This window comes from Gossypium hirsutum, chromosome A10, assembly GCF_007990345.1.
Source record: "Gossypium hirsutum isolate 1008001.06 chromosome A10, Gossypium_hirsutum_v2.1, whole genome shotgun sequence".
Taxonomy (NCBI): domain Eukaryota; kingdom Viridiplantae; phylum Streptophyta; class Magnoliopsida; order Malvales; family Malvaceae; genus Gossypium; species Gossypium hirsutum.
The window spans coordinates 17,273,949-17,346,037 of NC_053433.1; the positions used below are offsets into that span (position 1 = coordinate 17,273,949).

General features: G+C 32.0%; 2 protein-coding genes, 1 non-coding gene and 1 pseudogene across 9 annotated transcripts; 1 reads left to right on the forward strand and 3 right to left on the reverse strand.

Annotated features, from left to right (window-relative positions):
- Positions 1 to 296: 296 nt before the first annotated feature.
- On the forward strand, positions 297 to 3,692 carry LOC121208259 (auxin-responsive protein IAA9). Of its 6 annotated transcripts, none has more exons than XM_041078804.1 (7): positions 297 to 555; positions 1,088 to 1,123; positions 1,461 to 2,075; positions 2,180 to 2,406; positions 2,542 to 2,683; positions 3,012 to 3,073; positions 3,276 to 3,692. In XM_041078804.1, exons 3-7 carry the CDS (start codon positions 1,489 to 1,491, stop codon positions 3,311 to 3,313), a joined length of 1,056 nt encoding a protein of 351 aa, XP_040934738.1. In that variant the 5' UTR covers positions 297 to 555; positions 1,088 to 1,123; positions 1,461 to 1,488; the 3' UTR covers positions 3,314 to 3,692. The 6 variants fall into 6 exon arrangements, with proteins under 6 accessions (XP_040934738.1, XP_040934735.1, XP_040934734.1 ...); XM_041078800.1 differs by having other exon boundaries at positions 306 to 555; positions 2,177 to 2,406; XM_041078803.1 differs by having other exon boundaries at positions 308 to 555; positions 1,088 to 1,269.
- A 12,488-nt stretch (positions 3,693 to 16,180) lies between these two features.
- LOC121208262 (protein RMD5 homolog) lies at positions 16,181 to 19,684 on the reverse strand. 2 transcript variants are annotated; one of them, XM_041078805.1, is made up of 3 exons: positions 19,560 to 19,684; positions 19,078 to 19,122; positions 16,181 to 17,720 (listed from the first exon to the last, which is right to left on the reverse strand). In XM_041078805.1, exon 3 carries the CDS (start codon positions 17,663 to 17,665, stop codon positions 16,520 to 16,522), a length of 1,146 nt encoding a protein of 381 aa, XP_040934739.1. In that variant the 5' UTR covers positions 17,666 to 17,720; positions 19,078 to 19,122; positions 19,560 to 19,684; the 3' UTR covers positions 16,181 to 16,519. The 2 variants fall into 2 exon arrangements, with proteins under 2 accessions (XP_040934739.1, XP_040934740.1); XM_041078806.1 differs by lacking the exon at positions 19,560 to 19,684 and having other exon boundaries at positions 19,078 to 19,525.
- A 3,995-nt stretch (positions 19,685 to 23,679) lies between these two features.
- Positions 23,680 to 25,705, reverse strand: LOC121208263 (equilibrative nucleotide transporter 1-like; annotated as a pseudogene).
- Positions 25,706 to 54,964: 29,259 nt separating this feature from the next.
- LOC121208912 (small nucleolar RNA R71) lies at positions 54,965 to 55,071 on the reverse strand. Its single transcript, XR_005904034.1, has one exon. It is a non-coding gene; the product is annotated as a small nucleolar RNA R71 (small nucleolar RNA).
- Between the last annotated feature and the right edge of the window lie 17,018 nt (positions 55,072 to 72,089).

A 72,089-nucleotide genomic window follows, 5' to 3' on the forward strand; every position in this document is an offset into this window, starting at 1 on the left:
ATCCATAAATCCAAAACGATACAAAAAACATTATATATGAATAGTAAGGGAAAAAGGGTATGCCTATTGCCTAGCTTGAGCTAAAGAAAAAAGTACAAGTACCGGGAACCAATCAAAACTAACTTTACTCAAATATGCCACCAGCAATAATGACACGTGTTTAATTATAAGTTCTTTTGGGAAATCGAACGGTCTAGATCCCTTCATTGCCACACCAATCTCAACCGTCAGATCAGATTCCCTTCAACCCCATAGACCGGCGCAGTATAACTATAAAACCCGACATGGTCCCATTCGTTCACAATGAGTACAAAGTTTACACAACTTTTTGTGTTTATTTTCGCTTTTGCCCCTGCTTTTTTGTTTTTTACTTCTCGAGTTTCTCTAATGGCTTTTATGGCTTTCTGCTTATAATGGAAGGGTCTTAAGCTTATTCTCTTTCTCTCTCTGCTTTTATTTTCTCTGCAGTTCGTGCATTTTAGCCTGCAATATTTGAAAGCAGTAATCGATCTTCTTTTCTTTGTCTACTCTGCAACTCTACCAAGTTTTACTCCTGTAAGCTCTTTTCTTTTCTTTTTATTTTATTTTTTAAATTTCAGTTTTTCTGTTCGATTTTTGTTTTGCAGTTTTGCTTGAGATCAAAGGTAAGATCTCAAGTTTTTCTCCCCGTCTGATTGGTTGCCGTAAAAGCAAAAGAAAATGGAGGAAAAAGATTGCTATTTTTTTTCTGCTTTGTCTTTCTTTGTTTCCCTTTCTCTCTTTTTACTGCTTTTATTCAGGGAAAATGGGCTGTTGCAGAAAGAGTTAATGCATAAGAGAGTTGACTTTTTTTTCTCTTTAATATTCTCCCTACCTTTTTATGAGCTAAATAAAATTTGTTCTTCACGGTCAATTTTTTTTTCTATTTTAAGCTCTGTTCTTTCTCGTAAGATTTTGCTAGAATTTCCGTAAGACTCTTTGTAAAATTGGAGTCCTTTTTTGCTGCACTGTTTTTCTTGTAAAATTATAGTAGTAATTATTCTCGACTTGTTAAGAGATATTTCCGTTTATGTAATTTAGTTTTATGAGTTAGATTGCTCTAATGCAGGTTTTCTGGCTTACACCATTATTTGAGCTTTAGAAGGTGAGAACCTTCATTAATTGTTACCCTTATAAGCAATAAAAATTGACGCATAACAACCAATTATTGTAGCTGAAGTTGTTTGAAAAAATGAGTTGAGGTGGGTTTCATTGGTATTGTTAGTGCATTCAGAAACAGCTAATGCATGGGTGGGTTTTCACCTGGAACTAATAGTAATTGTTAATGAGTCTACTTGAAGGTTTAATTTAGATATCTTTGTAAAATAAATTGTGATCTGCTGTAATTTGTAGTGGTTTTCAAATAACTTGGCTTAAACGGTTTTATTCTTGAAGTTTGCGGAAATTTTGATTTGTCTTTTGTTTTTCTATGTGGCTTACAGAGGCTATCTTGAGAAGCTTTGAGTTCTGATGTCTCCGCCGTTGCTTGGTGTGGAGGAGGAAGGGCAGAGTAGGGTTTCTTCTCCATCTGTTGAATGTATCTCCCACAATGGCTTGGGGATAAGGGAGAGGAATTATCTTGGATTATCAGATTTTTGTTCAGTTGACAGCTCCGGTGTCCCGGATGATAATGGGAATAACCTGAATTTGAAAGCCACAGAGCTGAGGCTTGGTCTTCCTGGATCCCAGTCCCCTGAGAGAGAAACTGAGCATTGCTTTCTAAACTCGGGAAAACTTGATGAGAAGACACTGTTTCCTCTACTTCCTTCTAAAGATGGAATCTGCTCATCATCCCAGAGAAGTGTTGTTACTGGAAACAAAAGGGGATTCTCTGAGGTGAAAGGCACCATATACACTGAAAAAAAATGGATGGGTCATGGAGCTGTTCCGGATTCTCAATCTCTGCAACCTGTGTCACATGGAAAATACTCTGTAGCTCAAGCATCTGTAAAGAAAGACGGGCCTGCAAATGTGGTACAAGAACAGCCTTGCACCAGTAATGGAACCAAAGTCAACCGAACTGACATTTCTAACAACAGCAGTGCACCTACTGCCAAGTAAGTATAATTAGCTTGAGAAATGACTCTTAAGATTTGATGGTATAAAGGGCATTATTTCTTATCCTTTTTGATTGTTGTTATGAAATCCCTTTTCTTAGCAGGGCTCAGGTTGTTGGTTGGCCTCCAATAAGATCATTTAGGACTAAAACACTGACCACTTCTTCAAAGAACAATGATGAAGTTGATGGAAAACCGGGACCTGGTACTCTTTTTGTCAAGGTCAGTATGGATGGAGCTCCTTATCTGAGGAAGGTAGATTTGAGAATGTATTCAACTTACCAGGAACTGTCTTCTGCTCTTGAGAAGATGTTCAGCTGTTTCACCCTTGGTAAGCTATTGTTGCATTCTTTGCCTTGTTGCAATATCGAGCTGAATCCTTCTTGATACAAGAAATGCACATAATAAAGGAAAACTTCCGTTATTTGGCATGGATCTCGTTACCACATTTTCATTATCATTTCAGGTCAATGTGGGGCTCATGGTACTCCTGGGAAGGAAATCTTGAGTGAGAGCAAGTTGAAGGATCTTTTGCATGGATCGGAATATGTGCTTACATATGAAGATAAAGATGGTGACTGGATGCTGGTTGGGGATGTTCCATGGGAGTAAGCTTCATTCACTCAACATCAGTATTTGCCTTGACATTTTATTGTCCCCAAATTCTTCCCCTCCCCCCTTAAATCTTAGATTACATAGGCAGAATGTATCTTTGAAGACTGAATTTCTTTTGTCAGTAAGCACTTTGGCTCTCCTATTTGTTGTCAACAGGAGACATACAAATAAATAGATTTAGTATTTGTGTTCGTTCTTTTCTGTGCCTATTCTACATTTTTGTTAATACTGAAATTAAATTGGCATGCAAGTGCTGCATATTTAAACTTGTAGATTGATTTCCTCAGTCAAGTTACCTAACTGTGATTTGATTTGTTGCAGGATGTTTATTGAAACATGCAGGAGGTTGAAAATAATGAAGAGTGCTGATGCAATCGGATTAGGTAAGTAATTTATGTTTAGCAAGCTCTGCAGTATGGATCTAATTCATTAAATTATCTGTTTGTGATCTGGGTGTATGCATATGTTTTGCACTCCTACCATGTAATATCTGAGTTATGTCCAGTGGTTTCACTTTGCCTATTGAACCGTAACTGGACAAAATCTAAGGTTTTAATATTAGCTGGCATTTTCTGTGTCATACAGCTCCTAAAGCAATGGACAAGTCCAAGAAAGACTGTTAGATAAATTCCTATGGCGAAAATTGAAGCTGAAAATTCCTTATTGTGTAGGAAACTAAGATAATTGAGACGCAGAAACTTTCAGGGTACCTGGTGCAGAAAGAAAAGTTCGTTTCATATTCCAATCTCATCTATGTTTTGATTGCACTTTATGTTTGTCACAAGTTTATGATAATTGTTTTATAAAAAAAAAACAAAAAGAATAGTGATAATAGGATCTTTAATGTTTAGATGTACCGAATTTCGTTGAATGTGTGTTTAATCGTAAAAGTATGTCTTGTTGATGAGGTATTTTGTAATGTTATTCTCATTCCAAAGATACTGGTTTTATCAAAAGCCTGGCTTGGTTGGTATTGAAAGAATTTCGAGCTAATTCCAGATTGATCGAGTTGCTTATTTATTTTGTAAAAGATAGTTCAAATTTAAAATTAATTATTATATTTTTTTTTGGGGGGGGGGGGGTAAATGATTGGAGTTATTTGAGTATTAGTACATCTGCATTTGGTTTATTAAGCTTTGATTTCATCAATGATCAAGTAATTTAGAAGCACCTTTGTGAAATCCTTTCTCAAGAACTGCCATGGTAAATTAATTTGATCTCTTCCCCTCTCTCTAATCTCTTCTCTTCTTTTTATTTCCTTTTAAATGGTTTTTTATTCATTTATGATAATCTTTTCCTTTTTCAAAAGTGCACAAAATATGTCTGAGCTCGAGCCTCTAGCAGTTTTGAAATCGAGAAAATGAGTCCGACAGAACCCGAGCCCAAGAAAGCTAGAATTTATAAGAATTTGATTTTGAGATTGATATGGCTCGAACCCAACATAATTTTAACCTAAAGTTCAAACAAACTTCAATTTAAAACTGAAGAATCATATTAAACATTAACAAACTTCAATTTAAAACTGAAGAATCATATTAAACATTAAACATTAATATAATTATGTGATATTACTTAAAATAAAAATAAATAAATGAAAAATATTTATTTTATGAAAAAATATTCATCAACATTACATGTTTAAATTAAAATTTTATAACAAGAGTATTTAATAATAAAATTTTACCTTTTAAGTTGAACAAAATTTGTTTTTTTGTAAAGAAACTTAGGTATCAATTATAAATATTAAGCAGTTTCACTACAAACTGATTGCCCATCAATCCGAAATTGTTCAATAATTTCTATCGGGATTTTCTTGAACTTGATAGAGCCATATGGGAACTTTTGCATAAGCCTAGCCGAAGTATGAATTGTAGTATTAGCTTCTCTTGGAGTATTCTGAAAAATCACCTGCTAGTTTCTTCTATAAAGATCCTGTATTCTTATCACTAAATCCTTGTTCGATTTGCCACGAGACTTATTAGAGATTGTCGTAAGAGCTTGAGCATAATCTGTTTTAACAATGATATTAACCCATTTCGCATCCCAAGCCAGCAAAAAGGCATAATAAATTGCCCAAAGTTCTGCTTGCTCAACACTGCACCTTCCTATGTTCCTTCCCACACCACCAAGCCAACTACCTTCAACATCTCTCGCCACTACTATAGCTGAAGCAAATCCCAAGCTCGGGGATCTCGCCCTATCCGTGTTTGATTTAATGTACCCCAATGGAGGAGGTTTCCATTGACTACAATGTCTGAGACCCTTAGAAATCCCATCAGAGGAAACATGGCTATGCTTGATAAAGGTCACCTAACATCACCAAGAATGAAGAATATGCCTTAAATCAACATCCTCACCTTGGAAAATTCACAAATTCCTCTGTTTCAACAGATTCCAATAAGTTATCCCAAAGAAAGATTACCATTCCACCTCTATATGGGCCAAATCAAACTCATTCCTTAAATTCAACAAGATCCAATCTAAAAGCATGACTGAAAAAAATTGCATTGAAATCCTTTCAGGGATAATTTGCTTCCATAAGCCACGACCTTGCTACAGTCTCTTAATACATGGATGATTGATTATACAGAATTACCTCAAAGTAAATAATAAGGATTACCAACCATACCTCTTCTAAATCGTTCGACATTCGTTAGTAAACGTTCCTTGAAAACCAGCCAAAGAAATTGTCTAACGTGTTGAAGGCCAACAAAAGACCAAGCCAGTCTCCATTTACTGTCTACAGGGTTCAAACGGTTCTACATCAAATAATTATACACAGATTTAACAGTAAAATCCTCATTAGTCGACCATTTGGAGATCAATTCAACTTGCCCAATAGAAAGATTTGGAGGCAGATTACCTACAATATATGGAATAACATCCCTATTCACCATACAATGCCAAAAATTCCAATCCCAACTACCATCCGCTAACATTACCTCTGAAAGAGTAGTTTCCATATTAATGAGGTCTATATTTCGGCAAAAGGTAACTAGAAGACCAGTTTTCGAAATCCAATTATTCGTCCAAACCTTAGTTAGTCTACCATCACCAACAGGCCAAACAATGCTTTGTCGCAAGAGAGGCCAAGCTTTCGAAAGGGACCTCCAAAGAAAGGAACACGATCCCCTCGAAATGTCCATAGGTTAGTCATCTTTGACTTTATATTTAGCACAAAGAAGCTGAATCCACAACGCTTGCTTATTTGTGAGAAGATTGAACCCCATTTTTATAAGGAAAGAGTCGTTTTGCTCTTTAAGACATCGAATACCAAGTCCACCATTAGTGAATGGTTGACAACAATTTGACCAATTACTAAAGATGGTTTATGTCTTCTTGCTTCCTTACCCCAAATAAAACCCCATGTAATCTTTTTAATTTTTGTACAAATACTAAAGGGAATTTTGATTGTTTGCATAAAGTAATTGGGGATTGAAGGGAGTACTGACCACGCAAGCGTCACCTTTCCTGCCATAGAGAGCATTTTAGCATCCTAATTATCAAGCTTTCGCCGAATTTTATCCACCATAATGTTGAATGTACTCAATGTCACTCTCCGATGAAACAGTGGCATCCTCAAGTAAGTACCCAAGTCATTCGTTCTAGCAAACCCAAGAATACTACAAATATCAACTGCATCAGCAGGGTTTGTGTTTTTGGAAAAGAACACCTCTGTCTTGCTGGAATTGACTTTGTGACTTGACACACTTCCAAATACATCCATGACCTCCTTAATCATATAAGTTTGTGACACATTTGCTTCTACGAAAAGGAACAAATCATCAGAAAAAAAAAGGTGAGAAATAGCCAGCCCATTTTTGACAAAAGAAATTGGCTTCCAAATATTTTCCTAAACCTTTCTATGAATCAGCTGACCCAGTCTCTTTATACAAGGAACAAACAAATAAGAGGAAAGAGGACAACCTTGCTGTATACCTCTCATCGGGACAAACTCCTTAGAAAGGCTACCATTCCAAACTATTTGCATTTGTGCAGAAGAAACACAATCCATAATAATCTGATTCAACAAAGAAGGAATTCCTGTATCAAGTAAAGTATTTTCGATGAAATCCCACCTGAGTCTTGTTGGAAAAAAATGTAATTTTTGAAAACTTTGAGGCTAGATTGGTAAAAGTGAAGAGTTGAATCATAAAATTATAGTTTTATATTCTACTACATGAAACCTTTACAAGAGTATACCATATGCTTAAAATGAATGAGTGATGAATGAGAAATTTATGCTCAAAGTAAGCCACATGTGAATATTTGTTGAGGAAAAGAAAAGCTTAGATCCTACATTGGTTAAATACCAAGTGTGATATATATATATATATGAGAATCCACTTGAGGGTTATTGAGTGACTAAACTAATGCTCTCCCTCGTATGTAGGGGGTGCGGACCCAAATCCACCAGGGTTGGTGGTGCACCCAAACGACAAAAAACCATAGACTATGTCCCCTAAAAATTCCCCAACCTTCAATGACCTTATACTGGACAAAGCACTTCAAGTTTCATCCCCGAATACATCCCTACCCAGATAATCTGTGTTAATCGAATCAATTACAAGAAAAACCATGTAAAGGAAATATAGCATGCTTATCGTCATTAAAATAATAAAGGGAACCGAAAAATGAAACAACTTCCCTTTGAAGAATATTATCAACAAAACACCAATCCCCAGTAACTTTTAAACCTGAGATTCTATTAGAATTTCTCCTCCTTAGTGTTTTATTGTGAAAGAATTTTGTGTTACGATCACCTTGTTGAAACCATTCCACTCTTGATTTTTGCCTCCATAGTAATTCCTTTTCATCAAGGGTCTTTTCATACTCAATCCTCAAATCCAACTCCATATACAAGAGGAATTTCGAGCACCTCTTATCCAACGCCGTTTGGATACTCCCAATACGACGAGCAAGATCTCGTTTCCTTTTCCCAATATGACCATAAACCTCTTTGTTCCATTTTCTGTAATACCCCGAAAATTTTTACAGTAAAATATTATCCGTGATATAATAAAATAAGGAAATAAAGTGACATAAAGGGAATTTTTGAGTGATGTCAATATTGAGAAGTATATTATGATATATTAATTCAAGAAAGGACTAAATTGCAAAGATGAGAAAAGTCTTGTTGCTCAAGAGTAAATACTCAAAATTTAAGGGGTTGAAAGTGTAAATATAAAAAAGTTGAAGGACTAATGGTGCAAATATTTTAAGGGTGGAATGATCTAGAAACCAAGAAAAATTGATGAATTAGGATCAAATTGAATATGTAAAAAAATTATGAGGGACTAAATCGGAATTTTACCAAATTAAGTGATGACTCAAAGATAGAATTCTAAAAGATCATGAAAGGAAAAATGGTCAATTAGTAAGAGAGAGAATTCTAGAATGTAATGATTATGTTGATGATATTTTAAATTAATTAATTAGATAAATATTATTTTAATATTTTATGAGATGTTTATTATTATATTATTATTTATTTAGTATAAAAGGAAGGAAAGATGAAGAATTATCAACACATTTCCTTTCCCATGCAAACTAATGTAAGATAAGAAGAAGAAAAGAAGTTTGCTTTCTTTACAATTTAGTCCTTCCACAAAAAATTCATTATTTTCACCTAAAAATTGAAAGAATTTCCATAGCCATCAAGAGAGAAAGATAGCAAGGAGATGATGAGGAGCAATAATATCAAGTTGGATTCAAGAAATCGAAGCTGGAGGAGAGAGAAAAATCAAGTTAAAGATTGAAGTCAATAAGAAAAGGTAAGTACATCAAGATTTCAATATGTTTTTAAGTTTGTTATTATTGATAAAGCATGGAAATAATGTTATAGTAGAGTTTTCTTACATAAGGTCCTATGTTCTTGATATGTTAGTGAAGAAAAAATAAGAGAAAGTGATGAGAAATGGTGTAGAAAAAGAAAATAAGGATGTTATAACATGGTAATTAATATCTTGTACTAAAACAGTTTTGGACAGTAGCAGTAGTCTAACTTTGAAAAATCATCAAAAATTGTAGAAATCTAATTATAGGATGAATAAGATATGAAATTAAAGCTTATTAAGTATAGTTTCTTATAGAAGAAATTATGTAAGAAATGGAATTCTAAATCATGAGATATGATGGATTTTGTGAGACAAGGTCAGAATGATTTCGGGTTCCCCTGTTCTGAATTTGTAAAATCATAAAAAAATTGGATAAAAATAATTAGGGGCTTAAATTTATATTTTTATAATCCTGAATGAGTCTATTTTCAATAGAAATAAATATGAACATCATTCGAATTCTGTAAAAGGAGATAATTAATTTTTAGTGAAAAAGGGTCACAACTGTCAAACAGCAGAATAGAGGTAACTTTAAAGAATAAACTGTACTTATTGACTAAACTAAAAATTCTAAAAATTTTATGGTAAGAAGATATATGATTCTAGTTTCAGGGAAAATTATCGGATCTTAATTTGGAGTCCTATAGCTCCAGATATAAATAATTTAGTGACTATGACACAGATGGATAGCTTGAATATTCATAAAAGTAAATAATAAAGATTATATATAATGTTACTTACAAGTGTGCTACATACATCAAAGATGTGGAATGGCGAGGAGGAGGAGGAAAACATATATGAATATTCATTAAGCATGGCTAATTTGCATATTTTAGGCTTAGGGACTAAATTAAATAAAAGTAAAAATTTATGGGTAATTTTGTAAAAATGTCAAAAATGACCAAATTGCATGAAATGGATTATTTTATTATTTAAATTACAAAATTGAATGAAATTATTAATTTAGTTCAAGATCGGGGGAAAATATGTTTTAGGGATTAAATTGAAAAGTGTTAAAATTATGGAAAATTCTGATATTTTATAGAATTCATGGACTTTTATCAATATATATGAGAATAATAGCTGGAAATAAGGATTAAATTGCAAGAATTTTATTTTCCTGACCCTAAGGACGAAATCGTCATTAATTAAAAGTTTAGGGGCAAAATGGTAATTTTGCCTAGAGCATTAATTAAATGCATTAGAAGATGAAATGAATGAAAATGATGATCAAATTTATTTATAAAGATCCGGACGACTCAAATATGAGACTTGATCGTGGAAAAGAAAATATATCGGATTAATGAAATTATAAACACAAACAAGCAATGAGGTAAGTTCGTGTAACTTGAATTATATTCTTAAATGCTTGAGATTGTATGTTATTTATGTGAATATGATTTGAATGTTCATTGTATGAAAATTTATGAAACATTGATATATCTGATAAAATGGGAAGAAATCCCGGTTGAATGAAAGGAAAATTCGATGGATCTCTGAAAAGGAAATGACGGTAAAAAGGATCTAGCCTGGACGGGTGATCCTATTCTGATATAGCCCTCCCGAAGAATACGTGTAAAATGGATTTAGCCCGGACGGGTAATCCAAATTAGGGTCTGAATTTAGCCTGGACTGGTAATTCAGATCCAAGCTCAATAGAGTAATTGTCGTTGCAGGGGATTTAGCCTGGACTGGTAGTCCCGACAATAATCTATGAGTTTATATTACAGGGGATTTAGCCTGGACTGGTAATCCCACTGTAAGGATGGGGTTCGCAGGAGTGTGCTCTTTGATATGAAATGTGTAAGACCATGGTTGAAAGATACCATGGCAGCCTGATATGAAATGTGTAAGACCATGGTTGAAAGATACCATGGCAACCTGATATGAAATGTGTAAGACCATGGTTGAAAGATACCATGGCAACGTGATATGAAATGAACAAGACCATGGTTGAAAGATGCCATGGCAACATGACAGAAAATGAGTAAGACCATAGTTGAAAAAAACTATGGCATCATGTCAAAGATAAATAAGACCGTGGATGGGAGACACTCTAACATATGTTGAACAATTGATATTCAGGTAATATGTATCAGATGACGAATGATTATATGAAATAATTATGAAGATAGATAAACGAAATAAGTATAAGTACATGGAATATAATTTATGTTAAGTTTGATATAAGCTATTACCGGAATAAATATACATAAAATATATGGAAATGATGGAGCATGAAATATTGATATAATGAAATGAATGATATATGCTTATGAAGAAACGGTAAGAGCATGATATGTTTCATGACATGTACATATATGATTGTCTTTGATATGTTGATACAAGGAAATTATGTAAGTTGAGACTATTATTAAACTCAAGTGCGATATGTCGAGAAAATAGATATATCAATGTTGAATTTATATGAGATATGTGCAAGTATACTAACAATGTTGCTGTTTGATGCTTATACAAGTGTCAAACTGTTGATTGAATGGTAATATATTTATTTATATGATGAATTGAATCGGTAAGTATTTAATTTTTTTTTTGTGATCTGTAAATGGTAGTAATGCTTCGAAACCTTGTTCTGGCAGCGATACGGGTTAGGGGTGTTACATTTCCAAAGACCTGAACTACAAAAACATAAGGAAGCTAATACATCTGTTCCATGTTTCCAACTCTCTCGGGTAAGCTAACTAAAGAAAGGATGGGATGCTCATGAAGCCAAGAACTTAAAGAGCCTAATCGATCTAGACATCATGGAAGGCTTCTTAGATATCAAAATTGGCTTATGATCCGACTTCAAATGAGATAGATGGTACACCACAGTAGATGAAAATAGCCAGAACCATTCAAGATTTCTGATGGCCCTATCAAGTCTTTCAAAGACCCTTTTCGCTATGTGAATTGTGGACCATTGAAACCAAGATCCCTTAAAGTATTCAACTGAATAAATTCCTGAAATAATTTGCAACCAAAAATAACTGGACGACCACCTCTCTTTTCATCCGGTGACAAAATCGCATTAAAATCTCCCGCCAACATCCAAGGGCCATTGACAGACTGACCTATACTGTTTAAACGATTCTGCAAGGCCAAACACTTCTATTTATCTGGGCTTCCATAAACAAAGGTTACTAGCAAAGCCTGATCCCCCACCTTCTTCCTAACTCGACAATGGATAAATTGAGAATCGTTTTGAAGTATTTGGACCTCAATACAACTTTTCCAAGAATCCAAATCCCACCAAAGTAACCTCGGGATTCAACTTTATAGGAGTAGTCAAAATCAAGATTAGAAATAATCCTATTTGCCTTAACACCACTCACCCTTGTCTTAAGAAAAGAAGCTATGTCGACTTCATGTTCATTAAAATAGTCTTTGATAACCCTTGTGAATTTAGGGCTTGCACACCTTGATAATTCCAAATAAATAAATTCGGTAACATCATAAAAATGAAAAGATTATAAGCAAAACCAAATTGACCTCAAACAGAGGTTGTGTCCGCTCATATAGTAACTGACGAAACATCTTCCACCATATCAGACGCAGAAAGTGACTCATCTGCCCCAAGCCTTTCAGTTATTTTATTCATTGATTCTAATAAATGAACACAGGCTAGCCCTCAGACTTTGAACTTACCACCTTTACCCTTGAGAATATTTGATGGTTTTTTAACACGTTTGAAACTTCCCTCCGATTGACTACTGTGAACTAAAGCGCGACCATTAGCTGCCATCATCAAACTAGAAAATATTGCTACATCTAGGGGGAAGTTCGGGATCTTATTCTAAAAAAAAACCACCACTAAATGGTTTGACCCGTTAAGAGCGGTTTTCATTTTTTTCGGTCAATAAAATGGAACCTTTAGCCTTCTTTTCCATCAATCGAGAAGGATTAATAGCTGTCGAAAGATCTTGCACCACAGTTTGGGGGAAAGAGTCCTTGTCAGATGATATAAACGGGGCTTGAATATTTTAACCCAGATCCTTAACTTGACCAGGACTAATCATAGGCCCACTAACAATTTTGGACAAACTGCCACAATGTTGGGTTTTCTTACTAGGTTCATTAGTTTGACCCAACCAATCCAACCCATCAACATGCAACAGTTCACACTCCATATTAGAATCCTTTCCACCTTTCCACCTAATGGATTGCCATAAATTGCCAGCCCCTCCCTTTAAACTGGCTGAATTAACAAGTTTCAACACATGAATTTCAGTCGAATCATTGTCTCTCAAATTTGTCAATACATTAAAACGTGATCTCTTAAAACTAGTTGTTTCCTTACCTCCAATCCCGGTTTTTTGATCAGATTTCCTTGGGCATTGATTAACTAGCATCCATGGACCATACTTCTCCACAACATCATGGTTCTCTCCTTGCACTTGTGGTTGCATATTTGATGTAGACGCACTTATATCTTCACCAGAATGACCTCGTTCGGACGGGTTATAATAGGACTCCTTCATATGACCATAATGACCATATGTAAAGTACACATTAGGAAGGGATTTGTATTCCATCTTCTGAATTCAACCGTCGACTTTAATTCTAGAGATTAATGGCTTGTTAAGATCTAGAACCACCGCCAACCGAGCAAAGCGTCCCCTTTGCGCACTTTCTATATTATCATCCAATTTGATAACTCGATCAATCATCTCCCTAATAGACTTGAGCACATTTTTCCGATACATAAACCCAGGAATACCCAAAAAGCGGATTCAAACTATGATACTAGAAGGGAAATGTTGCTCCGTAGAGAAATTCCGACCATGGTTGAACTATAAGGTATTGTCCATATACTAACCACGGACCTTCAGGAAGGGCCCTAACATAATCCTCTTCCGATTGCAACTTTATCAAGAAATAATCATTCTCCAAATCCATAATCCTAATAAGACTCGAAGGTTTTTATAAGCTATAGATTCTATTTGACAATGCTTGATATCCGATCATTCTACCCCAAAATTTTCACAACAATCGATCTAGACATTCTTTTGTAAAGAAGTTGGTGGATTCGGTCAGAGAACCTAATTGACGACAATCCGTCCTCTGTTCCAATCGTAAAATCCTCTTCAAGCAACTGAACATCATCTTCATCATTCTCTTGAATGTCCAACACTCCATTTTTCATTGATCACACCATCTCCTTGAACAAAGTACGCAAGGCCGGATGACTCACCATCCCAGGATGATGATCACGAACCTCTACCCCTATCAATTGATCCTCACCAATTGGAGACTGTAATTATTTATATATTATAAATATATAAAAATAATATTTATTAAAATCTATAAAATCTAAATTTAATGATAATATAAAATATATAATTATAGAATATATTAATTTAATCAAACGATAATTAGTGTTATACTTATCTTAAATGATTAAACAATATTTATTTTAAACCATATTTCTTTTAATAAAATGATCTATAACAATAAAAATTAGAAGATTTAAAAATTATTTTTCAATTAAACATGTCCAAATAGAATATATTAATAAAAAATGATATTCTGAAATTCATAAAGTTATACAAATAAATAAATCTAATTCTTAATACAATTAAAAAACAAAAAACAAAAAACAAAAAAACCTAAGCTATCCTAGACCAACTCCCAAGTGCGAGCAACATTCAAATTTCAACCTACATTATTATCTCTATATTAAGTTTTAATTTCAACCTATATTATTATCTCTATATTAAGTTTTAATTTAGTCGAGTTTATTTTTATTTAAGTTAGGTTTTGAATAAAGTTTATCCAAATATTATTATAATATTTTTTTTACAATTATAATTTTTTCATAAAATTATTTATAAAAGAAAGAGGACAAAAAAAATATTTTCCATCTTAAAATTTATTTTGTTTTAGTTTAAATATGCCAAAAATTCTTATACTTTTTCAAAATTTAAACTTTAATTTTGAGACATTGAGTTCCTATATGTTTTTATTTAAAATATTAGTCCCTTCATTTAATTTTTTGTCGTTAAAGTTAACAAAATCAATAGCAAAATAACTTTTTAACCCTCAACATTTATAGTTTTTTGTCAATTTAGTCCTTACTATTTAAAAGTACATAAAAATAATTTTTTTTCATATTTTAAATAAAAAATAAAAACTAAAAAATTATAAATTTTTCAAAAAATAAAAAAATTATGAAAAATAAAAACATTTTAAATTTCAAAAACTATAAAAAGATTTAAAAAATATAGCAAAATATTCCAAAATTTAATGTTATCTAACTCAGACTAAACCAGCTAATCGGAATGGAAAGTGATTGGGATATTGGTCCAATGAGAGATAAAAAAATTAGTTGACTCGAGAATCGATACGAAACCAAACTAAAAAATTAGTTGAACAAACATTTGAACTGATTTCGATCTGGTCTAACCAATTGGCTCCCAAAACGATCGGTCCAACTAGTTTAAAGCAAATAAATTATTAAAAATATAAAAATTATAAAAAATCAGTTTAATTTCCAATTCAACTAATTTTTTAGTCCGGATCAACCACTCCTTATTGGTTCGTGGGTAAATCGATTTTTAAAAAATTTTAAATTTTTTTAGCCTTCAACATTTACAGGTTTTTGTCAATTTGGTCCATATGCTTCAAAAATACGTATTCTTTTTAAATTAAAATTTATTTATTCTTATTTTAAACAAAAAACAAAAAAAAAGTTAAAATTTAAAAAAAAAAACTCTTTAAAATTCAAAATTCAAAAATATAATTATTTTAAAATATAATTTTTTTTTAAAATTCAATGTTATCTAAACCGGACCGGACCGATTAGATTAAGAACCAACTGGGGTATCGATCCAGTGAGAAGTAAAAAAATAGTTGACTAATGAATTAGTCTGAGCTGGTTGAACTGAGCTAAAAAACCAGTTGAATTGGCAATTGAAATGATTTTTATAATTTTTAATAATTTATTTACTTTTAATCGGTTGGACTAGTCGCTTTGGGACCAATTGGTCAAACTAGTTCGAAACCAATTCAACTACTAGTTCAATCGATTTTTTTAACTCGGTTCAACCAGTCTGTACCAATTTATGGGTCAACCTACTTTTTTATCTCTCATCGAACTGATACCCTAGTGGTTCCCAATTCAACTGGCTATTCCGGTCCGATTTAGATAACATTGAATTTTAGAATTTTTAAAAATTATTTTTATTTTTGACTTTTAAAGAATTTTTATTTTCTTCATATTTTTTTATTTTTTAATTTTATGATTTTTGTTTAAAATATGAAAAAAATATTGTAATGATTAAATTAACAAAATACTGTAAATGTGCTAAAAAGGTTTTAAACTTCGACACCATTAATTTTAATGGCAAAATTAGATGGAGAAACTAAAATTTTTAAATAAAAAATATAAGAACTTAATGCCTTTAATAAAGGGAAATTAAATTTTAAATTTAAAAAGAATACAGATACGTTTGGCATATTTAAATCTTTTGTTTCTTTTCCTTAGCTTTCCCGGAATTGAGAGTAAATCTCAAAAGTTGGAAAATAAAAAATTAAACTTTCAAGGGAAAACTAAACAGAAAAAGATGGAAGTCTAAAGACGAACACAGAAGAAAAAGAGAGCAAAAGCAACACACAACATAGAAGTACTATGAAGAGAACAAGGAAAACAGAGATGCTAATATCTTTTATATATATACATTATGTACGTGTGTATACACACTACTAATGATTTAGGTATCATTTTGATATGACCTAATCATTATCTTCCATTTCTTTTGGAGAAATTTATAAAGCAACTTGGTTTTCCTATTACCAGCATGAATGTGGGAAAGAACGTCTATTTACAACAAGTTCATCAACAAACACTAACACCATCACTGACCAGTGACCTGCATTGCCATCATTTCACATCCGCCACATCGCACCAATTACTAGTTCTCCAGACTATCAATTCAGTAAAGGAAACTTTTTTTTTTTAATATAACCTCATGACTATAGTTGGGTTTTACATCAGAAAATCAGCTGCCTGCATTGCGTCGAATCAATATCAGTTGGACAGTATGGGCACTTGAAAGTTTTCGAGCCATTCTTTGACATCTTGTTGATAGACTGTTTGCACAGCACATGACCACACGACATAAGCATTGGTGGGTTATCGTCAGTTGATTGCTCCTTGGTTACAGGGCAGACAAATACTGAATGAAATTGGAACTCCTTGTCTAACTCTACCGGCACGGGTAACTGATTCATAGATTGCCATTCGTGCTTCTTCCCTACCATAACAGTCATAAACTTGAGAAGAGGAGGCAAGCCTTGAATTCCTGCCGCTATTGTGGCACTCAATGGGCTCTCGTATGATTGCCCCAGAAGATTGCAGAACTGCCTGGTTAGTTCATTGGTTACTGTATCCCAATTGGTTGGCGATAATAAATGAGCATATGGGGACTCATGAAGTCTATCAGAATACAAGAGGCACCCCATGAGTTTCTGGATTTCAGCCATATGGTTTCCGGCAAAAGAAGCAAAGTTGGTTCTTGCGTACTTGAGTGCTTCATCTCTGCTTCCCTTTTGTAATATTTTCACAAACTGCAAATGATGGATTCTCAGCTGAAGGTCCGAACCATTTTCCTTCAGTTTATTAGAGTTCGCAGCTGCCCATTTCAGGGCTGGCTCCAGGTTCCGACTCTTCATGGCTTCGAGCATTTGATAAAGTTCCTGGAAAAGTGATCTCATAGCAACAGCAGCTTCTGCATCCTGAGCCTCAGTTATGAAACAATTACCAACCTCAAACAGCCCTTGCCTGTAGAAATGGCTGGCAATTATTTGGTTAACTATAGGGGAATCAAATTCAATATTTCGATAAGCCTTGGATATATCAGGATTAAAGACTTTCTCAAGAGCTTTCGGATACTTTATCAGTGCTATATTCAGTTCCTTTTGGGCACCTTCTAGCTGATTGAGTGGAGAAACTTCCTGTAACTTTTTCTTCAATTCAGCTAGTTCTGATTGATATTCAAGGGTGCTTGACTGCATCACCTTGATTACCTTACTGATTTCCTGAACAATCAGGTCTGTAACTTCATGTGTTTTAGAATAGGACACCTTTCGCTTCTTTGCAACACGATCAGATGAATCTTTCAGGCTATGCAATTCCATTTTTACTTCTATCCACTGTATAAATTGTTATATTAGAATCTTGCTACAAGAGTACCTGCAAAAAAGCAATTAAGAATTTGTATCAGTGAAAAATTCTAATTTCAAAGAACTTAATATATGTGGCAGCAAAAAAAGAATTATTAAGACCTAAAAAATGCAGCTAACATATTCACAAATGCAACTCATGCCGGCACAGCAAAGGCATGAACAGCATGAAAGGTAAAGTACATGTTCAAATAAACTAGGGAAGAGGAGGAAAGTGCAGAATATATGGGAGGAAAGATAACTCCACAGTTGCATGGTTTTTCATTTGGTACAATCTCAAATGCATTAGAAAAGATAGGTTTGCATAAAATGGTACTAATTCTAGAAAATGCATATCACAATGAATTGGCTTCAAGACCAACATAGAGCATATGCTCATTCACTATTATAGTTAAATAGGAGAGCAAAACTGAAAGCTTAATAAGAATAGGACTAGTCTAAATACATTTGGAAGAGTTTTTAGTCTATTAACTTAAAATCCATAAAACTAGACATATAGCTTTGGCACAAGGAAAGATCACATGCTAAAAAGTGTTTAAATCAATTCCGCAACTGCAGAAGCATTGAGTACAAATGAGGAAAAAACAGATTTAAGGTAGTTTAGATCTGTAAATACTTCAATATACCCAAATGGAAAGATATGATTTTAACAACAGAAACCAATTTCAAGACAGGGGAATGAGGCCAAGAAGGATGCAGTAGAAATCACAAAAGATAAACAAATGAATAAAAGGAAGAAGAAGAACTTCAATTTCAATAAGCTTACTGAGACCACAGTCTTGAATAAGTATAGCGGTGAAATATATATCGTATAGCCAACCCCACATACATGTTGGGAAAAAGCCTAGTTTGTTGATTTACATATTCCAGATTATTTTAGACTTTTATACTTCATTTGGTAGGAAGGGTGGACAAAGGAAGAAGTTCTAATCTCAGCCATTGGATTAAAATATTTTCCATCCTTCCCCATCTCCATCCGTCCTAGTCCTACCAAACATAAACAGAAACAAAGTCGAGAAGACAAATCTGAGTCTCAGCGCAAACAAATTAGTATCAACATTGAAGATGAGAATGGTCTACAGGTTTGCATGGTATATATCAAATAAGTTAATTTCCAACGAGGTTAAAGTACTTGTCCGTGTATTGAACTTCTTATGAACCAAAGCTTATGATAATCAAAATTACAACTTAATATCAACAATCTATTTCAAAGTGGCATTTCATATAATTCATGTGATAGAACGAAAAAACTCTTCTAAGAAGAAGCTAACCAAAAATAGCTACAAAACTGCGCAAAAAACCAAATCAGAATTAACAAATGTAAAAAGAAAGGCAATCGAAACAGAAACAGATAAATCTCAAATTACCGATATTAAACTTCGGCGAGAACGGTAAGACTGGAAATATGATTCCTGCAACAAAATTAATAATCAAAATTCAATGTTCAAATCAATCAGAAAATTACAAAACGAATTACATTCAATGCATGACTCAAAGCTATAAATTTAAGTTCAGAATGTAGGCCAAAACGGTTTCAATCATATTAATATCACCAATGTAACTAAAAAATTTCACCTGAGCCATATCAACAATTTAACCAGACGAAGAAACAATTAAAACAAAATTTAAATGAAATCGAGTGACAAATCAATCGGGAAAACTAAAGCGTCAAAGTTCAAAAAAAAAACACATCGATAAATTCATGATTATTTCATCTAGGCACACAAGAATGAAGAAAAAATTAAGGTAAATGAGAGGAAATTAAAAAGTAAATAAAAAAATTAATTTAAGAAAAAAATGAAATTAGAATGATAGTTTCTTTTTAAAAGAAAGAAATGGAAGACCGTACGAATTTGCGGAGGATCGAATCAGTGAAGGGAAAGCCTTGGTGGGGAAGTAGACGCCCTGTGAGGGAGGAGTAAAGGGGAGGAAATGGCTGAAAAGGGCTTAGCCGTTTTACGTTATTCTTTACTTGTTATCCCGTTAAAGAATTGAGGGTATTTATGGAATTTTGACATTTGTGGACTGGATCATGTATCCTGGCCCTTGGGCTATACATTGGGAGATTCAAGATTCTCTTTAGCAGCGAGTCGGTGCTAAACAGGGGAGATCAGGAAGTGGGTTAAATCAAATAACAAGCTTAAAAAGTAAACTTTCAAAAAGAGATTATAAAGATAATAAATATAAAATAATTCAAGTCAATTAAATTATCTAATTAATTACCGACGAGTGGTTGGATGTAATGATAAAATATATTAAACTCTAAAGGAAATGATCTAAGTTTAAATCTTAAACATAACATTATTAAGAGGAATAACCACTAACTCTAAATATAAAAAAAATATATATAAAATACATTTAAATATTAAATTAAATTACCCAATCAATTAATAAAATATAAAATAACTCAATCCAATTAATTAATTAAATCTAAATATAAAATAACAAACCTAACCTAATTAATTGGTTGTAAATGGGAGGGTTGGTAACACGCTTTTTTTTTATTCAAATTTTCTTTGACTTTCATAATTTAAAGCTCAATTTTTTTTACTGAAAATTATTTTTAGAAAATAATTTACTTTTTTTAAAAATTTAATATTTTCTAATGTTTAGAGGAATCTGTATAAAATATTTTCTGTTATTTGGTTAATTTCTTAAAATTATTTCATAAAAGTTGTTTTCAATTAAACAAACATACATTTGAGATTTTCTTATTTTTTTCATTGTTTAATTAAATTTATTTTTATCTATGATTTTATATTTTACATTGTTTTTGCATATATTAAAAATATTATGTTAAATTCAGATTCATTACAAGGTTATTTTTTAATTACATGACTACTAAGTGAGTATTTCTTATTTAAAAATGTGACATCAACAAAATTGACCAAAAAAATTAATGATGTCAACAATTAGACTTAATTTTTAAATTTGAAAAGTAAAGTGACTAAATTCTTGAAAATAAAAGTACAGAGACTAAATTACAAATCTGTGAAGTGTACATAGACTTATGATGTATTTTAACTTTTATACTACAAAACATTTATTATTAATATATTTATAATTGTAATAAATATTTATTATAAAATATTAATATTAATTATTTTTAATAATATGTGAATAATATTATTTAAAATTATTATTTTTAAAATTTATTATTAAAATAAAATTGAATATTAAATAATTTATTAAAATAATAAATTGTATTTTTTATATTAATAATTTATTATATGATTAAATATAAATAATTAAATATGTATGTTTAATAATATTGAAAAATATAATATTTTAAATATTTTTTTAAAAAATAAAATTTATTATCAATATAATAATATTAAGCTTAATTTAAGTTAATTTTTATAAAAAATAAAATTGTCTATAGATGAGCTCTTTTCGAAAAATGAATTACGCTTTTCAAAATGGTAAGTCATTTTACAGGAAAAAAGAGTTTATTTTACCTTGATTTGTAAGTCATTTTCCGTTGACCAAACTATTTTCTGTGAAACAAACACAGGAAAATACAGAAAATATTTTCCGTAAAACTTTTTACATGTAAACAAATGGACCCAAATTAGTTTGAATTTCGAATTTTGTCGGATTTTGATAATTTCAATTAGTCAATTATAACACAAAAGAAATTCATCTTTAGATGATTATTTATTTCAAAATCTAAATGTTTTTTTATGAAGCGTGCATTTTTATTTGAGTCACTAAGTCATTAATTACTATTAACGGTATAACGTTAAGCTGACGTGACATGTTAAATCATCATTTCAAACAAACATTTAGGTTAAATTTTACAATTAGTCCTTGTATTTTTTCATTTTGAGCAATTTAATTTTTTTCTTGTTTGTTCTTTTAAATTTATTTTTTCTTTATTTTCCATTCTCTTCTGCTTCTCCCCTATTTTCCTTTCTTCTACATTTCTTTTAACGTAATTTTTCTATATTTTTCACTTGTTAAAATTAGTTCACAAGCTTGCCTCACTTGAAAAGATTAAATTGTTCAAAAAAAAAAGAATAGGTACTAGTTTTAACAAATGAAAAACATAGAATAACTACGTTAAAAGAAATGGAGAAGGGAGGAAAACAAAGGGAGAAGCAGAAGAGAATGAAAAATAAAGAAAAAAATAAAGTTAAAAGAACATAAAAGAAAAAATTAAATTGCTCAAAAAAAAATACAGGGACTAGTTGTATAAATTAACCTAAAATTTTTGTTTGAAATGATTATCTAACGTGCTATGTCATCTTATCTTACACCGCTAATGTCAGTTAACGGCTCAATGACTAAAATATTACAACACGATAACATAAGTGACTAAAACGTAACATTTCAAACATAAGTGACCAAAATGTAACCTGAGGTAAACAAAAATGACTATTTTAGTAGTTTAGTCTTATTAATTTTAAGTGTTTGTCATTGCTATAAAAAATTGCTGCTAAAGGTTAAAATATCATTTTCAAACATAATAGTGAAAAGTTAATAAAAGAAAAAGAAAAAAAAGTTATATGATATTTAAATAATTTAACATAATCATACATGAATTATAAATTTTAAATACCTTTTAAATAATTAATATAAATTATCTGTAAAATTAATGACATATAAAATATTTTTAAAATTTAAATATAATAATTGATATTTAAATAATTTAATATAATGATACATAAACTATAATTTAATTTAATTTTTATTTACCTTTTAAATAGTTAATATAAATAATGGTATTTTGATATATAAATTAAGTTGTAGGCATAAGAAAGAAAATTAATATAAATAATGGTTTGATCCCAAGCAACCCCATTCTCCTTTTCCAATTATAAAAAAGAAAATTAATATAAATAAAGAGTATTTTAATAATTTCATTTTTAAACGTAAAAACTAAAAGCATCTACATTTCAATTTTTAACTATGCACTTTTAAGTCTAAAAGTCAAGTGTTATCCATTGCTTTTGCAGTGGAAAAGCATTTTTGGCTTTTCCACCACAAAGGAGAACGCTCCCTTGATATTATTAACTCAATTATGTGACTCCTGTGCTAAGAAATACGACTCTAAAGGAGGCTACTTGAACTATTAACCCAAAAAATATGAGCAAATTGTGATAATTTTTTATGTATTGACTTTTGATACTTAGAGCACGGTTTGGTTCGCTGTATTGGATTAGAGGTGTAATGGATTAGAGGTGTAATGGAATAGAGGTGTAATAGCAAATCAACTGTTTGGTTGAATGTAATGGAATAGAGGCGTAATAGTAATCTTGTGTTTGGTTGAATGGAATAGAGGTGTAATAGCATAATGAAAAAAACTAAAATGACTAGAATACCCTTAGCATAAATTTGTTTTGGTAAATGATTATTGTTATTGTTATTTAAATTTTAATAAGATTATTATTATCAATAATAAATAATTTAATCATATTTAAACATAATTATTATTAAATATATTTTAATTAAAATATATAATTTAATAAAATTCTTAATAATTAGCAGAAATTTGTTTTGGTAAATTATTATTGTTATTATTATTTAAATTTTAATAAGATTATTAATATCAATAATAAATAATTTAATCATATTTAAACATAATTATTATTAAATATATTTTAATTAAAATATATAATTTAATAAAATTCTTAATAATTAATATTCTTATATGAATTTACTCAAATCATAATATATGATACTGTAAAATATAAATTAACATAATAATTATTAAATATATTATAACTATATTTGCTGCAACATCATAGAAATTCAATACCGTAGCTCACTCCAATTTTCCTATTTAAACTCTATAACTATATTTGCTGCAACATCCAATGGAAGCAAACTAGACTAAAAGCAGATAATAGCCAAATGTTTCCATTTTTTCTTTTTCATGTTTTTAAGATACAGGCATAGCAAACTAGACTAAAAGCAGATAATAGCCAAATGTTTCCATTTTTTTCTTTTTCATGTTTTTAAGATACAGGCATACATTGAAAGCAGATATGCACACTTCAGGCACAGTATTCATCATACAATTTGAAGAAAAACACTGCTACAAACAACGACTTTTAGATAAACTTTACAAAGGTAAAAACATCATTAGCACAAATTCATAGCGGCCACCTGTTGGAGAGATCTTGGCTGATGATCAGATGACCCAGAACCAAGCTATGACTGATCCTGTTGCCAGACCAACTACTAGAAACAACACCATAACGATGCCAGAAGTCTCTGCGTGTTGTATCTGGACAGATTTGGGAGCCATGATCATTAACACACTTGTCAAGTAGCCATTAGTTAGACCTAGAAGGCAAGTCAGTAACGAGACTGGAAACTCTGTTCGGAAGAGCTGAGGGCCGTGGAAGCAACCTATGAAGAGAGGAAAGAACAGTAACCTCACAACACAAGCGGAAATAGCAACCTTTGCATTTTCAAGGAGATAGACTGCAGTCAATGATTTGCCAACCAGGTCAAACACATTGTAGCCTGTTATAAGGAGGACCAGATACCAGTCCTTGAGAACCAATGAGTGCACATCCTCTGTGATGTATCCTGGAAATATTGATAAAGTCACAACATATATGAGGACGATCCCAAATCCATACCACTTGACTGTTCCTACTATATTCTACAAGGTTGCTCTCCAAACAGGCCCGGTCATGGGACCTTTCTTTGCTTTTTCCTCCTTAACAGCCTCAGCCTTTAACTCCTCATAGTACTGCATAATCGGAAGTTTGTGTGCCACATTGTACAAGACTATGCATATGACCATAAACACAATGCTAGTAAAAAAGTAAAGGTAGGCACTCTTTCTCAGGCCATCAGCATCTTGTGGAAATACAGCTTTGGTTAGGATCCTTGGCATTGAAACAAGGACCCCTGCGCCCAACAATTTGACAAATTAAAATTTCATTAGACGAGGAAGCAGCACAGTTCTTCATATAATATGATTCAATACAAAAGATAAAAAATGAAAGAAATGAATTTTGTATCCAGGAATATTCAAGTGAAACTACTGACCACATGGGTACTAATAGTAACTATGGTTTAATTTCTATTACACCATATAAAAAGTATAGCCATAGACCATGTGTGGTAGAGGGAAAATGTTACAAGTGGTTCAAGATTCAGAGTTCATAGTGTCATCAAGAGCTTTATTACATACTTGGCGAATCAAGGCAACTTTCAAGTTGTTAAAGCAAAACATACCTTGAAAACAACTAACATATAATTAAGCTATCCTTGAGTCAAACCACTGGTTGGGCTACTTCAGCTATAATAATTAGTAATTACTGAACAGCTCGATGCCCTTAAGCAAAGTACTAATGACTCCTTTAAGTACCAATCTAATAAACTTCACCAACTTTCAAGAATTCATGGATCAACAAAATTAAATTAACATCCATATCTACAGTTAGTCAAAAAGTTGTTCGTTAAATTACCAGAACCGCCAGATCCCGCAACGATAGCTTGCATGTAGCGTTCAGGCAATTCCCCAGCCGCTCCAATGAGCCCACCTTGAACAAGCGCATCGCCTATACCCGCCAGAGCGAGAAGACCGACCGTGACGTAGAATCCGTCATACAATCTGACCCGACCCTTAATATAAACCGCATCCATAACAGGCACAACGAGCAGGGAAACCACGAAAATGCCCAAACCAACATTGATCCGCATGTAAGCTTCACTTTTGTGAGCATAAAATACAATGACCAAGAGGCAAGCGAGGCCGACGACCATGTAAACGACGGCGAAAACACGGTGGACGGAAGCTTCCGGGTAGAGGTAGGAAAAGTAATCGACGGCAGTGATGAAGCTATTCCATGGGAGGAGAAAGCCAACGCCCAAAGTGAAGTAGATGATGTAGCCCAAATTGAATTTGTCTTCTGGTTTTAGGAATGTGCGGAGGAGGAGGGTGGATTCAGAGTCGGGTTCCGGGCCTCCGCCGATTGCGGATGCATCGGGGAAACCCATTTCTGTTTTTGTTTGGTATTGTTTTGTTTTTTTCCACCAAAATGCAACTGGGAGGAGAAATTATGAGGACAGAAAAGGAGAGGGTCGGGTAGGGAGGAAGGGTAAAATAGAGAGTTGGGGAGGGAAGCCAGACGTAATACCTATTACTCGATTTGGGAAGGGATTAGAAAAGCAGGGAATTTGGGGATTAGGTCGGGATTGTATTATGCGCGTAATACCTATTACAGCGAACCAAACGCCGGATTAGGGGCGTAATGTAATAGGCGCGTAATCGGTCAGTAATGGATTACCTAATACATTGAACCAAATGCAGTTAGGTTTTTGGTCACCAATTTTGAAGATTTGAAAATTTTAAGTTTTAATATCACATTTAATCTTAAATTTATTTTTTTACATTTTCGAAATATCAAATAAATTGTAAGTCTAAACAACTTCAAATAAACCAAATAATGACGAAGTTTATAGTTTAGAATTTTAAAATTTAGATTTTAATTGTTTTAAAAATATTTTCGATCCAAATATATATTGTTTAGGTGAAAACCATATATTGTTTAGGTGAAAACCATACTAAGTTTAGTTTTATTAATTTATTAAATTTTATTATATATTATGTATATTATTAATTTTTTTACTTACTTTTAAGGTAAAAAAGAGTAAGAATTTTATTTAAAATTGTAATTTTGTTAATTAAGAATTATCCTTGATTCTAACTTTATATTTTCCGTATGTAATTTATTATTATATTGTATCTTAATGTGTTTGGAGAATCGTCAAAAACCAAAATGTATTAGGATTGCAACAAAAATTCCTAACTTTTAAACTTCTAATTTATTGATTCAATTCTTATTTTCAAGTTTCACTCTTAAATTTTATTGTAATATCCCCACTTAAAAAAAAGAATATTTATAGTAGAAGTCCTTGAATAAGTGATCTATAAATATATAGTAGTATAAGAAATTGTGATCGTTTTTAAAGAAAATCGTTAGACATGAAAACATAAAAGATTATTAGTAGGATTATAAGGTTAAGTTAAAAATTCAGTATCGAGTTTAGAGATTAAATTGAATAAGTTAGAAAAGTATAAAGACTAAAGTGCAATTATCCTATTTTTATTTTGATGGAAAGGACTTAATGACAATTTTTTCATTACTTAAAAAAAATCAATAATTTACTGATGACTTTTAATAAAAAGTAAAAGAGAGAAAGGTGTTTTCTCATATTTCTTTCTTTTTCACGTCAAATAAGGGGGAAAGAAAGAAAGAAAATTTCTTGCAATCATTTTCTTTCAAATTCAAGTGTAAGATATGATTTTTCTTCAATTTTTTTTAAAGATTTTAAATCTTTGAAGCTTGCTTTATATATATACCAATAGTTTTTAGTTTTATCAAGTACTTTGGAAGTTGCCATTAAAAGACATTGATGGAAGCTTAGAAAACTTAAGTGAAATAGATATATTTTTAGGTAGAAAATTATTAGAAGATGAGTTCTAGCTTGTTAGAAGTGTGAAAAAGAAACAAAAATGGATGAAAAGTTTATTTAATATATTTGGCCATGTTAAAGGGGAAATAGAGAACATTGGCCACCTTGTGTAATATTGGTGCTAAATGATAGCTTGTGAAGCAGTGAGTACTCTGGTGAAGACGGAATTGAAAACGGATAATCGAGTCGAAAGATATGCGAATTTCGGACTAGAAAACTTAAGTTGTCAATATGAATAATCATGCATATTTAAGTTTATTTTTATTAGTTTTAATTTTAGAATGGATAAATGATATTGTTTTGTATTGAATTGCTCGTATTGTAGCTAATAACAAAGCAAACATCTTGAAGGAGAAAGGCGAAGAAAATGAGTAAAGCGATTAAAACTTCGGTTTGTGCTAATATCTTATTTTCATTACATAAAGCTTTAGAATATCTAACTAAATATGACTAGTTATATTTATTTTATTTTATTTTTATGAGTTTTGGATAAGCTTGAATAATTTAGTTAATATTTATAAAATTATGTTTCGAGATGATTACTATATTTTTCATAAGACTAAATTAGCGAATTCATGGTTATGATTTGGATTTGAGTATTATGATTTTAGATGATTGAGAAAGAAAATATTTAATATGTTTCAAATTGGAAGCCTATTTTATAATTAGGCGATATGTGATTTGAATATGAAACAGAATTGAAATGAGAATTATATGAAAATAGAATTGAAATGAATTATGAAATTTGGTTTTTACCCCGTTTCACTAAGTTAGACTAAATCTGATATAGTTGGCATGCCATAGAGTCTTTATGCCAAAAAATTTAGATCTCCCCAATTCCCAAAGGGTCGAGGGAGAAAATGCCAAGTCAGTCAGTTGTTATTATTGTTAGCCTCAATTCCCAGAGGGTCATGGGCAGTCCTAATTCTCAAAGGGTCGTGGACTACTTTGATAGCCATCGTTCCAGAACAACTCGGGGTGGCAGATTCGTATATCTAGTTATGAGTCTAAACTTTAGTACGTGGTCTAAGTTGAAAAAAAAGCAAAAACAAAACTTGAATTTATTTGAATTTCCATATTGTGCAAATTAAATTAATAACGCGATTTTGACTTTAATTAAAAAACTTATTTTCTTTATTCAATTTGTCAATATCAAAATATTAAAATTTATTAATATTAAAATTTTCTTTTATTGTGATGTTATTAATGATATTTATAATCATGTTTTAGTTTATTTCTATCAATTAATTTGTGTCCAAAACTTATGTAATGATTTATATGATATTAGCACCACTGAGCAAAAAAATTGCTCAGAGTACGTTTTGTTTATGTTTCCGTGCTTAGGTAGTTAGATTCGTTAGATTGTTCCAGCAGCATCCGAAGAACCGAAGTTTAGCTCAAACAATGTTGGTGAAGAGTACTTTATAGTTGATGTAAATGGCATGTACCTAGGCTTATAAATATATAATATTATATCATAAATTGAATTTAAATATTTTCATTATGTTTTCTTAGCTAGTATTTTATAACTAATGTTTTGATAAAATAGTAAAGCATAGAAATCTAGTTTATTGGTATATTTTGAGAAATTGTAGTGCTGGGAATTGATTTGGGAGATAATTTGAATGTGAATATTTTGTGAAAATCTAAATTTTGAAAGGGGTTTTATGTAAAATAGGCAGAAATGCTGCCGAAATTTTTATAAAATAATTTTACGATTATGTTTCCTTTTCAAAAAAAATGGAAAAGTAAGTTGCTTCGGAAATGAAATGTGACATTTTATATTCGGATCCAACAACTAAGTCGGGTATAAGCTGTCACATTTATATCACAAGGTGATTTGTGAAAGTCGTTACTCAAGTATCGATTCAATAGACTAAGTAAAGGACTCAACGTTCCTTTAGTGCTTAATTTTCAAAGAAAAAAAATCTTAAATGTTCTTTTTTATTTATTGGATAGAAGATATTTTTCATCATATTTTATCAAAAATGGGTTAAGCATGGTAGTATTATTTTAAATTTATAATGCATAATTTTGAATTATCCAAGTGCCATATTTTTCTATACTTAAATAAAATTATGTGATTACTTTGAGAAATATATTATTAAATTTTGCTTTTGGTATATAGAATATGTTTTGAAAAATTATGTCATCAATTTAATTTTTTAAAAGGAATAAATTTGTACAGAGTTACGATGTAAGACCCTTTATCCGTGCTCGTATCTAGATTCAAGCAAGGAATGCTACATTTTAGGTCAAGCACTCTACTTTGAATCCAAATTCTTAGTTCAAGTTCTTTTAATCTTTTTAGCCCTTTTAAGATCATTTAAGGCATTTTAAATATTTTAGGGCCTCCTCTAAAGTTTAGTTGCTATAGGGGCTCGTTCGGGACCTTTTCGGAGCAAAATTGCCCAAACAGGGCATTTGGGATAGAGGGGTGTGGTACCTAGACCTTAGGTATCAGGACCTCTGGGTTTTACTGTACATTCTTTACTATTGACTTCTAGGTACCGATACCTATAGACTAGGGTGCGATACTTAGATGCATGGGAGCCTAAAACAAGCATAAAACACTTCTAAAACATGTCAAAATATTCTTGATTTATTTCCATTCATTCATGAACATTTTCCAACCTTAAAATACTTTAATTTTTCAACCAAAACATCATATGTTCACCCTATAACAATTATCCACTCAATGCTCAAACAAATTCCATTTGAATTTCACTTTCATGATAACATTTATATCACTTAAAATACTAACTATACACCTATATACATGCCACTATAATTCTATAATTTAACTTCATAATCCATACCTTATTGAAGATGAGATGTGATCCGCCTAGCTTATTCGAGCTCTTTTTCTCTTGAGTACTATCTACACACCAAGCGTTAAAAACAACACGTTTAAGCTTAGTAAGTACTCGTATGAATCATAATTTTAATCAAGCATTATAAATTGAATTAATATCACTAGCTCTTTATCTAAGATGGCTTAAGTTTATTAATGCACTATAATATGTCAATTTATTTTTGGTATAATGTGTTTAGATATGATAGTGCTCTCACTACTTATTCCACTTATAACTTATCTTTTTTTAACACTTATTTGATTAATCACATATCTCTCTTTCTCAAGATTCTTTAATCACTTACCAACTATCTTTTTTTTGAGTCAGGAGCCCACAATAGACTCAACTAAAAAAAGTATAATATGAGGAAATAACAATGAAATGCATTGAAGGGAAAAATCATCGAAATGTTCCAATGAGCCACTATCTGTCACATCCCAAAAATCGGGTTAGAAGAAATTGAGTTAGTGGACAAAGAGTTGTCACATTTTGACTTTAATTATAAGCTCGTAAATATTTTAAGAATGAGTTATTGGCTTAATAGTTATGAGAAAATAAGGAGACAGTGAAATTGACTTAAAGACTCGAGTTCGAATTTCTTCCCTCGCATGTTGTTGTGATTTTGCTATTTTTGCTCATTGTTCCTTAATTATTGTCGTCCCACCTAGTAAACCTAGGGTTAAAAGTCATTTTTATTATTATTTTGATCAAACTTTATTCATTCTTTTCTATTTCCGCCATCCAATACTTCTCCCTCTCCCAAAACTTTATTTTTTTTCTCTCTTCTCCTTCATTGTGCCATCCCCATCAACCCCCTATTTGCCATCCGCTTCTCTTCCCTTGGAGGTGGTTTGTTGATCGTTTTCTTCATCTTTTTGCTGCTGTTTTTTCATTTATTTTCCAGCCTCTAATCCGTTGTTTTTATCACTTAAATATAACCATATTGCTACCATTAAAATCACCATTTGCCACCCTTTCCTTCTCATTGTGTAAGTGTCGTTTTCTCTTCTTTTTTACTGCCATTTTATTACTGATTTAATTATGAAATTTTGGTGTTGTTTTTCTGTTAAAAAATAGCCTCCCTTCAGCCCTTACACGTTCCCTAAAGACTACACATGGCAGCCCCTTAAGCTGCCGCCATTGGGGGTGTTTGTCGCCCTTTAAAACTCCTTTTGTGGTTGTCGTTTTATGTCCATAAAGTACTGATTTAACCTACTATTCATAGCCTTCTTTTCCCTATTTTCAAGTCTTATACAATTTCTAATCATCCCCTTAATCCCTTCTTTGTGCTACCCTAAAGTATCCCCTTATGTGCCATCCATGGTGGTGTGCCACCCTTTTAAATAACTTTTTGGGGCTGTTATTTTATATTTTGCCGCCTCTTTCCAGTAAATAAATTTTTTATTCCACTCCTCTAATAAGCATTTAATTATGTCATTTTTGGATGTATTCGATCCCCTTCATTTGACAATTTGGAAGTAGTTAACAGGTAGTGTAAGCGCAGAAACTAGTGAGATTTAGTGTCATATTAATTTCATTTAAAGGTGCGGATTTGGCCGATTATTCTAATGATTTATTAATTATTTTAGCTACTTATTTTTTTATATAAAATTACTCGTAGGTTCTGGTCGTAACATCCCGGATCAGCAGTAAAGCCGAAACCTATTCACAATCTCGCTTGGCGTTGTTTTAGTGTAAGTTTGCCCGTTATAGTGAATCCAAGGATTCACTATTATAGCATTGTTTTGGATGAACCCTTAAGGGTGTTTCAAGGCTGGTTTCAACCTTATTTTAACATGTTTAGTGATGTAAATTGGATTTAGACACATTTAAGGCATTAGTGTGAAAGCGCGGATTTTTTACGGCTTAGTGTTGCGAATTGTGTAATAAGATGTGGGTCCTAACGTTACATAATTGGTTGCAAATTAATAATTTAAAATATAATTTGATAAAAAAATGATTTTTTGGTTGGGCATAGTCGAATGGCCTAATAAGAGAAATAAAAGGTGCGGAGCAAGGTACGTATCCTAAAATATTGACCTAGTGTTTAGGCCCCTTATCGGGATTATTTGTATGCGAAATTGCTATTTATGATTGCCTGTTTGGATGCCATGGTTATGGATTGTTGAATGCTGGTTGTGACATTTTGAAATGATAATATATAGTGAATATTGGTTAATAGATGCATACGTAATGTTCGACATGCTGCGACACTGGTTAACTGTATACTCGTATGACTTGATTGTATTATATGTCACATACCAGTGAGATTGTTAAATGGGTTGATTGACTATATGAAAATTTGAAATTGAATATGTTACTGAAAGCATGTATGAATGCCAATGCTATTGTTAAATGAAAGTGTGCAAAGCATACACTAACATTGAATATTAATATGCATGTTAAGCATGCCATTGTACCAGTATTGATATTAATAGCATGAGCTGCTCTCTGATTATATGCCATTTTGTATCTGCATGGGGTGGGTATTTATGGTTAACAGAGGAGTTCCATGGAGATCTGACAACATTTAAAGTTCTCAATACTGTTGTTAGTGCGATGCTTCGGAAATTTAAGGAGATTGGGCGATTTATCACATTTTTTTGGCAGCTTGTCTACATATATTGGCAGTTTATTTGCATTACATTTACTGGTAGCTTGTCTACATAGATTTTGGTAGATTATCTGCATTGCTGTACTGGAGTTTGGTATACGGGTTCTAGGGAACTCTTGGTGTGTAGCGGATGGTTAGGTAGGAACTTTTGCATTGCATCATTTGTATCACCCTATGCGTATACACCGTTTGACATCAATTTGATAATGACTATGTAATGATATGAAATTCCAATGATGGATTTGTGTTATTTTGTTAATGCTATTATGCTTAACATAATCTTACATAGTTAAGCTTAGAATTGAGCTACCCATTAACATAATCTTAAATAGTTTAAGCTTAATTATATAATTTAATTTGTAAATCTAAGCTCATTTCACTACCCATTAACATAATCTTATATAGTTTAAGCTTCGAATTGAGCTACCCATCATCTTTAAGTTTTGAATCTAACAATTTCTTTAATGGTAACTTAATGTATACTAAAGAATTAACGAAATCAATACATAAGTTAGCTTAATCAAACTCCCTATGAAAAATTAAACAAAAGGGCTTGATTACCTCTAGTAATTTTGACCAAATGTATGGAAGAAAAGTTTGGAAAGTTTATTACTTATTTTTCTGAAATACTATTGTCACTTATTTAGAAGGTAAGATTTTGGTGTTTCGTTGATAGAATGTTATCTAAAAAGACATTTTCTTAAAGATTTTGGTGTTTGGTTGATAGAATGTTATCTAAAAGGACATTTTCATAAATTTTCTTTGTTATATAATTTGTATTCTTAATAAGTTTAGTTCTTTTAATAATTTTTAGTCTCAATTTTCATAAAATTATGATAATTCTTGTTTTTATTACAACTTATAGATTGATAAGTACATATATGATGTTGAAACAAACTTATAAATCATATTATAATCATAAGTAATATACTAATAAATAAATCTTTAGATTAAATTTAATAATTATATTTTTAAAGTATGACATTTATGTTTCATTATAAGGAAAAAAAGAGACTTTTTTTTTAATTTGACTTAAATTTTATTTTAGAAAAAAAGGACAATACTTATTAAAAGAATAAAAATAAAAGGGTAATTTTTAAAAAAAATTCAAATTCTGCTCAAAATCTAAAATAATTTAAGGGATTGATGCTATTGGGATTATCTTATATTCCTTTATGTGAGATTACATTGTGGAATGTTACCTAACAAACCAAATACATATTAAGATTACCTCATTTGGATTTGAAACATTTATACCGTCTCATAATCTCACATTCTAAAAAACATGTCATAATGTCAAAATATATAAAGTGTAATATAAATAACACTCATTTTTAGATTATTTCAAATTACAAGTGGAATTTTTTTTATTATTTTAATAAGTTTAGTATTATTTTCTCAAATTTAAGATGGGTTCCAAAGGCATCATGGTCGATGTTATTAAGGTAAATGCTGCTACCATGTTTCTTATTGATTTTACATTTTTATGGTAGCGGAGTAGGTCCACAAATAAAAGACATAGTGAAATGGAATTTGGGAAGAGTTCTAGCATGAGTTGAAAGGACAATTTTACTCCGAATATGTTGAGGAGGAAGCTCGGGAAATGTCGCCACAGCTTATGCGAAGAGGCACAGTTGGGGAGTATGTTTGAGAGTTTAGGGAACTCATGCTCCAAATTTCAGATGTGAACGAAAATAAGGCGTTTCTTTCCTTCAAGAATGTGTTAAAGTCGTGGATCAAACAAGAATTGGAACATGGAGGTGCCCAAGAGTTGTTGAAAGCCATAAAGGTAGCGGAGTTTGTAGTCAAGCTGGGTCTAAAGAAAGAGAAGCTTGATTCTTCTAAGTCTGAGGAAAGAGGTGTATGTGGAGGGACCACGAGGAAAATAATGGCAACGGAAATAGTGGTAATGAACCTAACAACCTGAAGGAAAAGAAGAGCAAGATGATATGCTTCCTTTGTGATGGTTCCCATATATTGAAGATATGTTTGAAGTGATCCATGTTTTCTAGAAATGACAAGCCAGGAGGTAAGGTCAAGAAGACCAAAGAGAGCGAGAAGAAGTTACTTGAGTGCTTCTTGTGTCATGGTTCACATAGGTTGCAGAACTATCTAAAGAAGTCTGTCATCAGAGGGGATGATGGGTCAGACAAAGCGCCTAAGAGACTTGGTTTGGGCGCAAGGGGTGTCGAAGCCAAGTGGGCAAAGAGGAACAAGAGGAATTGAGTGAAATGCTTCTTGTGTTGTGGTCCACATGAGTTGCGGAACTGTTTAGAGCAATCTAAGTTATCCGTAGTCAAAAGAAAGGCAACAACCAAGCTTGTTGAGTCGTCGAAGGGGGTTCCACCTAATGAAAAGGTGAGGTGTGCATTGGACTTAGGGGGAAAAGTAGCAATTCAACCATTGACTATAGGACTAATGAGGCTCAATTTGGTGAAAGCGACGGAGCTTGTTGAGTCATTGAGAGGCTTTCGCCCAAGGAAGAGGTGAGTTATACATCGGAATTAGGGGGAAAAGCAATGATGCAAACTTTGAAGCTAAGATTAATGAGGCTCATTTCTGTTGAATCATTGGAGGAGCTACCACCTATTGGAAAGGTGGGTTGTGCATCAGACTTTGGGAAAGTGGTGATGCAAACTGGACAGTCAAACCGAGTAAATGCTGCAATTGAGTTAAATCTCGAACACTGTGGTAGTGTTTTACATTTTGACTTACCATTGGTTTCACAAGAACGTAGGGGCCCTTTCAAAGTTCTGAAGCGAGGAAGCAGAGTGGTTGTAGACAAGTTAAAGCCTAGTTATGTGGATCAAAGGGATCCTTATTGGAAAAACGAGTTTCGAAAATGCAACGAAAAATAAATTTAGGGAAAAACTAGAGTTTTAAATTTTTTTTCAAAAGAAGCTCTTGGTTGTGATATCTAAAGTAATAAACACTTAATTTTTGATTCGTCTAGGATGAGCACTTCAATCGAGTAGCCTTCTCCTTATCATCAAGCTCACATCTGCCGAGTGTGAGTCGTTTCGAATCAAATTTTTTTTCACAAAAATTACCAGTGGGGTAATTTTGTAATTTCTATAAACTTTTGGATCAAGTTGTAAATAAGAAAAATATCTCTAAAAATTTTCTAGAATAATCTCTTTAAAGAATTTTCTCTGTATAACTTTCTCTTGATTTCAAGTGCCTATAGATAGTAACCCAATGCTCTCTTTATATGGTGAGAGTTTGGAGAGTTCGACTTTAATTAAACTTAATCACTTTAATATTAAATTAATATAATATTTATCAAGATAAATAATAGTTTAAATTTAATATTAAATCTTATTAAAATAATAGAATGCTTATCCTGTAGATAAACATTAAATTAAATTTAAAATATTAAAATAATTACTTTAATATTAAAATAATAAAATAATATTTAAGATAAGTATTAAATTAAATTTAATATTAAATTATTAAAATAATATTATTTTTGGAATAATTAATCTGAAATTAAATTCTCCAGTAGAATTCCAATAGGAGTGTAACTCCTCCACTGCTCAACCACCAACGACCAATTGCCACTGACCATCGGGACGCCGCCTTCGCAGCCATCGGCATCGTGTCGTGTCTGATGACGTAGGTGCGACGTCCTTATGGCACCCCGAGCCAATTCAACTGCTGCTAATTCAGTCCGGGTCAATGACGACTTGACCGATCCAATCTAGGCACCAATTGGACTGTCAACTTTGTTTCACATACCGGGCCCGGTTCGACCAGTTTTTGGGTCTTGGTCCTAGTTTTGAGCTTCCAGACCCAATTTACAATCTCAGGTTCAATTTTCAAGTTTAATTACCCATTGGGCCAATTGTCTAACTTGAAAATTAACTTCCAAAAATAAGATATTAATTTTAATTGATTTGATTAATTTAATTTGACTTGATCAAAATTTGTTTTTCCGAAAATCACTTAGATTTTTGAAATTAAATTTTCAAGAAAATTCTTTAATCAAATTCTTTAGTTGAACAATTCTTATGGCTACCTAATTTAATTCCACATCGAATAAATCTACTCAATTAATTTATTCCCAAAGTCGTAGGATTTTCTTCTGATTCAAATGCAGTCCGATCGAGCTTTTGTTGAGCTAGCAGAGGGACCAATTGGACATATACAATTAGGCTTTCGTGATTGCAATTACTTAATCATGGAGTCAATCCACAAGAAGTACCATGATTGAAAACACCTTATTTTGTACTCTTTACAAAAGCAATTTATCCAATTGCTTATTCCAATGACCTCGTCATGTGTGTGTTACCCTCATATAATATCCTTGATTCCTTTGAGTTAAATTCGCTCACTCAATACAATCCTATTTTATTTCATTGTCAGCATTATATCTTCTTAATGATTAGTATGATCACTATCAATAAATAATTTTGATAAATTGCTCGTTCGAGAACAAGCAACCCGTTGTTATGTTCCATATTTATCAATCCACACAATGCCAATGAGAAGATATCATTAACTCTTTAATCGAGCTAGAAATTCCATTGTTTCTAGTAAAGCCATGCCATACACAAGTCATGTACCCAACGTACTGGCTATGGGCTCGATCACCTTTAGAGTATAAGCCTCCACTTATATCAAAGCACATGAGTTGCTTATGCATGGTCAGTGACTAACTCAGAATTTAGGTAATCACACCATGAACGTCAAAAATGAATTAATTTACAAATGAATTCAAAATTAATTCATCTTGGGTCCAATTCAATGTATTATTCTACCAATGAATATATTTATATCTCTACTCGTAGAGTCAACTGCTCAGATAGCCAAGACTAGCCATCTTCCCAATTGGAATTGTAGACGACATAATAATCCTTCTCAGTATTTTAACCAGGTGCATTCTTTTATGGGATTACAGACTCATTTAGATTATCTACTAAAGTAAGTCATTTTTTGTGCAATGTAAACGTTCTTTACAATACCACTTATCTTCAGTTTAAACTTTAGACAATTAATGAGCTAATATTTGCTTGTCACAATTTCGCTATGCATGCAAAATATAAAAGACATAATAGTGAAATGTGAAATTAACTTTATTTATTTATTCATCATTCAAATAAATAAAAAACAGTTACATGTTTACTACAATATGAGCATATTTCCCAACAATCTCCAACTTACCCTAGTAAAGTAAATGTGTCATGTTTCACATTCCTATATCCTCGACGTCTTTGTTAAAACTCCTAGTTACAAGAGAATTAGTAAACGGATCTGCAAGGTTATCTTTAGAAGCTACTTTCATCACATCTACAATTCCTTTGGCTACTTTCACATTTCCCGACATGGATTTCCTCGAATCTTTACAGGTTTGGAAGTTAGAGTCTGTGTATCCAATAGGAGTAAGGTCTTCCACAGAATACATAATTATATAATCTCTAGTTCTTTTAAGATACCTTAATATATGCTTTACATCTTGCTAATGCCTGAGACATGGATTCACCTGATATCGACTAACCATTCCTACCGTGAAACAAATATCTAGACGTATGCCAAACATCGCATACATAAGGCTTCTAACTATCGAAGCATATGGAAGCTTACTTATATACTCTCTTTCTTTCACTTTCTTAGGACAGTCATTTAAAGAAAGAAGAAAACCTGATGCAGTCGGTTGAACGCTTGGCTTTGCATTGGTCATTGCAAAATGTTCTAGTACTTTATCGATGTATGAAGTTTAAGAGAGAGCTATCGTTTTATTCTTTTGATCCCTAAAGATTCGAATTCCAAGAATAGAACTAGCTTTACCCAAGTTCTTCATGCTAAATTGTTGAGCTAACCACAGTTTAACCGATGTCAATTCTCCTACATCATTTTCGATAAGTAGAATATCATCGACATATAAAACGAGGAATACCACATTTTTTTTTCTTTTACACACTTATAAGCACAAGGTTCATCAACATTTTGCTCAAATCCAAAAGTCTTGATAGGTTGATCAAATCTTTTATTCCATGAGCGAGACGCCTGCTTAAGTCCATAAATGGATCTTAGCAGTTTAAAAAACTTTTTGTTGTTTTCCTTTGACAACATAGCCAGTGGGTTGAGCCAAGTAAATAATCTCATCAATGTATCCATTCAAGAATGTTGTCTTGACATCCATTTGATAGATTTCGTAATCAAGAGCAGTGGTAATGGATAAGAGTATGATGATAGACTTGAGCATGACTACCAGAGAAAAGGTCTTATCGTAATTGATACCTTCTTTCTATGTATAGCTTCATGATTGACTTCCATATTATAAATACTACCATCATAGATGAAAAAGTATAGTTTTTTAGAAACTCTCCCACTACGATGAATTCCCTTATGTTGTTGATCGTTTGCAGGTTTTTCTACAACTTTCTCAAGAATTGAACTTGGTGATTGTTCTACCACTCCCGAAAGTTCCTCGAGTACCACTTTACTTTGAGGCTTAAAGTTATCCATGTAGCTTTCCTTGAGGAAAGTAGCATGAGTAGAAAATTTAATCGTATTATCTTTCAGATTGCAGAATAATCCTCCTTTTGTTCCTTTTGGATATCCTACAAACATGTACAATTTTGTCCATGCATCCAACTTCTTTGCATCCTTATTTGGAATGTATGCTGGACAACCGTATATTCTAAAGTGATTTAGAGTGAGTTTCTTTCCATGCTACAATTCATAAGGTGTCTTATAAGAAGACCTGGTTAACACATCATTCAGAGTATAACAAGCCATTTGTATCGCATATCTTAGAGGGAAGTAGGAAGTTGTGAATCGCTTAACATTGAACGAACCATGTCAAGAAAGGTTCTATTCCTTCTCTCAGCTACGCCATTCTACTGTGGAGTGCCTGACGTAGTCAATTGGAATAAAATCCCATTCTCTATGAGGTATCTTAAGAACTCATCGAACAAATATTCCCCACCTCAGTCAAACCAAAGATTCTTTATGGATAAATCTAATTGGTTTTCCACTTCTGCACAAAATTCTTGAAATTTATCAAAGGTTTCGCTTTTACGGTGCATTAACTATAAATATCTGTATCGAGAATAGTCGTCGAAAAAACCATGTAATAATCGTAACTTTCTTGGGTATTGATGCTCATGGGGCCACATACATTAGTATGTACAAGTTATAAAGATTGGTTGGCCCTTGTACCTTTCGCATTACAAGACTTCTTAGTCTTTTTACCTTCTAAGCAAGATTCACATTGTGGAAGACTAACTTCTTTAAGCATACTTAAGAGACTACCTTACACGAGTCTAGTGATTCTTTCTTGGTTAATATGACCAAGTCTTAAATGCCATAGGTACCTGTAACACCTCAAACCCGACTTAGACGTTATGGCCGAATCTAGCGGTGTCACAGGGAATGGGTTTTGAAACCGGTGTTGACTTGATAAACCATTCAACTTTTGATACCTCGTGCTCATTCATGATTATTCTGAAAATGTTATTTAATTAACTTATTTACCAAATACTTACTACATTGGAAGTTAAATAAATATGATGAATTTTAAAAACTCGATTTGTTTTTTTAGAAAAATCTCTTTTGTGCAAAATCTGTCGACTTCATAAAATAATTTATCAATGCATGCAAATTATTATCAAACCAAAATCAATAGTTAAAAATCATATAGTCCAGAGAGTCCCTGAAATTACAACTCTTAGAATAAAACCAAAATCGTAAATAAACCATAAATTGATAACTTTAAATAGTTTACGGTCGAGTGGTCACCACTGAGTCTCCGTCTCACCGATCTGCATAAGTTTGTGAATTACCTAAACAGAAAAGATAACAGAGGTGAGTTTACGTAAACCCAGTGTGTAACCCAACAGAAATAGACAAGCAAACATACAGCAACATCTCATACAATCAGATACAGAATCGGGCTTATGCCCATCTCAGATACAGATAATAGAATTAGATGTACAGATCAGATATACAGAATCCTACCCCCATCCTCTACACACCAACTCTGACCATCCCAACAGACCATGTGGGGTTAAAAACACCCACCGATCCCTACACACCATATCGTGCCATTTAGACACATGTCAAATAATGTGCAGCCAAGCTGCTAGAATAAAGGTGATGGTCATCGTACAAATCACTTCCTCCTCATAACAAATCCCACCCCCAATAACAGATGCATAAATCAGATACACATATAACAGATATAACATGCTCAACTTGCATAAATATAGATCTCAGATATACGTATAGCAGTACAATCAGGCATACATTCAGTATCCTACTTAGATTAGTCTATCAGAATATCATAGCATACAAATTAAGGTTTAGTTGGCCCTTACCGACCCTACTATAGGCCCACAGTCGATCGGAGCGACCTGTACGACCCTAGGGAAAGTTTCAGAAAAATGGGCCCACATGCTCGTATGATTTGCCTGTGTGGCCCACACGGCTTGTCCCAAAATCAATAAGCCCTTGTGACATGCCCGTGTGGGCCCACACCCAACTTGGCCTAGCCCGTGTGGCCCACACGGCTATACGCCAGCCACCACATGGTCGTGTCCTGTACATGGTCAAGCTTTCGTCGATCACATTGCCGTGTGACACACCCGTATGGCGTCGATAGTGAGGTTTTTTGGCTTTCACCAAAGCTTTTTTTTTCTGCATTTTGGGAACACACTTGATTCGTTTTCGTCGTAAAATTAATCCCTAGACCACCAGCACCTATCATTGTCCAACATATCACCAAATTAGTTGTGTCAAACAAGATTAAGTCGAACTACAACCTTTTAAACTACCAAAACCCTTACCTTCGAGCAACAACGATGATTTCACACAACTAGAATGCCGATTAGTAGCAACCAACCCTTTGAACTTCTTCTAAACCATAAAACCATCCCCATTAACCAATGATTTACAAACCAAAAAAATTAACCACACTTACCAAACGCACAAAAAGCACCTAAATATCAAGATATGGGATCACTGTAGCAGACAAAAAGACAGGGAAACAGAATCGCCAGAAAGGAAAAAAAGAGAAGAGGGTGACAGAGATTAGGCAAAAAATTAACGTTAGAGTTCTTTTGGTAATTTTGAAAGAGAGAGAAAATTTAGAAAAAGAAAAAGAAAATAAAATAAAATCAAAATAAAAATCAGATAGCTATCAGAAATCCCTCAAATTCCTCCCTACTATCCCCCTAAAAACCACTTCTCAGAATCCCAACTCTATTGAAATTCTATCAGATAACAGAGCAAAAATATCATATCCTCGCCAACGTAGGGATTCGAGCACAGGATCTCCACCACACCAACATCCTTACCACTTGAGCCAACAGGCTCATTCTGATATGAATTAACAGAAAATTTAATAAAGCCCATTCAACAAGGGTAGAGTTAGAACTAGAAAGATAACAAAATTTGGCAAAAGTGAGACTTAAACCCAATATCTCACACACACCCCCAGAACACTTAGCCACTGAAGCAGATACACACTTGTGTCAAGTATTTACAGAAACAATGATAAATTAATCAGGGCGTTACAGTACCCTCATTAGAGTGAGAAGTTTTAAGCTTTTTTATTCACTATTTCAGTTTGAAGCATCGAGTAGTTATTTGGTTTGATAAAGTAGAGATTGTTTTCCATCCATCTATTATATATTAAAGAAAATTTCTCTGAATAACAATCCCTTTATTGAATGTCACGGTATAACCGTCATAAAATAAATATGCTTTAGAAATTAAATTCCTCTTAAAATGAGGTACATAAAACATGTGTTTTTAAAATACTCTTCCTAAAATTATCAAAGTGTAAAATAACTTCTCCCATTACTTCGGCTAAAACATAGCTCCTATCTCTAGCCCGTAACGAAAGGCTTCTGTCACGCAGACTTCTCGTTTTGCTGAACCCCTGTAAAGAAACACACACATGGTTAGTGGCTCTAAAATCAATAACCCAGTTGTCAATTTTCTTTCACTAAGCAAGCTTTAACCAAAAAATGTTTCATACCTTTTTCCTTTTCTACTAGGTAATCCAAATACTCCTTACAGTTTTATTTGAAATGCCTTTTTCTATTGCAGAAGTAACATTTGATCTTTTTAGGATTTTTTGACTTCTCCTTCTTGCTATCCACATGAGGTGGAACTGAAGACTTAGTTGATTTCTTCTTTCCCTTAGCTTTTTGTTTCCCATTAGAGGATTTGCATCAGGTTTCTTTTGAACCAGCTTACCACCATTCAGTATCAACTTATAGGATTGTAATTCTTTCATGAACTGAGTCAAGGTAAGTGCCTTGTTCCCCTAATTTTAAGTAGCCCTAAAACCAGAAAACTCCTTGGTTAAGAATTTGAATACTATTCCATTTGTATGTTCACGTTTAGTTCACCCCTATTGTCCTCCACTTTTGCAAATAATCCCATAAGATTAAGCGTATATTCTTTATCCTGAGCGCCGGTTTTTTGTTGAGAATTCATCAAATTTGTAATAGCAGATTGTCAAGCCAATACGACTTGGCCTCTGAGCAAATCCTCCAAAATTTTCATGATCTCTCTAGCAGTACAAAAATTCTCGTGTTGCTTTTGCAACACACTAGTCATGCTCGCTAACATATAACATTAAGCAATCAAGTCAGAATCTCTCTAGTGATTTCTCGCTCTGGGCTGCGCTTCAGGAGGGCACGTTTTGTCAAGAATGAATTTGTGTTTCTCAGAGCTGAGAACTATCGCAAGTTCCATTTCCATTCTCAAAAGTTATCCTCATTTAATTTGTTCTCAATAAGAATGTTAATAATAGAAGTAGGAGACATATTTCAAGTGAAAAAAAATAAAGATTTCACTAATTACTATAATTGTATTAAGCAAATATTTTTCATTTCAGCAACATATCAAGAATGCAGTATGATGCGTGTGTCTTTTATTAAAACCTTGAAAAAAAATTTCGTTGTTATAATCATTCTTACACCTATCAACCATGTCGCCTTAGGGTCCCATGGTTAACTAGCAAGAACATGAATTACATCCAATCAGTTCGTAAATCTTAATTTTTTAAGACTTCACATGAACTAATGATCGTTTAATATTTGACCATCATCTCTAGCTTAAGTATCATTTCTTGGGAAACTATTTAATAAAATATGATCTTGAGTGTGTAACTATTGACTCAACACCCATCATGAACATGATTTCATTTGTGAGCCAGCTTGGGACAATCTCTCTGAAAGTCATGCATAACTAATTGTCCTTATAACGAAATCCCATCTAATGAACCCACATGACAAAGTTTACCTTGGAGTGCGGCCAGGGTAAGAACCGGCTCAAAACTTTATCATGCTATTAGTTAGGGACCATCAATGGAGGCCGTAGGTCTTGTTCAATGACCTTCTCCCACTCAATATTTTAAATACATGTAAGGTTTTTTTATTCCAAATTTCAAGAATGATCATACAATAGTCCTAGTGGCATTCTTACCTAATCTAAATGACATGCTTCCAATATATGCATGGCATGCTATGACAATTTTATAATATTCACATTCATTCGCAAGAATCAATCAATCATAAAAACAAACAATTTTGATTCTCCATAGTTTTTCTTTTAAGGGAAAAACCGAAGAAGTAAATGTGAACCGTGCACCAGGTAGGGTCCTAGAAAAGAGAGGTGAGTCAAATTTGACCGCTTAAAAATCAATTTTTTCCTAACCAGAGCCAATTCTAGACATGCACATTCTCATTACCACACTTCTCACAATTATCGAATAACCTAAAGAAGTTAATAGAATAATAAAACACATGTATTTTCTCATTACCACACTTCTTACTTTTAATTGATCAACTATGGATCATCTCATATAGATATCACAATTATAACATTACATAATATAAATATTATAAACAATTATAAAACAGATATATAATAAGATAGGTAGTTAAAATAAAATTTCCAGCCAATGTTTCTATGGTTCTATTTATAGAAAATAAATGGAAAAATAAAATTACATAAATTTTTACCATAAGGCATTCCTTAGGTCTTCAACCGCCATCGTATCTTTTCCTCGTCATGAACTTCTTTTGGAAAAATTAATTTTAAGTCCTATGTCCGTTTCTGGCTCACAAGAATTCTATGAATTTTAAAAAAATATAGTCATACGTGGAGATGATAGTCCACGGTCTATTTCCTAAGAACCACAACCTTGGCAATATATATATATATATAATATCACATCCATTCCCATATATAACTCAAAACATGCATAAAATCTAAAAATTGTCACTTTCTATATAATCAAATCATTCAAGAAGAAGATAAATTTATTTTGATTATCTTTTTATATTGATAGATAAAATACGACTTGACTCTGGTACCAATTATTGGAAAAAAAAAGTTTAGAAAACGTAGCGGAAAATAAATTTAAGGAAAAACCAGAGTTAAATTTTTTTCAAAACAAGATCTTGGTTGTGATATCTAAAGTAATAAACACTTAATCAAAATTGTACTTTTTCGATTCGTCTAGGATGAGCATTTTAACTGAGTAGTCTTCTCTGCTATCCTCAAGCTCACGTCTGCCGAGTGTGGGCTCGCTTCGAATCAAAAAAATTTTCACAAAAATTATCGGTGAGATAATTTTATAATTTTTCTAAACTTTTGGGTCAAGTTGTAAATTAGAAAAATATCTCTAGAAATTTTCTGAAATAAATTTTCAGAGAATTTTATCTCTACAACTTTTTATTGAATTCAAGTGTGTGTAAATAATGACCTAGGACTCTTTTTATATAGGAAGAGTTTAGAGAGCTCAACTATGATTAAACTTAATCACTTTAATATTAAATTTAATCTAATATTTATCAAGATAAAATATTAGATTAAATTTAATATTAAATCTTATTAAAATAATTTAATGTTTATCTAGATAAACATTAAATTAAATTTAATATTAAGATAATCACTTTAACATTAATTAATAAAATACTTTTAAGATAATTATTAAACTAAATTTAATATTAAATTATTAAAATAATATTATTTTTGGAATAATTGATTTGAAATCAAATTTTCCGGTAGAATTCCAGTAGGAGTGTAACTCTTCCACTGTTTAACCATTGATGACCAATCGCCGCCGGCCACCGGCACACCGCCGTCGCAACCATTAGCACCACCGTGTCCAATGATGCAGGTGCGACATCCTTACGACACCCAAGCCAGTTTTGCTGCTGCCAGTTCGGTCCGAGTCAATGACGACCCGATCGGTTCAATCTAGGCACCGGTTGGACCATCGGCCCTGTTTCACATATCAAGCCTGGTTCGACTAGTTTTTGGGTCTCGGTCTCGGTTTTGGGCTTTCAGGCCCAATTTTCAAGTTCAACTACCTATGGGGCCAATTCTTTGACTTGAAAATTAACTTCCAAAAATATGATATTAATTTTAATTGATTTGATTAATTAAATTTTACTTGATCAAAATTAATTTTTCCAAAAATCACTTAGATTTTCCAAATTAATTTTTCAAGAAAATTCTTTAATTAAATTCTCTAGTTGAATAATTCTTACGACCACCTAATTTAATTCCACATAAAATAAATTGACTTAATTAATTTATTTTCAAAGTCGTAGAATTTTCTTCTGATTCAAATGTAGTCTGATCGAGCTCTTATTGAGCTAGCGGAGGGACCAATCGGACATATACAATTAGGCTCTAATGATTGTAATTATGTCCAGAAGCATCGTTTCGATAATTCACAATGACTTAATCCACAAGAAGTACCATGATTGAAAACTCCTTATTGTATACTCTTTACGAAAGCAATTATCCAACTACTTTGTCCAATGATCTTGTCATGTGTGTGTTACCATCATATGGTATCTTTGATTCTTTCGAGTTAAATCTATTCACTCAATACAATCCTATTTCATCTCATTGTCAGCATTTTATTTTCTTAATGATTAGTATGATCACTATCAAAAAATGACTTTGATAAAATTCCTCATTCGAGAATAAGCAACCCATGGCCACGTTCCATATTTATCAATCCACATAATGCCAATGAGAGGATATCATTAACTCTTTAATTGAGCTATGAATTCCACTAATTCTAGTAAAGTCATGCCATACACAAGTCATGTACCCAATATATCGGCTATGGGCTTGATCATCTTTAGAGCATAAGCCTTTACTTTTATCAAAGCACATGAGTCGCATAAGCATTGTCAGTGACTAACTCAGGATTCAGGTAAATGACACCATGAATGCCACAAGTAAAATAATCCACAAACAAATTCAGAATTAATTCATCTTGGGTCTAGTCCAATGTATCATTCTACCAATGAATACATCTATGTCTCTACTCGTGGAGTTAACTACTCTGATAGCCAAGACTAGCCATCTTCCCAATTGGAATCGTAGATGACATAGTAATCCTTCTCAGTATTTAAATCAAATGCTCACTTTGATTCTTCTACGAGATTATAGACTCATTTAGATTATCTACTGAAGTAAGTCGTCTCTCTCGCAATGTAAATATTCTTTACAATGCCACTTATCTTCACTTTGAACTTTAGACAATCAATGAGCTAATATTTTCTTATCACAATTTCGCCATGCATGCAAAATATAAAAGACATAATAGTGAAATGTGAAATTAACTTTATTTATTTATTCACCGTTCAAATAAATAGAAAACAATTACATATTTACTACAATATGGACACATTTCTCAACATCCCGATCGAGGTAAGTCACAATGTAGGAAAGTAAGAGCGAGTGACTCTTGCGAGCGAGATGTGCCAATGAGTGGAACAGATTGAGCTAAGAAGTGACAAAAGCCGAGGAAAAATTTCCAAGGGGCGGGACAACTCGATAGTGAGACTAGTTGGGAAGAAGCTAAGGCATAGAGTTGGTTCCGAGGTGAATCAAATCAGTGCCATTTTGAGGCTGCAACAAGGGCGTTGCGAGAATGGGTAGGAGAGAATTTCATGAGCTGTAGTTCAAAGCTCCTGACCATCACACAAAATGCATTCCATGGAAGTCTATTAGTTAGATGGGGATCATTTGACCTACGAGAACTGACCCGAATCACAGAATTGATATAGAAGCCTAGATGGCCTAATGAAGCAAATATGGAAAATTAGGATACCTTGGTAAATAGGGAAACTAATCTTAGAAGATTGATGAGAATAATATCTGATAAGATTATATTATATTTGATTATGTAATCTTGTAAATCCCTTAATTATAGAGATAGATTTCATCTCGTTCGTCGATATAAATATAGCTAGACTGTTAGATCTGGGGAGCTCAACTATAAATAGAGAGTCTCCCCTTTAGTTGTAAATCATCTATTGTATCATGCATTCTTTGAGAGTGAATACAATTGAGAGCATTTACTCAAACACCTCTCGTGCATTATTTTTTTATGGCTATTCTGTTCTTATGAGCATTCTTTTGGCTTGAGTTGCTTCTGCTGTATAAATTGGTGCCTTGGAGGAATTCTACGAGAATAATCACTTTGTGGAAGTTAGACTGTCTTAAGCGCATTTGAAATGAAGGAATCGTCTAAGGTCGCACGGATTCCGAGACTAAAGGGCTAGCCCCGTGACATTTGAGCGTGCTTAAGCTCATAATATCTTCCAAATTAAGAATTTGAAAGAATTTATAAATAGTTTACGAAATGCATCAAAATAAATAAATGGAGTATGTTATTCTACAATTACGCGTACTTGAATCAATAACCTTCAAGTTGTAGCAATGACAAAGATGCGACTTAAACTAAATCTCAATCCGCACAAAAAAAATTAACTCCAATTAATTTATAGATATTCTTTAGAGGGCATTTGGTTTGCCGAATATAACATTACAACCTGTAATCTTACATTATGAAATGAGATTATGATGTTTAGATTTCATCATTCTGGCCATGCCGTAATCTCACATTACGATCATCTCGTAATATAATGTGTAATTTCATTTTAGTCTCTTTTTTAAGTAATCTAAGATGACAAGTGAAATCTAAATTTTAAGAAAAAATTACCCTTCATTTTTATTATATTTATCAATATAATCCTTTTTATTATATTTCAAGACAAAAACCAAAATACCTCTTTGTTTTTTTTCTTCCCTTTTTCTCTAGTAGATTTGAAAACCAATATCCCTAGCCTTCTTCCAATTTTGATTCTACACTCTCTTGGACATTCACCCTCGTCTCCAATTAGGTAAGTTTAATATTTTCAATTTATAGTTAAATCTTCATATTGTTTTATGGTTTATTGCATTGAGAGGTTTTTTCTTTTGAATATTTGTTGTAGGTTTCGTGTTTGTTGATTGTTGTAGAATTTTTTTCAATTTATGTTGTAGGCTTCATGTTTGTATTATTAATTTTTATAGGTTCCCTCATTTTTTTGTTTTGAAAAAGGTTCTCTCAATTGTTATAGATTCTTGTTTAATTAATTAAAGAGAGTATATAGAGATATAGGTAGAAAGAGAAGACCTTGTACAATTGCCACCATCGGATCTCTTCTTCTGTGTTGTATTGTTTGTAAGTTTCAATTAACTTTTAATTTTCAATTTTCAAATCTCAATTTTTTTATTTGTTTAATTTATTTTATGAAGAACAATTGCTAACACTTATTCGATTAATTTAAAATTATTGTTATAGATTAGGTTTGAAACTTATTTGCTTTTTTGTTTGTGATTGAAATTGTTGTTTCAATAGAAAATGTCACTAAAGTCATTGCTTTCAATCAAATTCTTTTCGTCTTGTTTTTTTACATGATTTTAGGTTTTTTTTTCCAGCTATTAGGATTATAGAATAATTGACAATTTGGTGGACTTTCTCTTTAGGATCCTCTCTACACTTGACTTAATTATTTGATGAGTCCATATTTTATAACAATGACAATAAAATGAAATTTGCTTTTTAGGTAGTTTTACATCCTATCAACCAAGCACTTAAATTTTACTTTCTAACTAAATGAACCAAACAATGTAGTCTCACATTCCACCCATAATCCTACATTCCCGTAATCTTATTATAAAATATAATCTAAGATTCGATGAATCAAACAGGAAAGAAATTATATATCTCCATGAAAAGTGAAGATAAAAAATTACCCTAGTGAAGTTCTATTTTGAACCAAATCTTTCTAATTTGAAGTGAAAAAAATACCCCATCTTAATTGAATTTCAGTCAATATCCCTATAGTCTTGGCTAAGGCCTAAATTTGATGTAGGTGTTTAACTTGTTATGGGGACAAAACTTTTTCTCACTCGATGCTTTTCATGTCTTTCATTTTATTTTGAAAAGTTAAATCATAACTACAATTATAAATAATATATTAAAATAAATTATAACAAAAAGTAAATATTATAAAGTACACAAATTAGAATAAATCTGAATATACTGTAATTTAAATCAAAATAAATTTTGATTAAAAATCTAGATATTATTTTATGATTTTAAAGTTCCCACACCCTCAATCTTACCATGCCTCATTGACAGTTTATTTATTTATTTATTTTTTTGTTATCAGTTCAATAATTTGAATTAAATAAAATGAATAAAATTGAAAAGATAAATATAAATTAAAATATAAATGAGAAGTCAAACTTTTATATTGAATGTTAAAATTTATAAACTCAACTAACTAAACAAAAATAAATGTAATTGGATGTAGTTACTTTTCAATTAAGTAAATCAAATAAAATTAACTGAATTTCATCTCCTTATTTAATAAACCTACAGTCTACTTGCTCTGTCTTGAGAATCTTTTTAAATAATTCAATTGCTGCGTTTAACAAACTAAATTAACTGAATAAACCATGTTAACGTTCAACTAAAACAAATAACGCTACTACTATCCATCATAACATAAAATAATAAGTCTATTAACTAAATTTCAGATAACATTAAATACGGTTGACTGATAATAAATTTAATATTTTTTAAATAAAGTTGTTGGTTTGAGCATGAGAGTTTTGTCCTTTGATTGTACATATTTAATTTAAGATTCAATGTAATTATTGAATATCAAAATTTTTATAAAAAAAATTAGTAGCATAAAAAGCTTTTAAACTTAAAAAGAAGAAGAAGCAATTAAATCCCTCTTATTTTTTATACTCAATTAAGCACTTGAATTTTTAAAATGTATCAAAAAGACCCTCAAATTTCTTCAAAAAAAGCAATTACGCCCTTGCTTTTTTTTTCACTCAATTGGATACTTGAACTTTCAAAATGCATCAAGAAGACACTCAAAATTTTTCAAAATAACAATTAAGCCCCTACTCTTATTAAAAATAAGAAAAAATATAAAATAAAAAAATAATAAATTTTAGAAAAATTATTAAATTTTAATAACAAAATATAAAATTTTAAAATTATTAAAAATTAGAATTTTTTATAAAAATTGTAAAAAATAAAAATTGTAAAATTTTATAAAAATCATAAAAAATTAACTTTTCAATTAAAGTAAATCAAGTGTCACAACACAAAAAAAATAAAAATCAATAAAAGTTATAGAAAAATTATAAAATGTTTTTTTTTGTACGGTAATTTTTATAATTTTTTTTATGAAATTTATATTTTTCTGCATTTTGTTTAATTTTCTTACGACTTTATAAAATTTTATAATTTTTTTATATTTCTATATATTTTATAATTTTTTACAATCTTTATAAAATTTTACAATTTTTTATATTTTTATATTTTTTTTCTAGTTTTAATAAATTTTAAATATTTGAATTTTTTATTAAAATTTAATAATATTTATAGCTTTTATTGATTTTAATGTTTTATAATTTTTATTTTCTAATTTTTAATAAAAACATAGGCTTAATTGCTTTTTTTGAAAAAAAATTGAGGATTTTTTTATACATTTTGAAAGTTTAAATATCCAATTGAGTACAAAAAAGGTAGAGACTTAATTGCTTTTTTTGAAAAAGTTTTAGAACTTTTTTTTATGCATTTTGAAAGTTAAAGTACCTAAATGACTGTAAAAAAAGAACTTAATTATTTTTTTTAATTTGAAAGACTTTTTACACTCTTAAACCTAAAAAAAATTATAAATATAATATTTTAATATAATAAATATATTATCAATTTATTATAAGAATTATGAGATAATATTACGGATGGCCCTCTTCCACACATCACTTTTACTGAGACCCACCTGGACGGTACCCCATGTACATCAGAAGAATGTATCTTTTTAACTTCTTCTACATCCTTAAGCCTTCACCTGCACTTAATTTTCCTTGTTTCATTATTTCTTATTAATTTATCTCTTTTTTTTTGTTTTGTTTTTTATTTTTTATTTTAAGTGAACTGACCTTCTAACACCATCACATTGCCTTTATCTCCTCCCTTATTGTATACAAACATAAATTATTAAATATTGGCTCGGAATTTCAAAACAATTTGTGCAGCAAAATCTAAATAATTTTATCAATATTCAATATCACAGATATTGGGCATTAAACAACATGATGAAATAGACAGAAATTCTCAATTTTCTTAAAAAAAACAAAACCATTATATATTTTATTCAATCTAAAGCCATTAATTTATGAAATTGAAAGCTACCAGACTCCTCACATGCAAGGTTCATGGACAGTTGAGCCCGGTGTCGCCGCATATCATGGACAATCAGTATTTTCCTTTCTTTTAATTATAAATAAATTATTTTTTTTTTCTAAGTTGAAATGAAATACATAACAAAAAATCATATGTATTTTTTATTTATTTCATGCAACTGAAAAAGATTGCGTAATCTATTCTATATATTTGCAACTATATTATTATTTATATATTTATATAATGATTTAGTGAATTCAATGTGATGAGTTAATTCTACATAATTCAATTACAAGATTATTAAAATGTTTTTATTTTAATAAATAATTAATATTATTATAAAAGTAATAAAGAGGCAAAATAGTTAATGTTTTTATTTTTTAATATTAAATTTAATCCATATTATTGTTTAAGTTTTTAATTGAGTTGTTATCATGAGCCAATTGTTTATCAACTCATTGAAAAATGACAAAAATACCATTCATTTTACAAAATAAATTATATTATAATGAAGAGGTTTTTATCTTTTTATAAATAAGTAAAAATTTCTAGTGAAATTTGAACCAAAAACTCTACAAAGCGCTAATAAAGTGGCTCATGCTTTGGCCAGTAAGGCTTTATCTCAAGCGAATTACTATGAATATGTCTTTTGTCTTTGTCTCTATTTCAAATAAAGTTTTTGCTCATTGCTCATTGTTCTCATTGCTCATTGTACTTGGGTAAGCCTAATGGCTTGAGACTTAAGTACTCTTTCCCTCTTCCCACATTTTTTTTATTAATGAAGCTTTATTCTAAAAAAAACACTACAAATTTTAAATCTTCAACTTTACCATTTCATTCAATATTTTATATCATTCTTAATATTTTTTTTATAATTAGGATATTGATAAGCTATAAAAGTAACATATTTTAATCTCATTCTTAATGCATTTTTGGATGATTAATTATGCAAAATAGTGAATTTGATGCTCCTAATCCTTTAAATTCATGTTTCTATACTTAAGAGAGATTTTGAGAGCAAAAGGAGCGAAAAACTAGCCAAAATCGGACAAATAGAGTTATTTTCAGGAGCCACACGGGCTGGACACACGCTCATGTGCCAGCCCATGTTGATTTTGCACCTTGCTTCCCAAACTCGCAGAAAAACACAATTTTTAGGCTTTCTGAGCATTCTAAAGTCTATAAATACCAATTAGAAAAAGAGATAAAAGAGCCATTAGATAAAATCGAAGAGAACACTTGAAGAACACACTCGAAGAACACCATCAAAGCCAACTCGGAAGCGGATCTTCATCAAGATTAAAGATCTCCTTTTAATTTCTTTGGAAGTTTTATTGAGTTTTTTTTATGTCTTGTGGTTTTTCTTACTTTTAAATGTTTTCATTTAGGATTATGAACCAATTCCCTAGATACCTAGGGAGGACGAAACTATGACGAATTTTATTATTTGATTTCTAATTTACATGATAAATACTTGATTCTTGTTCTCAATTTTGTGTGTTAATTTCTTGTTTTAATATTTCTAGGATATTAATTTATGTTTAAAGTGCTTAATTCAGTGGAGGAAAAGTCCCTGTTTAAGAGTAGATCTAGCATAATTGAGTGGAGTTGCATGCAATCCTAGAAATAGGGCGACATAAATCTACTGGATTAGAGTAAAATCTAATAGGGGAATCCATAGATCGAGTTAATGCGATGATAGTGGTTTTAATTAGAAAAAGATTTTAATTAATCAACCTAGAGTCAAGAGATATTAACATAATTTAGGCATTTCTATGGATCAGAACAACAAGTGAATAGATCGTTTAATTAAGATTCGTAATAATAGAAGAAGACTAGGTGAATTATTTCCTGGGTATTGTCTCTCTCATTGGTTATCTTTCGATTATTTTCTTGATTCGTTCTTTATTGCATTCTTAGTTAAATTAGTTTAGTAATTTTTAGATTAAAACACATCACTCCAATTTGTCGACTAAATAATTAGAAAAAGGTAATTACTAATACTTTTAGTCATCGTGGATATGATATCTTTACTCATCGTAGGTATACTATTGTTCGATAGGTGCCCTTGCCTTTGTCGTATTTATAGTTAGTTCAGTGACCATCAAGTTTTTGACACCGTTGTCGAGGACTAAAATATTAGGAACACTTTATTTTTATTAATTTAGCCATTTTTTATTTTATTTTATTTTTAGCTTTAGTTTAATTTTTACATTCTATTTTTTTATTTACTTCTGATAGGTTCTTTTAGTTTATGATAAGAAGAAACTCATCGGGACCATTGTTATTTGACAGTGAAATTGAAAGTACAGTTTACAGAAACAGTAGAGAAGCAAGGTAGAGTAGAAAGAATTTAGTAGACGAACAAGACGACATTATTATTACTGAGGAGATGAGTGATGATCAGAATAATCAACTACCTCATGTAGTTGCTGCAGCTCCTGTTCTTCGTACTATGTACGATTATGCCAAGCCCATTTTAACTGGGGTTGAATTGAGTATTGTGAGACACACCATTGTTGCAAATAATTTCGAACGGAAGCCGAACACTATTCGGATGGTACAACAGTTTGTTCAGTTCATAGTTTGCAAGATGAAGACCCAAATACTCATTTGACTAATTTTCTGGAAATTTGTGATACTTTCAAGATTAATGGCGCCACTGATGACGCCATTCGCTTACGGTATTTCCTTTCTCATTAAGGAACAAAGCTAAACAATGGTTGAACTCTTTACCACGAGGTTCCATCACTACATGGGCTCATATGATTGAGAAATTTTTGCTAAATTACTTCCCATCGGCTAAGACAACCAAGTTGAGGAACGACATCTCTTCCTTTGTTCAGATTGATATAGAGACCTTATATGATGCATGAAAGAGATACAAGGATTTATTGAGAAGGTGTCCTCACCATGGGTTACCTCTATGGCTACAAGTTCAAACCTTCTACAACGGTTTGAATCCCTTAACTAGATAATTAATCGGCGCAGCAGTTGGTGGAACTCTGAATAATAAAACACCCGAAGCGGCTTATGAATTTATTGAGGAGATGACATTGAATAATTATCAGTGGCAAGTCATGAGGACAAAGCCGATAAAAGTAGCTGGTGTCTTTAATTTAGATGCAATCACAATGTTATCGAACCAAGTAGAAATATTAAATAAAAAATTAATGGTTTGTATCTTTCTACGCAGGTAAATCCGATGATGCAATTAGATGAAAATGAAGGTGGAATAAATAATTCAGAATATTTACCCTTTGGTCCTAGTATGAAGAATAAGCAAATAAATTATATGGGTAATAATTCTAGACCTCAAAATAAACTTTATAGTAATAACTATAATGCACGTTGGGGGAACCACCCAAATTTCTCATGCGGTGGTCAAGGAAACCAAAGATCACAAACCCTCGGGCTTTCAACAACCTTATCAGCAAGAAAAGAAGTTGAACCTTTAAGAGATGTTGGCAAAACTTATTTCGTTGTCAAAGACTCGTTTTCAAAACACCGAGACAACTTTGAAAAATAAGCAAGCATTAATTCATAGGCTCGAAAATCAAATTGGATAGCTTGCTAAATTGGTTTTAGAAGGTAGCAAGGTAGTTTACTTAGTAACACCGAACCCAACCCAAAAGAGCATGTGAAGACAGTTACATTAAGGAATGAGAAAGTGTTGGTTGAACCCGAAAAGAAGCTGCAACAGGAACCTGATAAGGTAAATGATGAGGGGATAAAACCTAAAGAAATTTAGACACCAGTGCTTAAAGAATATAAACCACCGATCACATATCCGACAAAGTTGAAGAAAGACTGCATGGATGAACAATTTGGTAAATTTCTTGAACTTTTTAAACCATTACATATTAACTTACCTTTTGTTGAAGCTATTTCACATATGCCCACATATGCAAAATTTTTGAAGGAGCTATTAACAAATAAAAGGAAGTTTGAAGAGCTGTCCACTGTAGAACTCAATGAGAAATGTTTAGCTATTCTCCAAAATAAATTGCCAACTAAGCTGAAAGATCCAGGAAGTTTTACTATTCCCTGTTTTATTTGTAGTTTAAACATTGAAAAAGCATTAGCTAATTTGGGTGCTAGCATTAATTTGATGCCTTATAAAATGTTCAAGCAACTTGGTCTTGGGGAACCAAAACCCACTAGGACAAGTATTCAATTGGCTGATAGATCTATTAAATATCTTAGGGAAATTATTGAAAATGTACTTGTAAAAGTAGATAAATTCATGTTCCCTAGCTTGACATGGATTAGGATGTTGGGGTGCCTTTAATTTTAGGTCACCTTTTTTTAGCCAATGCTAGGGCTATTATTGATGTAGGTGATGGTAAACTTGTGCTTAGGGTAGATGATGAAGAGATCATTTTAAAAATCTATGATGCCATGCGATTCTCTAGAGAACAAGATGATTCTTGTTGTTTTATTGACTTTATTGATCATGTTATTCAAGATTTATCGCAGGAAATCGTTCATAAGGACATGTTGGAACTATGTCTTATTCAAGGAGAGGAGGTAGATACAGATAATACTCTGATAAGTGAGACAAAAATTGATTTAGACTCTAATGAGTCTTCACTGAAACAAAAAAAAATTATAAGGATATTGAGGTAAATAAGGAATAAAAATTGAAACCCTCTATTGAAGAACCTTCCAAATTGGAACTGAAGCAATTACCAAATCACCTAGAGTATGCCTTTCTTGGAAACAATTCTACATTACCAGTAATTATTCCTTCAAATTTAAAGCCAAATGAGAAAGATGAGTTATTGCAAGTGCTGAAGGAACCTAAAAGAGCTATAGCCTGAAAGATTTCTAACATTAGAGGGTTAATCCTTTTTGCACCCATAAAATTTTAATGGAAGATGAGTACAAACCATGTGTACAAGCTTAAAGAAGGTTAAATCCTAACATGAAGGAAGTTGTTAACGTAGAGGTAATTAAACTTTTAGATGATGGAGTTATTTACCCTATTTCTTATAGTACTTGGGTGAGTCTTGTGCAGGTTGTTTCTAAGAAAGGAGGCATGACTGTTGTGGCCAATGAGAAGAACGAGTTGATTTCAACGAGAAAAGTCACAAGATAGAGAGTTTGTATTGACTATTGGAAGTTGAACGACGCCACGAGGAAATACCATTTTCTTCTACCATTCATAGATCAGATGTTGGAGAGATTATCTGGTCACATGTATTATTGCTTCCTAAATGAACTTTTTGGCTACTTTCAAATCCCGATAGCTCTTGAAGATCAAGAAAAAAAATGAGATTTACATGTCCATATGGTAAGTTTGCTTAGTAAAAATGCCTTTTGGATTATGTAACCCTCCTACTACCTTTCAGCGTTGCATGTTAGCCATTTTTGATGAACTTGTAGAAGACATTACAGAGGTATTTATGGATGACTTCTCGGTATTTGGTAATTCTTTCCATCTTTGTCTTGAAAATTTAAAACAAGTTTTAATAAGATGTGAGGAAACAAACCTTGTGCTTAATTGGGAAAATGTCATTTTATGGTTCAAGAAGGGATTATGTTGGGTCATAAAATTTCTAGTAAAGGGATTGAGGTTGATAGAGTGAATATTGAAACCATAAAAAAACTATCTCCCCCTAATCCAGTTAAGGCTATTCGAAGCTTTTTAAGACATGCTGGGTTCTATATAAGGTTTATCAAATATTTCCCTAAAATAGCTAAGCCTTTAACTAATTTGCTAGAAAAAGATGTGCCATTCGATTTTAGTCAGGAATGCTTAAAAGCATTTAGTACTAGGAAAAATTAATTAATGCCCCGATTATGGTTGCACCTAATTGGAATTTACCCTTTGAACTAATGTGTGATGTGAGTGATTTTGTAGTAGGTGCAGTTCTTGGGCAGTGAAGAGACAAGCATTTTCAGCCAATCTATTATGCTAGTAAGATTTTGACAGATGCACAAGAAAATTATACTACTACAGAAAAAGAATTGCTAGCAGTAGTTTTTGCATTCGATAAATTTAAACCATATTTAATATTGTCTAAAGTTGTTGTTTACACTGACCATTCTGTTCTTCACTATCTTCTAACAAAACTGAGTGCAAAACCTCAACTTATAATGTGGATTTTATTATTGCAGGATTTCAATTTGGAAATCCAAGATAAGAAGGGAGCTGAAAATCTTGCACCAGATTACCTTTCAAGACTAGAGAATCCCTATTTCAAAGAGCTCAATGAGAACGAGATAAATGACTCGTTTCCTAAAGAACTACTCTTGGTTGTAACCAATTCTAAAGTCCCAAGGTTTACGGATATTGTGAATTACTCGGCTGCTAACATCTTACCAAAAGGGTTGAAGTAGCATCAAAATAAGCGATTATTTGTTGATCTGAAAAATTATTTTTGGGAGGACCCTTTTCTTTTTCATGTATGTGCAGATCAAGTAATTCGAAGGTGTGTTACAAAATTAGAAGTGAATAAAATCTTGGAACACTGCCAGTAATGACCGACAGGAGGACATTACAATGAGATTAGGATAGCACTTAAAACACTTAAATAACGTTTTTATTAGCCCACACTGTTTAAGGACGCTAACACGTATGTTACTTCTTGTGATAGATGCCAGAGAACAGGTAATATTTCTATAGTGATGAAATGCCTCAAACATATATGCTTTCATGTGAAATTTTTTGCGTTTGTGGCATTGATTTCATGGGACCATTTCCTAGCTCTTTTGGTAATAAATACATACTAGTAGCAGTTGATTATATGTCAAATGGGTAGAAGCTCAAGCTTTACCTACTAATGATGCTAGAGTGGTAGTTCAATTTCTTAAGAAGCTATTTTTTTGATTTCGAACACCTAGAGCGATTATTAGTGATAGGGGTACACATTTTTTTAACGCTCAATTTGATAAGGTCCTTAAGAACTATAGGGTGCATCATAGAACAACTACCTTTTATCACTCTCAAACAAGTGGCCAAGTCGAAGTTGCAAATCGAAAACTCAAACGTATCCTAGAAAAAACTGTAAAATAGAAAGGATTAGGCGTTAAAAGTAGATGACGCTTTATGGGCTTATAGGACTGCGTATAAAAAACCAATAGGAACATCTCCTTATAGACTTGTATATGGAAAAACTTGTCATTTATCGCTTGAACTCGAACACAAAGCATTCTGGGCAATAAAATTTCTAAACTACGACCCTAAACTTGCAGGTGAAAAGAAATTGTTGCAGCTAAATGAGTTAGACGAGTGGTGAGCTAATGTTTACAAGAACTTGAGACTATATAAAGAAGCGACAAAGTGACGCCACGACGCTCATTTGAAGTACCCCAAACAATTCACAGTTGGGGATCGTGTCCTTTTATACAATTCAAAGCTCAAATTGTTTCTTGAAAAGCTGAAATTAAGATAGAATGGTCCATTTGTGGGATTTTCTCATACAATACAATAGAAGTAACACATTCAGCATATGAAACATTCAAGGTAAACGGACATCGACTCAAATTTTATAGTGGTGACTAATTTAAAAATGATAGAGAGGAGCTTCGGCTCCGAAAACCACCATATCCATGCACAAGGTAAGTCCAACTTAGACTTTAAATAAGCGCTTCTCGGGAGGTAACCCGAGTATTTAACTTCTACTTTTATTTTAATTTTATTTCATGTTATTTTTAAATTTAATTAAACTAAAATATTAAAATATTAGAAAAAGTATTTTTCACCCACAGAGCTTGGACACACAAGCGTGTCCCCAAGCCGTGTGCACAATAAGGGAATCGACAGTGAGTCACACGGCCTGGACACACAGGCATGTCATAGGCCGAGTGCATAAGAGAGCAATCGAAAGAGAGTTACACGGTGTAAAAATATGGCCAAGTGAGACACATGGAATGGAGACACGAGTGTGTCCTCGACCGCGTGAGTCCTGGGACTTAATTTTTCAAATTTTTAAAGGTTACACGGCCTAAATGGTCCACACTGCCTGGAGCTAATTTTTAAATTTTAATTCAAGTTAGAGAGTTACATAGGCAAGGGACACGGCCGGGACACATGGATGTGTGTGAGACCATGAGACCCACACTGCCTCGTACATGAGCATGAGAGAATCGAAGGAAATCACACACGGCTTGGACACACGGGCGTGCCCGAGGCCTTGTAAAAATTGGGTTGGTCTTTTTAATTGCACATGGGCTGAGAAGAATCCACATGGGCCTCACATGACTGTGTCACCCTTTTAACCCTCAAAACCTAATCCTCATTTCTTTTGTGTTTAACTTCTTTCTACCCCAAAGGCCTCACTCCGTCAATCCCCTCCTTTAAAACTCCTGCCACCCCGACCGTCCCTCACCTCGTTGAACCACCATCTTGCCTCGACTTTAACCTCCCTCCCCCTACTTGTGTCTCCTTCCCCCTTTATTTCTTTCCCTTCCATTTTTTTTCCCAAAACCCCACATCTTCTCCCTTCATTGGCCTTTCCCTAGCCACAACCCTACCCTAAGCCTCGTCACATTTCTTCATCGAACACGCTTCCTTACCCCCTTTTTCCGCACACACCAGCCTCACTGTCCACCTTGACCCCCTTCTTTCCTTTTTCTTCCTCGTTGAGCCATGCACAAACCAGCCAGCCCCTTCCGACACTCTCCTATTCTTTACATCACTCCTTTCTCCCTCACGCCGAACACCGAACCCTCAACACTCGTCCCGTCATTACCATCACCGGCCTTCGTTAGTCATTCCCTTTTTACCTTTTTCCTTATTATTATTTTTTATATTTATTTATTATTATTCTTATTGATTTTTATTATATTTATTATGCTTTGTTTTCTTATTATTCTTTTTATTTGTTTTTATTATTATTATGTTTATTACTTTTATTTTTTATTTTTATTTTTATTTTTTTTGTTTCGCTATTTAACTATGGAGTTATGTTTTGGTGATTTAAATTAGTTGCTCCATTTAGTTTGGTTTGTTCTATTATTTTCATTTCTTCTTCTTATTAGTTAGTCTTATTCTTGTTATGAATCATTTTGGTATTTCTATTGTTATATTAGTAGTTGATGACTTATTGTTCTATTATGTTAAAGTTTTGTTTTGTTTATTATTATTATTATCATTTATTATTTTATTTCTTAGTATTTTCACTATTATTGTTATTCCAATTTAGGATTCTTTTTCGTACTGTCCTTTATTGATTCTTTTTATTTTTAGGTTTTATTTCTTTTGAGATTGTTTTTCCAATTTTTGTTTATATTATGTTCAATGTCGACTTCATTATTCGTCAATTTATTTAGTTTGAATGCGACTTTTAATGAAGAGGTTGTTGAATTGCCCATACTATATGATTTGTCCATTTGCTTCTTGTGATGTTATTATGTGGTTATTCTATTTTTCTTGCAGGGACATAATGACAAACACACGCAACAAATCTAAGGTTGTTGTCCCCATTTAAAAAAAATGGAATACTTCAGGCGTAACTTCTTCTTCGGGCGCTCCGCCGATGCATGCCACCCCTATCTCCGATTTTCGCATGGTCCCCAAGAGGACTTATATCAGCTTTTTTGACATAGGCCACTGGGATTAGACCGTTGCATTGGTTGGGCTACTTTAGAGCAGGTCCACATAGCTAATAGTGTTCGAGCCATCATTGCCACAACTCCTTGGGATCAGTTCTTTTCCATCTTTGAGCCCACATATATGGAGCTGACTTTGGAATTTTGTTTGGCATTTCTCCTACAGCGTGATGACAACCCATGACGAGCTAGGCACTATTACCTTTAGACTCGGAGGCATAGCGCAACATTTGAGTGTCTCAGAGTTCGGCGGTACATTGGGACTCTATACTACAGAGTTCATGGGTGCTAAGGGTTTACTCCAATTATACTGGTACATCCACTACTCGCCATCTTTTTTCTGGGTAGACCTCACGACGAGTACGATGCCTTATGACGTGAGTCGATCGAAGGCGACTTCACTACCTCCAGCTTTGAGATATATTCATGCCATCTTGGCCCACACATTGACCGATCAGAGGGAAAGCACCAGAGTCGTCGGTACCACTGATGCTTATTTTCTATGAAGTATGGCCATGAGGTGCACCTTTGGTCTTGCTTATTTCATCGCCCTCGCTATTTAGGCCCTTATGTGACTCGACTTGCACGACACTTCGGTCTCCTCGACACACCGGAGTAGTCTTCCTCACTTACTCTAGTAGGCCAGATGTCTCCACAAGGATTATCAAGCATGAGCCATATGAGGATGATTGAATGAATTCGTAGAGTGGATTTTCCTCAGTACTGATTATCTCATTCTGACCCTTAGGATAAGCTCGATGACTTCACTAATGATGTCCCATTCCATCACGTGGATCCACCTCATCATCCACATTAGAGTTACCATCTTGCTACTTCTGCTGCCACTTTAGCGGACCTCTCCGAGTGGTTCACTCGATTCGAATAGCACTATGTTCAGAAGTTCTACAGTATTGACGCGACTTTGTAGTAGATCTGTCAGCACCTCCATATATCCTCTTCAACACCGGTGACTCACGATACTGATGTCTCTGGCAATGAGGATCATTGAGTTTATTTATTTTCTTTTTAGTTTTATTTTTCTTTTTATGTTTATTTTTTTCGTTGTTTTATTTTTATTTTCTTAAACTTATTTCATTTATTATCTTTTAAACTATATTTTTATTTTGATCGTTATTTCTAATTGAGTTGTAACCTTTTAATCTTCTTCACTATTTGTGTTTATTTTCTTATTAGTTTGCTCGGAACCATGCACTACACTTTCAATTGCCCACCATTTCGGTTTTCACTATTGTGGCAAATTCATCCATATTCACGGCAGTTTCAGTTTTCTTCCTCTCTTATGATATTCTGCTTATTCTGTGTTTATATCTATTTGTACATTGAGGACAATGTACATCTTAAGTGTGAGGAAGTTATTTATATAATTATTAGAAAATCCCTAAATTATTTCTTATGCTTTAGTAACTTTCTCATACTTCCATTAGAATGAATTTTTGTCGATTTGGGATTTTTGTTGATTTGTTTTGGATTAATTTGTAGATATTTGTGCTTTGGTTGATTTAAAATTTAAGACATGAGAGAATCAAGCATGATAAGTTATTTTTCAAAATTAAAGAATTTTATGTTGTCTCCCTAAATTGAAGTATTATCTTGAAGTTTGAGATTTGCAAGTTTGACATAGAAAACCATGATTTTTTGTGAGATTTTGAGCCTTTAGAGCATACATTTTTCTTGCTCATTTTATTATTGGTTATAAGTGTGTCAATTTGATTTGTTATTCTAGAATTTGCTTCGATTATACATGTCGAGACCACACCTTTGATTTGGTATACTGAGATGATAAAGGCACTTAGGTTTTAACCCACTTATCCCAATAAAAGCCTACCTTTTTAATTAACCCTTAGTGAACCTCATTGAGCCTAACACAATGTTTCTTGATTTACCCATTAATGTTAACCCATAACTCATTTTTTCGTTGAGACTTTTTCCCGTTTTATTGACTCCCTTTTTGTCGAGATTTGATTTGGTTAGTTGCCTAGTTATGATCTTCTGGTTGATTTGCTAAATTATTTCTTAATGTTCTTGTAAAAAAAAGAAAGAAAAATATCTAAAAATAAAAAATTATTAATTATTAATTACTTTTATTTGTTGATTGAGCTTGAACGATTAAATTCATATTTTGAGAAGAAGCACGCTTTTGTTCTTGAATAGTTCTTAATTTATGCACTTGTTTTTAATTCAACATTTGTTTATTTTTTTTCTAGTTTGGTAATTTATCAAATTGATCTCGATTATAACTAACTTTTTTGGCCTTTCTCCACACCCTTAACCTAAGCCCCATTACAACCTCTTAAAGACCTTTTGATTTGTGTATCATATCATTTTATAGTGGTAGAGATTTGATTTTCATGCAAGCCTATGTAATGACATTTCTTATTTGACTATTGAGTGTTTATTCTTGAACCTTAAACACTTTGAGTGATTTAAGTGAATCTTTAGTGAGGATGTCAATTCTTATAAATTTTGAATTAAAAGTAATTACTTAAATAAGGGGAGATACTTATGTTTTCGTACTTTATAAATTTCGACTTGGATTGTTTTAACCTTTAGTGCCCTTTTAGTTGAATTGTTAATGCATGATTATTTACGAATTATTTTGAAACATTATTGATGAGAATTACAAGTTGAGAAAGATTAATTTAATGAGAGTAGAGGATTTTGCTTGAGGACAAGCAAACGCTTAAGTGCTGGAAATTTGATAAGTTATAAAAGTAACATATTTTAATCTCATTCTTAATGCATTTTTGGATGATTAATTATGAAAATTAGTGAATTTGATGCTCCTAATCATTTAAATTCATTTGTATATACTTAGGAGAGCATTTGAGAGTGAAAAGAGAGAAAAACGAGCTAAAATTGGATAAATAGAGTTGTTTTCAGGAGCCACATGACCTGGGCATCCACACGAGCTAGATACATGCCCATGTGCCAGCCCGTGTCAATTTCACACATTGCTTCCCAAACACGCAGAAAAATGAAATTTTTAGGCTTTTTGAGCATTTTAAAGTCTATAAATACCAATTAGAAGAAGAGATAAAGGAGCCATTAGAGAAGATTGAAGAAAACACTCGAAGAACACCATTAAAGCCAACTCAAAAGTGGGTCTTCATCAAGATTGAAGATCTCCTTTTAATCTCTTTGGAAGTTTTATTGAGTTTCTTTATGTCTTGTGGTTTTTCTAACTTTGAGATGATTTCATTTAGGATTATGAACTACTCCCCTAGATACCTAGGGAAGATGAAACCTATGACGAATTTTATTATTTGATGTCTGATTTACATGATAAATACTTGATTCTTGTTCTCAATTATGTTTGTTAATTTCTTGTTTTAATATTTCTGGGATATTAATTCATGTTTAATGTGCTTAATTCAGTGGAGAAAAGTCCCTATTTAAGAGTAGATCTAGCATAATTGAGTGGAGTTGCATGCAATCCTAGAAATAAGGTGACACAAATCTACTGGATTAGAGTCAAATCTAATAGAGATCCATAGATCGAGTTAATGTGACGATAGAGGTTTTAATTAGGAAGAGATTTCAGTTAACCAACCTAGAGTTAGTTGTTCTTACTATTAAAAGTGATATTAACATAATTTAGGGATTTCTACGGATCAAGACAACAAGTGAATAAATCGTTTAATTCAGATTCATAATAATATAAAAAGTCTAGGTGGATTCTTACCTGGGTAATGTCTCTCTCGTTGGTTATCTTTCGATTATATTCCTGATTCGTTCTCTGTTGCAGTCTTAGTTAAATTAGTTTAGTAAATTTCAGATTAAAACACACCACTCCTATTTGTCATCTAAATAATAAGAAAATAATAATTACTAATACTTTTAGTCCCCGTGGATATGATATCTTTACTCACCGTAGCTATACTATTGTTCGATAGGTGCGCTTGCCTTTGTTGTATTTATAGTTAATTTAGTGACCATCAGATATCCACTCATATAGTGAGTGTGCCATAATTTGATGTTATTAATTTAAACATAGTCATATTTAATATGCAAAATACAAATAACTTCATTTAGTTTATACTTTTTTAGGCTACTAATGGTGATTTGCCCTTTGAACTATTCTTCATTCCTAAATATGTTGCTTGTGGATTTATGTCTTAATTTGATACCTGTGGTTTGATTTTTTCAAACAACGTACCCCAAACTATTACGAAATTTGACATGGTAGTCCAAGGCTAGTCACGCCTGACACATGTCATAATTCCCTAAAATTTTCCTTTATATTTTCTTTCATTTTCCACGTGTATATTTAATTAGTTCTCTTTTTTAATATCTTCTTCTTCTTCTTCTTCTTCTTCTTCTTCTTCTCATATTTATATAGTGGTATTTGTTTAGGGTTCATCTTGGGTTTTTTTTACTATAATTCTTGTGCTCTTCTTTTTTGTCTCCTTGAGTTGAGTTGAACTAATAGTTGAGAAGCCCTACATTGCTCAATATGTTGGTATTCTCATCAAACTCAAAAGGAAGGAGACGTCGAAGAAATATTTTTTTCATTTTTGATTTAGGGTTGAGATTTTTACCTCCAAAACTCCATTAAGTAAAAGGAATAAATTTTATGATTTTTCTATGTATTTTGAGGTTAGTATTTTGATTTTTCAAAGAAACCTTTGGAAATGGTTATTTGATTTTTTCGATTTAAAAGAGATAATTGATTTTTTTCATATTTTATTTTTTTAATAAAATGTAAGCCAAAAAAGTTGAGTATGTTGATAGTTGATATGAGGTTTTCTCCATTTTTGCAAAGTGAAAGAAATTAGGTTTTGGAATTGTAAAATTTAAATTCTGTCATTTTGTTATTGATTTGTGTATAAAAGAAAGGTGGATGTGGATTTTTCAATTGGATTGATTCAAACAATAAGGATGAATGCGCAAGACAAGATAACTTCAAGAGTTAGATTCATGAATTGAAAATAATATGTTGTTTGAGGTAAGAGAAGATACCTTTAGGAGTTTGATTCATGAATTGAAAATAATATATCGTTCAAGGGAGAATAGAAAATTAAGGATTGCACAAGTAATTTTGAATTGCAAGAAAGTTGAGTCTGAGAGAGAAAGCTCGAACGTGTTTGAAGATAAGCTAATGAAGACTAAAAAAAGAAGCTTCCATGTACAATATTGCATTATTATTTTGCTTGATGGTTATATTAATGTATTTTATGGGTGGTAATTAAATTTAGGGTGACTTGTCCCAAAACTTATGTCTGTAAGGAACATCAATTGTTTAATTCACATTTAGTAGTTGCATGTTTTAACACCCCTTGTTTGACCCGATCATTGGGTTTGAGTTTCCGTAGTAACTTCTGATAGAGTACAATAAATACATCAATCAAAAAAAACATTTATGACTTAAACACATTTATAATACAATTCACAACTAAATTCAAACCTTAATTGAGCTTACGAAAGCTTTATTGTTGACCTAAGCTGGAATTAGGACCAAATTGCAAAGTTTTGAAAATCGATGGCCAACATTGTGATGTCGCCAAATAGTTTGTCACATTGCGATGTTCGACCACTCAACGTCAGGACGTCACAAAATGTTGGTTGACATTGTGACGATGAGAGTTTCTCGTATCGATGTGGACTCTATTTTTTTGTACATTTAAAGCCATTTTGGTACTTATTTTATGCCAAGCCAAACCATTAGCACAATTGATACATAATGCAAAAATATATCCTACATAAAACCAATTCAAAACATATAAAAAACATCCATTGTACCATCTCATAGCCATCAAACTAGTATGCATTAATTAGACACTTAAGCATATCATTTAAACTTATGAATTCATAATAATTCAAACATACATCACTACTCATTCTAAACATATGTTACCATTTTACTCCATCATTTGAACCATACCATATCAAAACATACTCAAAATGTCACAATTGACATCATTTTACAACAAGTCATACCAAAAATGTTAACATGACTATAAGTTATTCATTACTATCAAATTCTCATACCATTTCATGCTAATTATACACTATGAGTTTCATACCTTACCAATTCATCATCACATTTCCGTTTTGAATACTTAACTCTTGAATCTCATGTTTACTTCCTCATGCAAAGCCTTCTTACATTTCTTTTTCTTCCTTTTTGGAGTAATCGAAGAAGACGTTGCAAACAAAAGTGAGATTACAAGTTAATTCAGTAGAACTCCTTCCTCTCCACACACATATATATTCAAAGTTTGCACAGTCTCTTTAGTGCATTATAGTCATTAATTGCTAATTATTTTGTCTCCCACTAGGGAGGTAGCCAGTTTCAAACTAACTAAACCAGATTTGGGATCCAACTAAACATAATTCAGCCACTAAAATTTCTAAAATTCCCAATGGAGCCTAAAATTTTGCCAATCCATTTAATTTAATCCTAACTTCCCTTAAATTTTGGCACATAAAAGATGATGGGGCGTGACAACATATGCCACAAAAGGACACCTAATACCCTTACATTTAGATTTTGTCCTATCTTTTCCATTCTTGCTTAACATATAATCAGACCTCTTTGAGATAGCATACTTTGCTTGAGTTTGCTAGAACATCTTTGAACTATTTTGGACTCTCAAATATCATTCCAAGCTACAAATGTGGTATTAGATTTGAAGGATAAAAAAATACCTTTTTACTTTTCTTGTAGAGATCTCCATCATCATCACTTTCATAATTGCCTATATTTGAGATATTAATATAATATATCATAGAACCACTAGATTCATTTTCCCAACATTCCTATAAGAGTGTTCCTTCTCTATGCTACCACTAGACTGACTAGCTTCACAATTCACCCCTTTGAACTCGACATCAAAACTGACCTTTTTCTCTACATCATTATTTGACATAGTCTTCTTAATTTTCTTTTCCTTGATCTGAACATGTTTTTCTCCTATCTCCCTTATCTCCTTATCTTCACTCTTGTAACCTTATTGTTAAGAAAAAATAAAACTCAAATAATCATTGTCAAATGAAGAATCACATTCACGATCCATCCCACTCTCATTATCACTATTTATTTTAAACTCTCTAAAACCTTTTTTTTATCCTTATCATTTTTACTCACATATTTCCATATTAATCAAATCATCCTCCTCATAATTTTTCATAGTATGGGACACACTAGTATTAAATGCCTCACCAACAAAAAAAATTTGTAAACCACCAGTATTAGATGCCTCACATGATTGCCCAACTTTCCCAACATCTTTATTTATTGGAACATGGTTTGCAAACTAAGGTTTGTCTACCTTATACTCTATATAGACATGTAACGCACCATTTTTTTCTTAAGTGTTTTATCATTGAAACAAAGATGTATTACCATATGCGAAAATTAAGCCATCCTTTATTACATTCATTGACACTAAAAGACTAAAGTGCATTATCGCTCTATAACCAACCAATATAAAAGGAAAAAATCGAATAATTATTTTAAAATGACACGTGTAAAGCGTTGAATGGCCCTAGATTGCCACATTAAATTTCGTAACAGTTTGGGGTAAGTTCTTTAACGATATCAAACCATAGGTACCAAATTGAGAAAAAAAACCACAGGTACCACATTTAGGAATGAGGGATAATTTAGGGGGCAAATCACCATTTAACCCTTTAGAAAAATCCTCCATATTTAAAATTAATTTTCATTTAAAATATTATTATTATCATAAATATTAAAATATTATTACTATTATCATGATATTAACAATGTGTCACAACGCAGAAGTTGCAGCACTAAGACCTTTCACCTTGAGGATGTAAAACTTCAACACAAATCAACATTGAGCATACTTTTGTGGGAGTTATGATACCGAGGGATGGATGTTATGACATTAAGCCAACATCACAATATTGAGCCTCCAAAGTCATGATATACCTGAAGGTGTTGAAGTGAAGACATTGAGGCCGACTTCAGTAATGTCGTGACACTAAGGAGTGGGTGTCATGACAATGAGACCCTAAAGATCCATTAGCTACTATTTTGGGTTTCACGACACCAAAGCCTAACAAGTGGGAAATTTACTACATGGGTAGTTTTTGTCCAACACCAACTCCAATCAAAATATAGCTTCTAAGGGCACTTTTGTCCAAAATTTGGGTTGTATTTAGATGTAAAAAGACTTTTGACTGATAACTTTAAAGGAACCAACTGTGTTCCTTACTTTCTCATCATCTTTTTAGCTTAAGGAGATGTCTTCTTCTCCATTAGGTTAAGGGTTTTTTTTTGTTCTGAGTTTAGTTAGTTTCTACTGTAGATTGGTGTTATTTACATTTGTACTCAAGATTTCTTTGTATTTTCATTTTAATCCATAGCTTTTAATATAGCTTAACTTTATTTCCTTTTTCTTAGTTAAAAATCTGGAATTTATTGGTATTTTTCACCTCCATTGTTGACACCGTCATCTTCTCTAATGAATCACCAAGAAATCTCTAAGCTTTCTCCAACCCTATTTCTTTTATTTAATTGAAGGTATGATTTGAATGTGTGTTAGGTTATTTTTTGTATGAAAATGGTGTTAGGTAACTAAATCTATGGTGGTTGGTTGATGGAAACGTTGCTTGGTTAGTTTTTGGTATATTAACTAAATTGTAAAAATTATACTAAATCGAATAAACTTCATAATCTAAAATTGGTGCCTCTAGGGGAAAATATAGATAGGTGAGACCAAGAGGAGATTCTATTGAGCACCAATTTGGTTATTTTGAGTTAGTTTGGTAAGGGTGATAGATAAATTGGACTAAATCGTCTAACTTGATAAAATGGTGACCGAGAGGTAAAATTGAGCCAATTAGAAGTTAAGCTTTTTAGATTACTGATCCAAAGACTAATCAACAACATGGAAGTAAACCAACTATTCTTACTCATTGAATTGCTAATCGCTTAATTTTGACTATTTTACAATTTCATTCTTTTTAGTGTTAGGTAGCCAGTTAGTGTAATTTAACCTCGATTTTGAATTGTTGTAATATAGCACTAAACAAGTAGTTTGCTAGACTTCTTGGTTGCATGCTTGTTGCTTAGGAATCACTTTGCCCTCGAACTCTCTTGGGTTCGATCTTTGGAATACTCAGTTGTTCCATTATAACACTATAAATATTACAACTCGACTTGTCACACTTGCAATATACTGCTAGATTATTATTCTTATTTGTGTTGATTCATAGCCTGATGCACGTATGCCGAGACGCAGTCAATTAGTCTCTCTAAAAAAAATGGAAGCAATTTAGTCATTGTCAATTTTTAAAGTGAGCAACTAAAGACAATTAATCATGGCGTTAATATTTTCCATCAATTGTACATAATTTTGATTAGTATAATAACAATTTAACCTTTAATATTTATATAGTTTGTCAACTTGGCCTTAATTCTAAAAAATTCAACAAATTCAGCCTCAACATTTGTACATTTACACAAATGTTGTTGGATAAATTTGTTAAATTGGGACCAAAATGACAGAATGTGTAAACTTTGAGGCCTAAGTTTATTACTATAACAATCAAAATCATGTAAAATTGATGGAAAACATTAATGATATGGTTAATTGTTCTTAGTTACTCACTTTCAAAATTGACATGGATTAAATTGCTCTAATTTTTTTAGAGGGACCAATTTGCTTAATTTTTAATTTTTTTTACTGTTTCTTTTCTTTTCTTAAAATTGTTTTGACTATTTGATTTACTTCATAATTTTTAGCAGGTTTTGGAATTATTGAAAATTGATAATTTCAAAAATTGAATTTTCTTATTTTTAGGTATTATGTAAAACCACATGCAAAAGCATATGATATTAAAAGTCAATACAAAAGAAAAAAGTGTAGTTATGTTATTAAAATAGGAATAAAATATATGAACTTTAATTAATTTGACTAATTATCAATCAATGATTTGGCATAATAGATTTTGAATTAGTTAAAAAGTAATTAATTATTATGGAAAATCATAATCAAAATTAAAAATAATCTTAGTTAAAGATGGTTTATTGGTTTTATGGAAAAAAAAACATTAATCACATATAATAACATTACTATTTTAGTAAGGAATCTAGTCAATTAGTGTAAATAAATGCCATTTAGGTATAATTAAAATATATTTAATTATGGTAAGTTTTTAGTATTTAATAAATAGTTACAAATTTTTAATGTATTAAAAAATATATAGGTGGATTTAGTTTTTTGGCCTTAATCACTTTATAATGGCTGGTAGTGTTTCTCTTGGAGAGTTTCCTGATGGCGACGTTGGCCTCGCTGGTGATCACAATACGAAGAAAGTTCATTTTAAATATCCAAATTCAGACTCAGATATGAAGATGGTTGATAGGCTGTCCCCGATGGCAAAACT

What these genes read in the sequence shown, in the direction of transcription:
- LOC121208262 (XM_041078805.1), bottom strand. Translation starts at nt 17,665, where the DNA reads ATGGAATTGCATAGCCTGAAAGATTCATCTGATCGTGTTGCAAAGAAG.
- LOC121208259 (XM_041078801.1), top strand. Translation starts at nt 1,489, where the DNA reads ATGTCTCCGCCGTTGCTTGGTGTGGAGGAGGAAGGGCAGAGTAGGGTT. An exon ending in GTTCAGCTGTTTCACCCTTG is followed by an intron (nt 2,407 to 2,541) that starts GTAAGCTATTGT and finishes TTATCATTTCAG; the next exon opens with GTCAATGTGGGGCTCATGGT. An exon ending in TGCTGATGCAATCGGATTAG is followed by an intron (nt 3,074 to 3,275) that starts GTAAGTAATTTA and finishes TGTGTCATACAG; the next exon opens with CTCCTAAAGCAATGGACAAG.